The sequence below is a fragment of the Beta vulgaris genome, chromosome 8, assembly GCF_026745355.1.
Source record: "Beta vulgaris subsp. vulgaris cultivar EL10 chromosome 8, EL10.2, whole genome shotgun sequence".
NCBI classification, from domain to species: Eukaryota; Viridiplantae; Streptophyta; class Magnoliopsida; order Caryophyllales; family Amaranthaceae; genus Beta; species Beta vulgaris.
In genome coordinates, this window is record NC_079209.1 from 26,284,880 (window position 1) to 26,356,968 (window position 72,089).

Consider the following 72,089-nt stretch of genomic DNA (forward strand, 5'->3'; position numbering starts at 1 on the left):
TACCTTTGTTGTAACCAGTGGAACCAGATGTATCACCCTTTTCTGCCCCTGAGTAGATCTGGAGTGGATTTCAACTTCTTTGCAGCTAGTCTCTTTTCCTCAATCCTCTCAGCATTACAAGCACGAGTGTACACCTCCTTCACTTGTATACTCACCAGCTCCCATCCTAGAATGAAGATCGGGTCTAACTTCTCCTCGAATTTCACCGCTCTCTCCTGCTCATCAGGAACTAACCCCTTAGAGAAACGAGCCAACTCCTGAAATTTCACATAGAACTCATGAACTGACATATCTCCCTGCACGAGATCATTAAACTCCGTCCTCTTCCTCTTTCATATGGGCTGGAAAGAACTCATCACGAATCGCCTTCTTGAACTCAGTCCAACCAAACTCTCTCTCTTCCATGAGCTTTCTCCTTCCTCATCCACAGTCACCTTAGTAGTCAGATCAAACTTGTTATGAGTCCACCAAATATCAGCATCCTCAACCAGATAATAGGCAGCAGCATCAACCCTCATCTCATTAGGGACTTGGAGAGTGGTAAAAATTTTGTCAAATTCTCTAATCCAGTTCTCCATCTTGGTAGGGTCACCCTTCCATCAAAAGAAGAAGGTTTCTTTGGTCAATTGCCTTGAAATCACAGCAGTTTTTAATAACATTGCCAGAAAATAAGTAACGAGTATTAAGAGCAGTAGCTTGAGCCTCAAGTTTCTCCATAGCATCAGTTAATGCTCGAGTGGATTGAGCTATCTCACGCATCATACGATTCAAGCTTGAGTTTCTGGCACGCGCGTGTCTACGCATCATCTTAAAAGCACAATAGAAACAAAGATAAACCAAAAATGATTCACCCTTACCAAATAATTCTTAACAAAGAGAAAGAAAAGAAAATAATAAATCAAGCAAGAACATGAAAAGAGAAGTATATATCATCAGCTCATAATAATATAATTCCTTTATCTTCCCATATCACTTCCTCACAACGTCTTTTCAATTTTAATAAGTTTATTACCTATTCTTGTTTAAAGTCGTGTTAAGGAAATCTTAGTAACCTAAAGCTCTGATACCAACTTTAACAACCCCGAATTTCCAATACTTCTAAAATCAACTTAATATAAATAAACTTGGAAATACAATGGTGCTACGCCGCGATAATTATTAGTAATAACCGCAAGGCTACTCGTTCTAACTAAAACAATAACCAATTAGTTTTAACTAATTATTACAGACCAACTAAATGAAATGTGAAATAATTATTACAAACCAGAACATAAATCTTATAGTCAAATAAATAAGAGCGGAAGTCTTTTTATAGTCTTATTAAATAGAAAGAGATCCAACACACTCTTTAACCCAACTGGAGCTAACTATATTCAAGTCACTGCACATTAAACACTATAATATCAGCCACAGGCTGAGCAAGATTTAATACGGTAATAAAACAAAACCATTCAATGTGCAGGTAAGATATATAGGAATATCTTACAAATTTATTTAAAAATTGTACATATTATATATAAAATATATGAACTTTCTAACAACCTCAAATCCAATCTTTCTTTCTTTCAGAACTATTATGTAAAACTTTCAAATATAACCTTTCGTAATCTGTGAGTCGGAAGTAATAAAAATCCAATGAGCTAGCTAGGCTCACTAGACAAGGTAAACACCAAAGTCCCTAGTATGCATACCCCTAACTTGATAATGTACCAAGAAGGAAGACAAATGGCAAGAGTATTGATCAACATACTCCCAAATACTATAATATATTATTGAGACACTGTTAACTCAACATACTTCCAAACTCAGAGAATACCGCTTACCGGCAACCCCACAATAAAACTCTATAAACCCTCGTAAGGGTGAGGAACTTCCTCATTTCAAAATCTCAACTTGGTATCATAGAGGAACTTCCTCCTTCCAATATGAATCTCATAAACATATCTCAACTCTTTCAAAAAAAAATATCAAGTACAATATAAATCTCAAAGTATAAACTTCATAAAACAATCTCGTTGGAAAAATAAATTTCTAAGCAATGTAAAAAAAAAATTCTGGACTCATCTGTACAAGCACAGTAAGAAATCTTACCTTATCATCAATCAAAGTTAGCAAATCTCAATCTCAAGTCAAAAAGGTTCCTCTACGAACCCGCAATCTACAATATAATAATATAGTATAAGTCACTTGACTATACTTTACTTGACTATATTTCACATGATTCAATTATTAATGGCATAGCTTACTTAAAACTTACGAACCCACACCACGACGTCGTTATTATTGACAACTATACCACATCCATTTCAGCAACAACCGCAACAAACTAGAAACTATGATCTTAACAAAAATTAGAATAGACGACAATTTGACAACCACTAACAACTACAACACATATAGCAACCACGTGGGAAATTAAGATACTTCTAACAATCATTAATTTAACTCATGATGTGCTCTCTTTAATATTCTGCTTATTGCCTTCACCCTTTTTTTTAAAACACTCGCAAGCTGCATATATATACATATATATATATGTATATATACATATATATATATACATATATATATATGTATATATATATATGTATATATGTATATATATATATGTATATATGTATATATATATATATATATATATATATATATATATATATATATATATGTATATATATATATATATATATATATATATATATATATATATATATATATATATATATATATATATATACATACATATATCTACAATATGTTATAATGCCATTTCACAGTATATTGCAAATGAGAATGGAAAAATTGATGATAGGATTAATCCTTATTTTATGCTACTAAGGACATTTATGGTCGGCTCTTATGTAGCCTCATAGTGTTGGACTAATACTTAAAACTAGTCAACTATCATCGATCCAACTTAATAATAATTGCACAAGCCAAAGTCGAAAATATGATACTTAGATACAATTAATCAAGCATGAATCAATTATACAAATTTGGTATGACATATATTTTCCCCAATTTAATTTACTCAAGAACCCTAATTTGACGAATCCCTAAATTCAAAATCAAACCAAGTTAAAAATTTAAAACATAAGGTTAGAACTTACTTGGTTAGGGGAACTAACAGGGTGAGATTACTCTATAAAAGATCCCAATGATCTCGGCCTCTTGATCCGATTTTCAACCCGAAAACCGTACGTCCAAATTAAATAACCCAAAATTTTCCTTTTCGAAAGACCCACAAAACCGAGAGATATTGATGAATGATGAACAAGAGTTGAAGTTTGATGATGATTGATAATGAAAGTATTAGCTTTGATGGAGAATTTTGCAGTTTTAATGGCGACGGAAGCAAAAGTTGACCAAGGAAGAAGGTAATGGTCGTGGTTTTGGAAATTAGGAAGCAGTAAACACACTCCTTTTCTTTTCTTTTCTTTTCTTTTTCTACTTTCTCTCTCCTTATAATACCAATATTATCGGTATTGGGTTCTAACTTAACCTAGTAATTTTAGGAGTTTATTTTTGACACTTATACAGTAAATTAAAGTCAAAACTAGTAAAAAAATATTCTTAATAAAAGAAATCTGAAATTATTTCCTAAAATAAATTAATGCAAATAATTACTAAACGGGTATAAAGATGCGGGGTGTTACAGAAGTAAATATGAATAAATTCGAAGTCATTATGCTCGAATGAATGTTCATGAAATTAAGAGGGAAACTGATGACAGTTGGTTCCATGTTGGCAAACTCCCATATAAATACTAGGTGCTCCAATCTTCACTATAATGTTGAATGTAAAGGATACCCAAAAATGATTGATAAGATGGTTGTTAGTAGAGTAAGAGTAATGAGTACCAAACATCTCTCTTTTGCTACAAGATGTCAATTGGTGAATAGTAGCTAACGAGTATACCGGTTTATTGGGGACAACTTTTCATAATTCCTCATAGTGTTTTGAAAGAAGGTATAACATTTACAGGTGTAATCTTTGGAGTGGCACCCATAATGACACTAAACCTAGCGATATAAACTGGGAATCCTTTGTAAGTCATCTAGTGGCCTTGGATCCAGCGATACATGGTAGTGGAATCTAATTGTTGTAAGTAAGCTAACATGGTCTATTGCTCAGGATAAAAAAAAAAAGACAAGTTTTGTGGTTGAAGTGGGTAAGTGAAATGTATGTTAAAGATACTTCTTGGAGTACTTATGTGGCGCCTGCCAATTCTAGCTGGGCATGGAAGTATATTTGTGGAGGAGCGAAAATACTTTTATTATGAAGAAACAATATTATGCTCTCATCAGAGAAGATGGTCAAAACCAAAGGAGTAAGAGTGTGGGGAATAGATTCTCTCAATAACAGTATAGAATGATTATATGCTTAGCAACACAAAACTGGTTGAAAACAAAAGCAACAACTGAGTAGATGAATGTTTTTGCAGATGAAATTTATGTGATATGTGGTCAGCGCTCTGAAACAACTGACAATTTGTTATTCAACTACACCTACAACGTTCAATGTTTGAGGAAGGTCATGGAATAGTGGGTCACTAGGAAAAAAAAAGGAAGGGCTGCGCTGGAAGGGCTGCGTATTCTTCAAAACGCAGCCCTTCTTTATTGTAGGGCTGCAGTGGTATATAAACGTAGCCCTTCTTTTTCGTAGGGATTTGTTTTTTGGGAAAAGCGCAGCCCTTCAGATAGAAGGGTTGTGTTTGACAAAAAAAATGCAGCCCTTCTTACAGTTAGAAGGGCTGCATTTTTTAGACAAGCGCAACCCTTTTTTTTGAAGGGTTGTGCTTGTCCAAAAAATGCAGCCCTTCTGTTATGAAGGGCAGCGTATTTTGGGACAAACGCATCCGTTCCTTGCAACTTTTTTTATTCTAAATTGCGCGCATGTACAATACTACCCAAGCACAATTATTCCTTTCCCTCCCTTAGAAAAATTTTACGCACCACATTACGAGAAAATCCCTAATTCGAGTGCACCACCACCTGCTCCACCACACTGCTCCACCACACTTGCACCACTGCACCTGACCACCACTCTGCCACCACACTGCTGCCACCACTTTGCCCACCATGCTACCGGGTTTGCGCACCACTGCTGCCCACCACGTGCAGCCGCGACCTCCACTATCACCACTACCCTTCTCTTCTCTTCTCTTCTCATCTCCACCATTTGAGTGGTTTAGGGTGGAGCTCCTCCACCACTACGCAACGCCACCACCCACAAGCGACAGCAAGATTAAGTGTGAATTAATCTTGATTTCAAGTTACTTTTGTTTTTCTTAATTGAATTAAATGATTAATGTGCAATGTGGGTTTTGTTAATTGTAGGAATAAGAGGCTAAGGAAGGCAAATAAAGTTCCAACTATCTCTTCTCTCTTCGTTGCTCGTCGTTGGTGTGAAGAGGTAGCTAGTTTAATTTTGTTGTCTTTTTTGTTTGATTTAATTTGTTGTGAGACAAAGTTGTCATGTGCTTCAAATTGATTAAGTTATGATAATTTATTGATGTATATATGTATTTTTCTATAATGTATGTATATTTCTTGATATGAGATTGTATGAAAACGCAATGTAATTTAGCTATGCAATCTATAAGTTGTTTGAATCATCATCATATGCCTAGATACCCGTTCAAGACTTACACATTAGGAGTAAGTCTTGAATATCCCCGTTTGGGACTGTTCTTGGACGTTTGATCTCACTTAGGTGGTGAATGTGTGTCTTCTTTTCAATTCTGAGGAAATTCTTGGCTTATCGTTTCTCTACATTGTTCTCTGGGTACATATGTAGATAAGCAATTATCTACATTGTGTACTTGGAGAACTGTAGGGAAATGCTGCCGATTTTTCCTTAGAATTGAAAAGTTGGCATATATTCTCTAGTGAGATTAGACGTCCAAGGATGGGTTAGGTTTGATGATAAGGACCTTCGCTGCATGCATACAATTGAACATGTCACTATCTTAGCTTGCTTATCGTGTGTGATTTGAATATGTGAGTGTATGTACTTTAATAATGATTGATGCATTATAATGAATGTTGTGTTTAATTATTAGAGGTGGTTTCTTGAATGAGATGGATCGTACTTGGATGTATGGTAGTGTGAATCGATTGAGTTTGGAAGGGGTCTCGGAATTCTGTACAAGAGTGCATTAGAATATCAAACATCCTCTGGAGCAGTCGACTTTTATTGTCCTTGTTGCGATTGTAGAAATGTGAGCAAGGTTAGTAGTATACATGTGGTTAGGGAGCATGTGTTTTGCCATGGTTTTAGGCCTCATTACCACGTATGGGTTTGGCATGGTGAGCAGGGGAGGTATATAGGAAGCTCGAGTAAGAATGATGTATGTAAGAAAAAGAAGGATGATAAGTTAGGGGATGAGAATTTGGATGATGAATTTGGAGATACGGATAGGGATCGGGTAGACAAGATGATACACGAGGTTGAAGATCAGTTGTGTAGACGACCTCGTATTTTTGAGTTTATATCTGATGTTGCTGAAAAGCCGTTGTATCCAGGTTGTACAATGTACAACAAACTTTCCGCGGTGGTAACACTGTTCAACATTAAGTCGAACGCTGGTTGGACGGACTCTAGTTTCACATCGTTGTTGGAAGTTTTAGCTGATATGCTCCCTAATGAAAATGAACTGCCAAAGTCGTACTATCATGCGAAAGATCCCTAAAAATTATACGTGCGGGTCTCCTTGCATGCGGCTCACGCCATTCGAGGTGGCTCAGCCCAGCATTCCTACGGACCTGTAGTCAAATTAATTGAGACTGCTCGACCTCGGAAGCAAATTCGCGTGTATGTGTCCTTTCGGTTTAGAGTACGAGCGAATACATGCTTGTCCTAACGAATGTGTGCTTTATCGTAATGAGTATGAGCATTCAAATGAGTGTCCACGTTGTGGATTGTCGAGGTACAAGCGTGAAGGAGCTGGAGGTAGTGAAGGACCACCAACTAAGGTGTTGTGGTATCTACCCATAATACCTAGATTTGAGCGCATGTTCTCAATTAAAGGAGATGCGAAGAATTTGAGGTGGCATGCAGATCGTATGAAGAAAGACGGTCTGCTCAAGCATCCGGCTGATTTGCCTGAGTGGAAAACTATCAACAGGGTGCATAAGGCATTTGGTAATGAGGATAGGAATCTGGGGTTTGGATTATGTACGGATGGCATGAACCCTTTTGGCAATCTCAGTTCGCAGCATAGTACATGGCTTGTAGTTTTAGTGGTTTATAACTTGCCTCATTGGTTGTGCATGAAACGCAAGTACATGATGTTGTCGCTTCTTATATCGGGGCCCAAACAACCTGGAAATGACATAGATGTATACCTCCAGCCGCTTGTTGAAGATTTACAGAAGATGTGGAACGAAAGGGTGTTAGTATTTGATGCGTATGCTAATGAGATGTTCACTCTGCGTGCCATGCTTTTTTGTACTATGAACGATTATCCAACTTATGGGAACTAATCTGGGTATAAGACTAATTAAGGAAAACAACCCTGCCCGATTTGTTTAGATGACATGAAATCTACACACCTTAAGGGCTGCAAACATGTGTATATGCGCACAAGAAGGCTCCTCAGCCGCGACCATCCCTATCGGTTTAAGAAGAAGGCATTCGATGGGACAGTTGAAGAAGAAGTTGCTCATAGACCATTCACTAGTACTGAAGTTTATAATCAGGTGAGGGCATTGAAACAGTCTTTGGTAAACCTGCTAGTGAGGTTGATCGACCTACAAGATTATGGAAAAAAGAGTCCATTTTTTGGAAACTCCCATATTGGAAAGATCTAAAGGTCAGACATTGTTTGGATGTCATGCACATAGAGAAGAATGTTTGTGAAGCTATTCTCGCGACACTTATGAATATTTCGGGCAAGACAAAAGATGTTAACGCGTCATGACTTTACATGGAAAAGTAAGAAGAAGGTGGAGGATTCGGAGAAGAATTATTTGCCACCAGCTTGCTACACGATGTCGCGTGCAGAGAAACGGATTTTTTGCGACTCATTGTATGGCATTAAGGTCCCAACTGGCTACTCATTGAATATGAAGCGCTTTGTTACCTTAAATGGTGAGTTGAAGTTATCGAGTATGAAATCGCACGATTGTCATGTCATGATGCAAGTATTCTTACCGATTGCAATTCGTGGGATACTTCCAAAGCATGTGAGGCACAGCATTACAGAACTGTGTTCATTTTTACATACAATATGCAGCAAAGTCCTAGAACCGTCGACCCTCGATTCCTTGTAGGCCAGAGTAGTTGAAACTCTATGCAAATTTAAGATGTCCCCCCCCCCCTCGCATTCTTTGACATTATGGCCCATCTCATTGTCCATCTAGTTCGAGAAATTAAGCTGTGTGGTCCAGTGTTTTTGAGGTGGTGCTATCCTTTTGAGAGATATATGGGCACTTTGAAGGATAAAGTTCGAAATCCTGCACACCCCACTGCACAACCCCCTCCCCTCCCCACTGCACAGCCCCTTCCCCTCCCCACTGCACAGCCCCCTCCCCTCCCCATTGCACAGCCCCCTCCCCTGCCTACTACACAGCCTCCTCCCCTACCCACTACTGTTGCCCCCTCCCTGCCCGTGCACAACCCCTGCACACATACACCCCCTCCCTGCTCCTCCACACAGCCCCTGCCCCTGTTGCACCTCTCCCTGCCCCTGCCCCTGCACAGCCCCCTCCCCTCAATGTGAATTTTAATTTTTTTTATATTAATGTGTATATTTGTCCAATTTCAGAGATATGGCAGAGGTGCATACGGATACGAGTGCGGAACACACTACCGAGGATGAGTCTTTCGATGTGAGAAAGGAACGAGGTAAATTGGTTCGACCTCGCCGTGAAGAAATAAATGCACAAATGCCTAGGAAGTCATTGGCGACAAAAAACATAAAAGGAAGGGGACCTACAAAGTCACTACAGAAACACACCCTAATGACTTTGGAGTACGATCATTTGGGGCAACCTTGTGGAAAATGGTGTTAAAAGTATGCCATACAAGTTGGCATTTGCATGCATAAACTCTCCATTCTATACTCAAGGAAAGCGGTGCCCGGGGGGTTGAAGAAGTGGATATGGGAAGATACTATGGTAAGCTTCGCGTACAATAACGTTTAGTTTCTTAATTATTTAGTTAAATATATGTGTAATATTTACTAATTTGTGAACTGCGTTTTTTGTAGAATCAATTCAATATCGAACATAATGAAACCAACAAGAATGTGTTTCTATCCGCGGTTGCCCAGAAATTCATAGATTTCAAGGCTAAGTTAGTGTCTGGGTGGATCACTAAGCGGAGAAAAGTAGTAGGTACAAAGAAGAAGAACATCAACGGCGGAGAAACACAAGCCGGTTCTGAGGCTTCACCGGAAACATCATCTACACCCTCCAAATTACCATTTCAGATATGGAGGAATATCAAACCTGGAGAGTGGGAAGCATTTGTTGCCAAAAAAAAACCCCAGAAGCTATTGTAAGAATATGTTATTAAGACTTAATACACTTAGATCCAGTATTATTGTATAACACCATACCTAACCTTTGTTTATAATTGTGTGTTTTAGTCACTTGTCATATATTTATTGCAATTTTATCATTTTTTTTGTATCGAAGGGAGGTTTTGGGTGAGGGTGGGGTAGGGGGCTGCTGTGTGGAGGGGTTGGCAGAGGGTGGGTTGGGGAGGGGGTGCAGGGGAGTTAAGGGGATGGGCTGGGGTGGGGGCAGGGCAGGGGGAAGTGTAGGGGTGGGCAGGGGGTGGGAGGGAGTGCAGGGTATGGGCATGGGTGTGGAAAGGGGTGGGCAGAGCTGGTGGCAGGGCTGGCAGGGGGAGTGCAGGGGTGTAGGGGAGTGAAGGGGGTGTGCATGGGTGGGCCTGGGTGTGGGCAGGGCTGCTGGCTTGGGTGGGCAGGGGTGGGCTGGGTGTGGGTGGGGTTGGGTGTGGGGGGTGGGCTGGGGTGGGAAGGGGGCTGCTGGCTGTGTAGAGGGTGGGCTGCTGGCTGGGGTGGGCAAGGAGGGAGTGCAGGGTGTGGGGGAGCTGCTGCATCAAATTTATTTATTTTTTTCAAAAAAAAAAAAGGAATACGAAGGGTTGTGGTTTTAATCCTAAAACGCAACCCTTCTTAACTCAAAGGGTTGCGTTTTGGGATTAAAACCGCAGCCCTTCACTTGAAGAAGGGTTGCGGTTTATAAAACGCAGCCCTTTGTAGTTAGAAGGGCTGCATTTCAGGATGAAAACCGCAGCCCTTCACTTGAAGAAGGGCTACAGTTTTATTCCTAAACGCAGCCCTTTTACATACGAAGGGTTGCGTTTAGGAATAAAACTGCAACCCTTCGTTTTGAAGGGCTGTGCTCGAAAACCGCAACCCTTCCTTTATGTTGAAGGGCTGCTAGCCAAAAACGCAGCTCTTACTAGTGTCAGTTGATTCCATATGGTGTGCTAAATCTTATCATTCTCTGGTTGTGCATTTAAAGCTGTTGTTTCCTTGATCTCCCCATCAATTTTAATTTTATCTAAATATGCCAGTGGTCTCAGCGACCTTTACCTATATGTCTTGAAGTAGGGCAGTCAATTACCTTCTAGATAAGAAAACAGCCTTCCTACACTTCTAGGAGTAAGTGGCTTTACCTTATGCCCTCCCTAACACGTCAAGTAGAAGCTTTGCTAATAACAAATTGTTTACTGGTATATATACATGGTTTTAGTAACCTAAATTGGTTTGTCAACTTGTTGATAGTTGCCTATAATTGTAAAACTTTGAACATCATGCTGGCTCGTTTATGGTTGTATGAGTTCCCCTGACTTTCTATTTTGGATTGCCATCTTTTACTATACTGGAGGTTGTGGTAATTTGATGTGTGTGTGTTTATAAATTCAGAATTTTGAGGGTTTCTGATGCGGTGGATGCAATTGAGCTTGCTACCAAGCGCCACAACTTGGATGTTACCACTCGTGCTATGCGTTTGGCAGCTCTGTTGATGCTTTGCTCTCGACTTTCAATGTATATAGTTATAGTTAAGTATGATATTAAAATTATATAAAATATTTTTATGTTTTAAATATTTACAAGAATGTCAGGGTTTAGCGTCCGACAAAATGGGACGGTAAAAATGCGGAATCGGACGCTAAACTAATTAGCGTCCGATAACGGTCGCTAAAAAGCTGACGCAAAAGACCCGGTCGCTAATGGCTAGTTTAGCGTCCGTCCAGCGGACGCTAAAGTTTAGCGACCGCCCTTAGACGTTTAACGACCGCTTCTGTCTCTGACGGCAACTAGCGTCCGTTTTTAGCGGCGGACGCTAATTAGCGTCGGTTAGGGCTATTTTAGATGCGGACGCTATTTTCGCGGATACCGTCTGTTTTTTTAGACGGACGCTAATGTCAGACGCTAAAGACGCGGATTCTTGTTGTGAATTATTTATATTTATGCTTCAATTGAGCATAATATGTTTAATAAAATGATTATTGATATATATAATTGATTATGTAGTGATTAATAATGAAAAAATGCAAAAAGATAAAAAAAAATTGGCTTTTGGGATGGTCAGCTGCTGCGGTTTTGACCCAAAACCGCAGCAGTTAATCATTTTCCGCTACGGTAAATGATTAATAACTACTGCGGTTTAGGACCGCAATAGTTAATATTTGGGATATGTTGCGAGCTTACCTAATGCAGACCAAAACCGCATCAGTAAGCCCGATTTTAACCGCATCAGATAGGTTTTTTCCATTAGTGTTCCAGGATTATCATGAGTCCACGACTTCAATTTTGCAACTGGAAAACCACAGTCGAAAAATTTTTCTTCACAGACGAGGAGATTTCCCTTGACATACTTGTACACAGAAAAACAACAAAAAAATTAACAACCTTCACACAATAATATATAACTCTTAAAAGAAAATAAAAGCCAATTAATGAAATTTACAAATGCTAAATATTCACCTTAGTTAATTTTCGAAATTCATCTCAGCTCCAATTCCACAGTGGTGTAGATTAGTTCAAACGTTTAAAATTAATTAGAAGCTAATAGCTAGAACATTTAGGTATAGAAAATAATGTGACATGGTTAGATAGAGAGAGAGAAAGTAACATGAAATGGTTAGATAGAAAGAGAAAATAATGTGACATGGATTGATAGAAAGGAAATGATAAGATATTAAGATTTAAGACAGACATAATATAAAGGGAAGCCTAAATTTTGAACTTCAAATTTTACCAAAACAACCTTTTTGAAATTTAAAATTTTCGTTTTTACTGTCATATCATAATACGTTTGGTAGTTACCAAAAATATTTTGGACATTACTATAACTACTAAGTGGCAGGTGTTCTCATTACTCATCAAAGTCATCTTATACGGATTGGAAAATCATGTCACTGGGTCCATTAGGCCCAATACTTCATCAAACCCCATGAAGTTGAATTTTGGTCTCCATTTGTCCCTTGTTGAACGAAAAAGCACAAATTCACTCCAATCATATGCTTTAAAGTAACCACCAAACATGTTGTGGGGATTATCAAACCCACTAAGTGGATGATGTTCTGTGAATCAGAATCCTTTATTATTACGCATCAAAATCCACCATGTGAGGATTGGACAATCATGCCACTAGGTCCATTAAGCCCAAAACGTCACCAAACCCCCATTGACCTGAGTTTTGGGCCCCCATTGTCCCTCCTAGTACTAAAAAGCGCAAATTAACCTCATATCATATGCCTTTAGCTAGGTAATTACCAAAAAATTTGGTTATTACCAAACTTATCCAATCACAATCCATACCCATTACTCATCAAAACCATCATATGGGGATTGAACAATCGTGTCGCTGGGTCCATTAGGCTCAATACCCCACCAAACCCCATGGACCTGAGTTTTGGACCCCCATTGTCCTTCCTTGTACTAAAAGCCCAATTAACCCTACATTATATGCTTTTAGGTAATTACCAAACAAGGTTTGGGCATTACCAAACCTATAAATCACAATCCATATCCATTACTCATTAAAGCCACCCTATGGGGTTTGGATAATCATGTCACTGGGTCCATTAGGCGTAATACCTCACCAAACCCATGAAGTTGAGTTTTGGGCCTCTGTTGTCCATCCTTATACTAAAAAGCCCAATTTAACCCCAATCATATGCCTAAAGGTAACTACCAACCATGTTACTGGGATACCAAATCCAATAAGTGGAGCATGTTCTCCCAATCACAATCATTTATCATTGCTCATGAAAGCTATCCTATGGGGATTGGACAATCATGCCACTAGGTTCATTTCGCCAAATACCTCAACAAACGCCATGGACTTGTGTTTTGGGTCCTCATTGTAAAGCCAAAATTAACCCCAAATCACATGCTTTACATAGTTACCAAACAATGTTTGGTCATTACCAAACCTACCCAATCACAATTCATACCCATTACTCATCAAAGCCATCCTATGGGGTTTGGAAAATCATGTAAGTGGGTCCATTAGGCCCAATACCTCGTCAAGCCCCATGAAGTTGTGTTTTGGGCCCCCATTGTCCCTCCTTGTACTAAAAAGCCTAAATTAAACCCAATCATATGCTTTAAGACATTGTTATCTCTTTATGTTGTGACTTTATAATTGTATTTGGCTTTTATGGATTAACACATTTATATCATATTGATTAATTTGTACTTAGTGTTATTTAATTCAATTGTTTATTTTTCAATACACTTTGGAATTAGAGGTTTTGAGACTTCTCTTAGTTTCTGTCACATTTTGTTAATTACTGTAACCCTTTTAAGTAATTACCTAAAATATTTGTTCAGTCATCTTCTCCCAACTTCATCTTCAGCCTTTTGATTTTTTCTCTCTCCTCTAAAATTTTTCATCTAGTTTGATAATGGTATCAATACTCAAAAATCGCATAAAGTGGTCCTAAATCGGCGATTTTCCAAGATCTCACAACAATATTATCTTTGTGAAATTCATAATGACCATGTTTTTGTTAATTCATAACGACCTAGAATTTTGATTTTGGGTTTCTTCATTTTGAAACTAAAACTTTAATTTCTATGGAAATTCGGGAGTTCATGATGAACATTCGATCATGAATTTTATGTTTGTTCATTTATTCCATTGATTTACAATTATGAAAGCAAGGAAAGTGATTAAAAAATACCCCTAAATTTCCCCCAATATTTTCCACGAAAATCGGATTAATTTTTCTGATTTCACAACTTCTCCATCATAAATTCATGATTTCTTCATGAATTCTTACCATTTTATGAAAGGAGAGGGGTCCAACTAAGAGATATATCGAAAATTCCATGGAAGATTTGAGGGAGTAAGGAGTAGAGTAGAGGAGAGAGAAAATTAGGATAGTGATAAATACAAAGATTTAAGACAAACATAAAGATGCAAGCCATAATTTTGAACTTCAAATTTTATCGAACCATCTCTTTTAAAATTTGAAATTTTGGTTTTTATCGCCAAATCATACTACGTTTGGTAATTACCAAATACCACTAGTAGAATAAATGCTATTTGCTGCGGTTAAAAAGTGCCCTATTGTTGCGGTTTTGGGCGCGCAACAATTAAGAGGGCAGCAATATGTATTAATTATATTGCTGTGGTTTTAAATCGCAGCAATATCTCAACATATTGCTGCGGTTTCTAGCATAAAACCGCAGCAATATTATCATTTTTTATCATAAAAAATCCAGTATATTGCTGCGGTTTCTGGTCAAAACCGCAGCAATATGACCTGGTATAGAATTTTTTTTTTTTCATTTTACAATTAAATTTAAAAGAATAAAACCAACAACAAACCCATCCACTATCAATCTCTCATTCAAGGAGACTATTGCTGTATTAAAATACAATAACAACACAAAATGCAACTAAACCAAACCGCTATATATTGAATAAAAATAATATTTACAAACCCTAATTACAATAATATATAAAAATATGAAAACAAAGCTGATAAAAAAAATTTCAAAAAAACGAAAAAAATAATACATATACAGAGACCCTATTTACAATAATATATAAAAAAAATCAAAACAAAGCTGATAAAAAAAGAACATCATTTCTGATTTCGAACCAACAACAAAATGACGACATTCTCCCAACAACCACCACGCAAATCGAAAAATTCAACCCAAAATCATCATTTACATCTAAAATTGAAATTCAGATCTGAAAATAAAATAAAGAATGTAGAAGACGAAACGCCATCATTTACATCTAAAATTAAAATTCAGATCTGAAAATAAAATACAGAACATCACTGTAGATTTTGAGTGAACTCGCCGACTGAAAATAAAATCGAAATTCATATCTGAAAACGCCGTTGAGTGAAGATGAGCTCGCCGACTGCGAAATTCCCGAAGATGGTGATTTCGAGTGAATTGCGAACAGATGCGGCGCCAAGGAGAGTGAGCGAACAATTGTTGATGGCGACAAATGAGGCTTTGTTGCGTCGAGCGACTTGCGAACAGATGCGGCGACGAGGAGAGTGAGCGAACAATTATTGATGCGGCGACAAAGGAGGCTTTGTGGCGACGGTGAGGGAGGAGGGAGAGTGAGAAAAAACGAAGGCTGAGAGGAAACGAACGAATGAGAGAGAGGAGAGAGAGGAGAGGCGCCTCTCTTGACAGAATAAAAGAAAAACCCTAAGTTGTGTTTTATATTTTCAACAGGCGCTCCTTCTTTTTTTTGGTTAGTTCAGCATATATTGCTGCGATTGCCACGTAGGACCGCAGCAATATATTAAAAAAATATTTTTTTAATATATTGCTGCGGTCCTACGTGGAAACCACAACAATATTTGCTGTTCAGGGCTCCACATTATTTTTAAAAAGTATCCGTTAGACAATATTGCTGCTGTTTTGGGCGAGAACCGCAACAATATTGTTAATTTCTATTTTTTCTTTCTGCGTGTTATATTGCTGCGTATAGGTAAAACCGCAACAATATCACCGCAGCAAATAACATTTATTCTACTAGTGTACATTTTGCACATTACTAAAACTACTAAGTGGAGGGTGTTCTCATTTGTTATAAAGCCATCCTATACCTCACCAAACCTCGTGAAGTTGAGATTTGGGCCCCTATTGTCCCTCCTTGTACTATAAATCTCAAATTAACCCAATCATATTCTTTAAATTAACCACCAAACAAGTTCTAGGGATTACCAGACCCACTAAGTGGAGGATTTTCTCCCAATCAAAATCATGTATCATTAGACATCAAAGCAATCATATACGGATTAGACAATAATGTCAATGGTTCATTAGGCTCAAAACCTCACCAAACCTCATTGACCTGAGTTTTGGGCCCCCGTTATCCATCCTTGTACAAAAAAATCCAAATTAACCTCAAATCATGCTTTTAGGTAATTACCAAACAATGTTAAGGTATTACCAATTAAACCTAACCAATCACAATACATACCCATTACTCATCAAAGCCATTTTATGGGGATTGGACAATCATGTCACTGGATCCATTAGGTCCAATACCTCACCAAACCCCATGAAGTTGAGTTTTGGGTCCCCCATTGTCCATCCTTGTACTAAAAAGCCCAAATTAATCCCAATCATATGCTTTAAGGTAATCACCAAACATGTTCCGGGGATTACCAGACCATTAAGTGGAGGATGTTCTCCAAATCACAATCATTTATCATTACAAAGCAATCTTATCATGCCATTGGGGTCTTTTAGGCCCAAAACCTCACCAAACCCCATTGACCTAAGATTTTGGGCCCACATTGTCCCTCCTTGTACTAAAGATCCCAAATTAACCTCAGATCACATGATTTTAGGTAATTACTAGACATGGTTTGGGCATTACCAACCTACCGAATCACAATCCATGCCCATTACTAATCAAAGCCATCATATGGAACTTGGACAATCATGTCATTGGGTCCATTAGGCCCAATAGCTCACAAAACCCCATAGACTTGAATTTTGGTACCCCATTGTCACGCTTTGTCCTAAAAAGCCCAAATTAACCTCATAACACATGCTTTTATGTAATAAGCATAAAAGGTTTTTAAATTACCAAAGTTACCCAATCTTAATCCATACCCATTACTCATGAAAGCCATCCTATAGGGAACAGACAATCATGCCACTAGGTCCATTAGGCCCAATAGCTCACCAAACCCATAAAGTTCAATTTGGGTGCACATTGTCCACCGTTCTACTAAAAAACCCAAATTGACCATAATCATATGATTTAAGGTAACTACCAAACATGTTTTGGGGATCACCAAACCCACTCAGAGGAGGATGTTCTCTCAATTACAATCCTTTATAATTACTCATCATAGTTATCGTATGGATATTGGACAATCATGCCACTAGGTCCATTAGGCCTAAAACCTCACCAAACCCCCATTCACCTGAGTTTTGGATCCCATTGTCCCTCATTGTACTTAGAAGCCCAAATTAACCCCATATCATATGCTTTTAGGTAATTACCAAATATAGTTTGGGCATTATCAAACCTATCAAATCACAATCCATACACAATACTCATGAAAGCCATCCTGTGGGGTTTAGACAATCATGTCACTGGGTCCATTAGGCCCAATACATCACCAAACCCCATGAAGTTGAATTTTAAGCCCCCATTTGTCCCTCCTTGTACTAAAAATCCCAAATTAACCCCAGTCATATGCTTTAAGGTAACTACCAAACATGTTATGGGTACTATCAAACCTATTAATACATTATTTTCTTTACATGTGACTTAATAATTATATTTGGCTTTTTTGGATTAACACATTTATATCATATTGATTAATTTGTACTTAGTGTTATTTAGTTTAATTGATTATTTTTCAATACACTTTGTAATTGGAGGTTTTGAGACTTCTCTTAGTTTTTGTCACGTTTTGGTAATTACTGGAACCCTTTGTAGTAATTACCTAAAGCGTTTGTTAGTCATCTTCTCCCAACTTCATCTTCAACCTTTCGATTTTTTCTCTCTCCGCTGAAATTCTTCATCTAGTTTGATAATGGTAATCAATACCAAAAACTCGCACGAATTGGTCACAAATCGGCAGTTTCGCAACATCATACAACAATCCAAACCATGATTTTGTTAAATTCATAATGACCTAGAATTTTGATTTTGGGTTTCTTTATTTTGAAACCTAAATCTTAATTTTCATGGAAATTCGGGCGTTCATGGTGTTCATACGATCATGAATTTGATGTTTTTTCATCTATTTCATGGATTTACGAATATGAATGACATGAAAGTCACAAAAAAATACCCCTATATTTTCCACGAAAATCGGATGAAATTTTTCGATTTCACAACTTGTCCATCACAAATTCATGATTTCTCCATAAATTGTTAACATTTCATGGAAAGGGATGGGTCCAAGTAAGAGATCTATTGAAAATTCTAGAAGAATCAAATATCTATGGAAGATTTGAAGGAGGAAGGAGTAGAGGAGAGGAGAGAGAAGAACTGGGTAAAAAAAATTCCCCAAAATTTTTTTTTGGCCATAATGAATTTTTGGTATTTTTCAAAATTTCTTGGATTTTTTCATTTTTAAAAATTATTAAAAATATTTTCTGAAATTAGAATAAATAATTTTTCTATTTTCTAAAATCATTTCAAAGTAGAACATAAAAGGAAAAAGAAAGTTGAGTTGGGTGGCTCACATTCATTGTGACCCCAAATTTTCCATGATCTTGTTTCAAAAAACACCATCTTAAAATTTTTATAATTATTATATAGATAATAGCTTTTAGTTGGCCATGTGCGGATGTCCATTTTGTTCTATACAACTTGGAGTTAAGGTTACAACTGGGTACTAAACTTTGCCACAAGTTCCAGTTTGGGTACTCAACTTTCAAAAGTTTCAGTTTGAGTACTCAAACAAAACTTATGTTACTTTTGCTGTTAACTCTAGTAAAATAATAATAAAAACTATTTTTGCATAAATTTAATAGTTCTTTCTCTCTCCTCCCCCACATAAACACCAAATTCACCACCTCCTCCCACAACTCAAAACCACCAGCTTCTAGTTTTCTGGCAATGTCCTCACCTCAAAACCACCTTTTTATCATTTTCTCTCTCCTCTCTCTCACCTCTTCCCTCTCAATCTCGCCGGAAAACCACCTTCTCCTCCCCAGCAACCTTAAACTCCAACAAGATGACCAACTCTTCTGCGAAAGTTGGCGGTTTTCCGTCGAAACTAACGACGTCGGGATTATGGTATACTGTTCCTTCTCATTGTTGTAACTTCATTAAAAAATATATGATCGGTGATCGATATTTGTCGGACTCTAATGTTGTCGCTGGAAATTCGTTGGAATTCGCAAAATCAGTTAATGTTTCCAGCGATGGAAAAGATGCTTGGGTTTTTGATGTTGATGAAACTCTTCTCTTCAATTTTACCTTATTATGAAGCTCATCATTGTGGTTGAGCTTTATTTTTTTTTTTTGAATTATTTATCTTTTTTTTAGTATATGATTTGGGAGTATGATTAAATGATTTTGAAATTGGGTTTTCTGTAATTTTATTGAGCTAATAGAAATTGGTGGATTTGCAAGTATTGGGTGAGCTTTTGTATTTCAAAATAACATTTAAATTTAGCTTACTATGAAGCTCATGATTTTGGGTGAGACTTTTTATTTGAAATTTATTTGATTGTGTCATAAGTTGGGAGTATGATTGATTGATTCTAAAATTGGGTTTTCTGTGATTTTATTGAGGTGATTAGAAAATGGTAGATATGTTCATATTGGGTAATGTTGGTATTCATGTTATGAATTAGATACTCTAATGAAGATTATGTAAGAACTTTTTGTCAAGAGTTATTATTTCTTTTTAGATTAGCTATTACAATTGGGTCATTGGCAAGAGGTGCTGGATTTGGTGTTTACGGGGAGAAGAGAAAAAGAACTATTAAATTTATGAAAAAATAATTTCTTTTATTATTTTATTAGAGTTAACAGCAAAAGCAACAGAAGTTTGGTTTAAGTACCCAAACTGGAACTTTTGAAAGTTGAGCACCCAAACTAAAACAAAGGGCAAAGTTTATTACAATAAGTTGTAACCTTAACTCACACATCTTGCATATTACAGATTACAAAGCGTTTTTTGTGCAACACGCCACACGGAAAAGAAACCGTGTGGCTGGCGCGTGACAAACTAGCAGCGCGTGACATCATCTCAAAAAAAAAAAAAAAAAAAAAAAAAAAAAAAAAGGAGAATGCAGCGTCTTTTTTTTTCCATCTTCTTCTTCACGCTTCCCTCATCTTCTTGCTTTCTCTCTCAAAACCCTAAACCTCGATACAAATTTCTGCCATTATCAATGTCAAAACCAACAATAAATTCAAAATCAATCTTAACATCTGATAATTTAACAGAATATGATGAATCATCAGATGATTTAAACCAGATTTTCTTCAAATTTCATGAATCTCAAGAATCAATACAATCCATGGAAATCGAAGACATCGAAGACTCATTGCAGCTTTTGGTTCTGGAAAATCATGAAAAACATCAACATGAAGATGATATTATCAACAAATTCTTACAAACAGGTATCATAATTTTGTTTGAAACCTCGTCTTCTTGCGTCTTCTTTCATGTAGTTGTCTTCTTTGATGAAGATGATATTAGGACTGAATTGAAAGCTTTATCATAATTCAAGCTTTCAACCATGAAAATATGGCAAAAAAAATGGCAAAATGAAATAGAATTCATTTATCACGTAAAGAGAGAAAAAAGAGGAGAGAGAAAGTGTTGATAATGGAAGAGTGAAAGTAAAAAGGAAAGATAATAAAAGTAACCCCTCCATATATCTAAGGTAACTCCTAAAACTAACTCATAGTAATCCCTTATATTTACAAAAAGTAACCTTACTTTCAGTAAAAGTAACCCCTGAACATTATAAAAAGTAACCCCTGAATATTACTAAAAGTAACCTTACTTTCAGTTTGCATAAGTGTAAATTAAGGCTCTGTATAAACTCCAAAGTTATTGTATGCTTTTAAAATAATTAGAGTAAACATTTTTGTATGTTTATTGTTTTTTATGATATTAGTTGAAATCGTACAACAACAACCTCTACCAATTGGCATTGAAATTGAAGAGGCACACAAAGATAATGCAATTGAAGAAGAGTTTCGAGGTAGTTTACTTGGATTTACAGGAGACACATGGGAAGAAATTTATGAAGCATACAAGAAACATGCAAATGCAGTGGGATTTGGAGTACGAAAGTCATCAACAAGATACACACAAGGTAAAATTAAAAAGGTAAGAGGAAAAGAATTTGTGTGTTCAAAACAAGGATTTCGATGCAATACAAAGCCTAAAAACGCAGGTACACCAACAATTACACCAGAATCGCAGCAAAATAATAAAAAAAAGACAAGAAAAGGAAAGCAAGTTCCAATTACAAGAACAGGATGCAAAGCTTATCTTAGAGCAAAAGTAAACCCTGATGGTACATGGGAAGTTGATGATCATGTCGTGAAGCATAATCATGAGCTCACTAAAAGAAATTCCAACACTTGCATAGGTCTGAGAGACGAATCACGACAGAAAAAGGAGAAACAATAAACCTAATGCTTGAAAGTGGACTAAGACCTGCCCAAGCATACAATTTGATGTCACATGAAGCAGGAGGCATTCAATCAGTAGGTCACACTCTGACAGATCATCTCAACTATATCTCAAGAAAGAAGATGAAAGAAATTGAAGGCGGAGATGCACAAAATGTCATAGATAATTTGTATCAAAGACAACAGAAAGATCAAGATCATTTCTTCAGATTCAAGTTGGGAGGAGGGGATAAAGGAAACAAATTGACTGCAATATTTTGGAGAGACTCTCAAATGATGGAAGATTACAAGATATATGGCGATGTGATAGTGTTTGATACAACATTTCGCACAAATAAGTATAATCTTATTTGTGCACCAATCGTTGGTATCAACAACCATTGGCAAAATGTCATGTTTGGTTGTGCATTTATTGCAAATGAAACACAAGAAACATTTGAATGGGTTCTCAACACATTTAAGAAGTCAATGGGTGGATTAGACCCTATTTCAATATTCACTGATCAAGACTTGGCCATGTCAAAGGCAATTCAAAAGGTATCTCTTTCACTCAGTAAGTAACCCCCTAATCAATATGATGTAATTGCAATATACCTGTAAACTAACCCAAAGTAAAACACATGTATGTATCTGTAAAGTAATCCTTGAAAAACATACTGAATATATAAAAGTAAGCCCATCATATGTCTAATGTAACCCATCATGTGCATAAAGTAACCCTAACAAAAAACAATTGGAAAAATTAATCATCTAGATAAAGTAACCACATTATTCATGTAAAGTAAGCCATGATGTACGTAAACCAACAACAATATTGATTTTATATAAAAAGATAATTTAACTAAAGTAACCCCATCATTACCTTAAAGTAACCATCATTTATCTTCAAGTAACCCCCAATAAAGATACTGAACACGTAAAAGTAACCCCCAACAAAGAAGGACATGTAAAAGTAACCCCATTTGTTGTCTAGAGTAACAAATTCATTTTTTGTCAGGTACTTCCAAATACAAGACACAGACTTTGCATTTGGCATCTTATCAAGAATGCTGTGTCAAGATTTGGAGCTTTGAAGAAGGATCCTGAGTTCAAGAAAGTATTTAATAAATGTTTAAGAGGATGCATAACACCAGAAGAATTTGAACAATGTTGGGAAAAAATGATAAAAGATTACAAGCTTAAACAAAGCAAGTGGTTCAATAGATTGTACAAGTTAAAGAACAAATGGTGCACTGCATTAAGCAAAGATTTCTTCTCAGCTGGAATTTTATCATCACAGAGAAGTGAGAGCACAAACAACGCAGTTGGGTTTAAGGCTAGGAAAAGTACTAGCTTGACTGATTTCTTTAAGATTTTTGATAACACTATACAACGGTGGAGGAAGAATGAAGCAAACGCAGATTTCAGATGTGCAAATTCAAAGCCATCCTCTAATTTGCCAATGTGTGGCATACTAAAACATGCATCTGAAATATACACTCAAACTCTGTTTAGAGAAATTGAGACTGAGTTCAGTCATGGACTTAAATGCTTGACAAAATGCATTGATGAGGTTGGTTCAGCATTTATGTATGAAGTATGGATTGAGGAAAATGAGAAATCAAAGCAACTAGTGTCTTTTGACATGACTAACAATACAATAGAATGTAGTTGCAAGAATTTTCAAGAAGTTGGTTGGTTATGCTATCATTGCTTCAGAGTTTTTTTCATACATTCAGTCAACAGAATACCTGACAAATACATTTACAAGAGATGGACAAAGCTAGCAAAAGCAGAATATTGGAAAAGAAGGGAAGAAACAACAACAAAAAGTGAAGCTCAACAACAAAAATATATGCCTTGGCGAACAGTGATGGCTAGGAAATCATACAACTTAATCTTAAAGAGTCAGGCATATCAAGAAACAAGAAGACTACTGGAGGTAAAATACAATGATATAGCAAAGGTAATAATTCTTACAATGTTACAGTAAAGCACTTTGTGCAAAGGGTTAGTTTAAACTAGGGGTTACTTTACACTTATATAGGGGTTACTATTGTTATCTGCTAGGACTTACTTTATATATATTTTATGCAAGGGGTTACTTTTACTCTTATGACGGGGTTACTTTAGACTTTAGATGGGGTTACTTTATATTAATCTATGTCTTATTTTCGAGTTCATACAAAAGATTACTTTATACTTATAAAGTACTTAAAAGTAACGTCATGTCAAACATAAAGTAACCATTAAAAAGTAACCCTTGAGAATTTGCTACATAAGATCGAAAATTCTTATAAGCGTTTTTTGTTTTTGTTTCTGAAAACAGGAAATTGAACAAGTCATTTTGAACAAGATCTCAGAGGAAGCACAAGAGCCACAACAAACAATAGACAATGAAGAACACCAAATGAATATACCAGTGGTTGAAGATCCCGAAAGAGCAAACACAAAAGGGAGAAGTAAGAGGATAAAAGGTTTTTTTGAGAAAGGAAAACAACCAAAACAAAAGAAGACTAAAGCAATGACCGTGCAAGGAGAAGGAATAGAATATGGAACTATAACACCAATTCAAAAGCCTACATTATTCTAATATATAGATACTGATTATGATAATATATAATTAATATTATTAAGTTCTTCTTTTGTCAAATACTTTTTCTTAAAATATTATGTTTTGTTCATACAAAATTAATCCTTTAAGGATGAATAATTGAACTTATACATATTATGTTGTCCACAAACTAATATATTCTCATTGTTTCACAAAATTACACATTTTGAATGCTTTGTCTAGTTATGCATATTGAGATGAGATATCAATGTTGTATATGGTATTCTGATTCTAACAATATATTATGTTCGATGATATGAAAATTAACACCACAATTTGTTATTGTAAAAAGTAAGGCAAATTAGTAACCTTGTTGTATTTCTAAGTAACCATTGAAGAAGATACAATTCCATGATGTTTCTAAAGTAACCCCATCATTTAGGTAAAGTAACCCATCATGTCTTTAAACTAACACCATTATTAGTGTTAAGTAACAAATGATATGTAAAATATATGTTTCAATTCACTGCTTGCATGACCCTACGCCTTCACGAATGTAGACATATCTACTAAGGATTACTTTAGGCTTTGTGCAAGGTGTTACTTTACACTTATACAGGGGTTACTTTACAGCTATGCAATGGTTACTTTAAATTAATCGAGGGCTTACTTTAGAGTTTATACAAAGATTACTTTATGCTTATGTACGGGACTTGTACTAGTAAGCTATCATTCCATAAACTATAATTGATGCCAACTTCTCGAGTCAAAAGGCATACAGAAAACTATCTTAATGTATCTTGACATTATTGGGAGCCTTATGATGTGGTTCACTTTAAACCCCTATTCAACAAGACTCTAACAACACAAAAGAATCATAACTCTCATAAATCTGTAAAGTAACTACAACATGAAAGAATAGTAACCCCTTTAACAGAAAAGTAACCTATAATAAAATATAGTGAGCATGGAAAAAACACAAGAATAATTCAAGTGATTTGAAACTACAAAAGTAACCCCAAGTACTATTGAAATTTGATTCTTTTGTCTACTTATCAATATTCAAATAAGAAAAATTCCATGTTATATTTTACCTCTAACATTATGCTATTTTATTATATTAAAATCAACCCCTGACAAAATAAAATACCAAATAATAACCCAAAGAACTACTAAGAATTCATAGTTTCTATTAGGAAAATAATATGTTCAAACTATGTAAAATATATGTATCAAAAGTTAACAAAACGATAAAAGAACCTTTGAACAAACATATCTATGTTCTACAGTTCAAAATGAAAAACTTTCTATCAACATTGATTTCCTAACTCTGCTTAATTGTCATGTCACAGTCTATCTTCTTTTCCTTTCTTTTTCCTTGTTTCTTGTTCTCTTCCTCCTCTATTTCATGTTGGACAACGGAAACTACTATACTTTGCCTATCTTTGTTGAAGTTTTCAAGAGAAATAAGGAGAGGGGCTCGAATTATATTTAAGTCAGACAAGACCAATGATGCACAAATCTCAGCACGGTATAGTTTGCGCTCCCTAGCCTACAAACAAAAATAAAAAATTAGTTCTAGGACTCAACTAATTATCTAAAAATTTAACAAAGAAATTATTAAGAATAAAAAGTAAAACATAAACTAACCTTATGGAGATGAGCAGATTTAAATCTTTTGCCATTGTACAAACAACAATGGTACAACATGAACACACCACAATCCAAGTTCGGACTTCTAGATTTCCAATCAAAATGAATTTCTCTAATAGGGAAGCTATGGATCAATTCACTGCTTGCATGACCTTTTGCCTTCATGAATGTAGACATATATTGTCTCTGTGATATATAAACTTCAATTAATTAAGAAAATAGAAACAAAAAAACTGAAATATTCAATAATACAAAAGTAACCCCTTAAGAAGTGGAAAAGTAACGTGTCTGAAAATAGTATAATAGATCTAACAAATCCAAAAAAGTACATAGAAAACAAGCAACTATGCATAAAGTAACTCACCAAATAATGAGCAACAGTGTAAAAACTTGACAAGTGTTCATTGAATCCCGATTCAACTTTGTTTTGGCGAATTTTGATACAGTAAATCCTGTTGTCAAGATAATCAATTGAATGGTTGTAGAAGTTGAAGACAACGCAAGAAAAATGTTGCTCATAGATGATAGGAATGAATATCTGCAAAAGAAAAGAAAAGAACAAATATCTTAACTATGAATTAGATATAGAGAAACAAACACATATATAAATAACTGAAAGAACAAAAGACAACATATTTACCAAATTACAGTCAAGCAACTTCAAGGTCGGATTTTGATTACTAATCCAATCATCCCAAGCATCATAGATTTCCTTCTCATGAATGGATTTTTCACCCTCCATCATGGAAATTAGAAAAGGACGCTAAAACAACAACACAAATAGTGTAAGTAAACACAGTTAGCACAAATATAAAATAATAAAAATAAGAAAACAACTTATCATACCATATAAGATGTACCAAAGAAGTAGCGAGGAGAGCTTGACTCTAAATTCTGGACCTCAAAATCATTTAGTAACAACAAGAAGCAATCTATGATACAGGTTGAGATCATTTCATCTTGAAGCAATGTCCACATATCTCCTCTAGTCAAAGAATAGACCTCATTGTACATCACAAGTTGTTCCCTAAAAAGTAACCCATGTGATAATAAATAACTCTTCTAACCAAATCAAACTTCGATTAAACTTTCAGAAGTAACCTCTGTAAAATAGTAGTAACCGTTAAAGAGTGACCATTCACATTTTTTATGTAAGCTCTATCATGTATATAAGTAACAAAAAAACATTATAGATAAGTAATATAAATAGAAATATATATAAAAGTAACCTCGAGTTGCATTTAAAGTAACCCCTCGACAACCAAAAGTAACACCTTGAGCAATAAAAAATAACCTTCAGTTGCATTTAAAGTAACCCCTCGACAACCAAAAGTAACCACCTTTAAGAGCAATAAAAAAGAACATTTAACACATACATTTTGTTGAAGTCTTGATCCTTGACAAAACAATAGTCTGCAACTTGGAGCCGCAAAGCCCTCATTTTTGACAATGCTGATTTATTCTTCCTCATGAAGAATGAAACTAACTCCAATTTGTTTCCTCCTGGATGACCACAACTTATATTAGTTCTTACAAATGTATCATACAAGGAGTCATCATCATGAGTATACATTTCAGAACTAGATGATTGGGAATCAAGCACTTCTTTTCGTCTTCTAGTAGATTTATTGCTAGCCTGAACCAAGTTCTTCCTTGAAACTTTTGACTTCCTATAGGCAACATCAACCTCGATAACCCGTTCATCGCTAAAAGAGTGATCATGATTGTCATCTTTCTCCTCCACAACACCTTTAGCCTTTCGCTTAACTCCATTATTTTTGCTAAGGCTCACATCATCAACAACAATAGGACTAAAAACAAACTTTATGTTTTTATCAACATTATCAACAAAACTTTCTGACTTACCTACTTGTTCAGGCACTGATAGAAGATCATCTAAATTTTGAGAAGCACTTGTGTACAAAGACAATGATTTAATAGATTCCACATGTTCCAATCCACAAATCTCTAGATTTTGTGTGTCAAATTTTGTGCAGCCAGCATCTTGATTTATTAGTCCATCAATCTTTGAATCAAATTGTAGATTAATACTTGATCCTATTGTGTCAAGATTGTCCGTAGAAGCACCAAGATCAACAATGTTTTCAGAAGATTTCGGACACTTTGTTTGACTGCAACCTACATTCTTTGTAGCAACATCACCCTCACTGCCAGAATCATAACAAGAACCATCATGGCAGAGATTTAAATCATCCACAACAGTTTTTATGGCTTCAGCACATGAGAGACCATGCATCCCAAAATCAGTTACATGAATTGATGGATTATCATGAAAAACCTCATCAATTGGAACACTAGGACGTGGAGGGGAGCTGAAATTTGGATCACAACTACGAAACAATTCAAATGAAGGCATACTTTGTTCCAGCTTTTTAACCTCCAAGTAACCCCTAGAAATACGATCAATGTGATCCCAAAAGGCTGGACCCAAGTTGATTGGAGTATACTGAGATAGGGTTGGAGATATTCGCTTTTCCATCATCTTTGAAGCTTGACGATCATCTTCTACTCCATCAGACACACAATTCTTTGAAGCATTTCTATTGCACTCTGTTGTATCACCATCACCCTTCATTGAATCTATGTTCTGTTCACAAAGATGTGAAAAAAGCTTCATGTTTCTCTTCAGCAACAAATAGTTCTCCTCAGCATCCTGAAAGTAAAATAAATAATACATATAGTAATAAAGTACATTAAGAATAACATATCAACAAGAAAATACTTGCCTAAGGAAAAAGTAACCAGTCCTAACCATTAAAGTAACCCCCAATTTTTAGTAAAAGTAACTCCTAGTATCAGGAAAAGTAACCCCTTAGAGTTACAAAAAGTATTATCTAGTTTCAATACAAATACCCCCCTAACCATTGCAAAAAGTAACCCCTGGTTAAACTAAAACAAATACCTTAGCATTTGAAAAAAGACCCTTAGATTCAATAAAAGTAGCCCCTATTATGAGAATAAATAACAATAATGAAAAGACTTTATAATTACATAAACAGAAGCTACCAACAATAGTCATACATAACCATTATGACCAAAAAAAGTAACCATAAAAGTAACCTCTTAACATTACTATAGGTAACTCCTAAACTTAAAACTAACCCCTTAACCTTAAAAAAAGTAACCCCTACTTTCAGCAAAAGTAATCCCTTACTATTAGAAAAAGTAATCTCTAGTTTGAATAAAAGTAACCCATAACCATTACTAAAAGTAACCCCTCATTACACTAAAAATAACAGCATAGTGCTAAATCAACTTACATTCTTTGCTATTGCATGAATTTCTTCATTGGATTGAATTCCCTCAGGTAAGTTAAAAGTGACCGAGCGATGACCACCACAAACTTGAGTTACATTTTCCTTCTGTTTCCCAGATGAATCAACTGAGAGATTTTCTTCCTGTTGTTGATTTTGTTGTAGTTCATGAAGTTGTTCATTGTCATCAGAAGGCTGCTGTTGTTTTGTTTTGTCTTTGTCTTTGTTTTGTTCAACCTCAAGTCTTCCTTCCTCTATGTTATCTTGTTCTATTTCTTGTTTGTTCACTTTATCAATACAAATAGGATAACCTTTATCCAATAGACCAACTCCATATTCACCACCCTCATCATCAATTCTTTTCTTCAGTTTCTCACTATTCCAGTGCTGAATAAGAGGCAGTGACTTTGGACAAGAAATTCCTCTAAACTTGAGCCTATGTAAGTAACAAATTTGAAGTAACAAGACACAACCACCAATATACTTCTTATTGTCACTATACTTCACTATAGATTGTCCCAAATCTTCCAACACATAAGTACACCAATCAAAATCTTTAATCTTATTAACATCTTCTAAAGCCTTAAGAAACTTCCAATCTGCTTGTCTATTCAAAGTTGGTGTCAACAGTGTAATCATAGCATACATTACAAAACATCTTTTGAAGTCATCATCCCCTTTCTTCAAATTCTCATCATTACAAATATGGAAAGCTAAAGATTTCGCAGTAACATGCCCACCATTCGCATCTCCAAAACTCTCCTTCCAATATATTTTAGTGTTCAATTCATCTTTATTTCCACATATTGGAATCCGCATATATCCCATTGGAATGCCAAATACATCATGCACATCAGCACGTTGTAACTGAACCTGATTTTTGCCAATCATCATTACCCAACTTTTAGGCCGAAAATTCCTACATAACCACCGTATCATATCTCTATGAAACTCCCACAATTGAATATCAAATAAGCTAGCAAATCCAATATCTCCTATGGCTTTCTTCTGCTCATTAGTAAGCTTCTTGAACACCTCAAGAAGACTTGCTGGACGACATCTTACAACTGTGTTATCAGCAGGAATACTGTATTCAAATAAAAAGATATTCAAAACAAAATTAAAGAACAAAAAGAAAAGAATGAATTAAAGTAACCCCTGATATCAACAAAAGTAACCACTTAAATCAGTAAAGTAACCCCTGTTATCAGCAAAAGTAACCAATTAAATAAGTAAAGTAACCCCTGATATCAACAAAAGTAACCACTTAAATCAGTAAAGTAACCCCTGTTATCAGCAAAAGTAACCAATTAAATAAGTAAAGTAACCCCTGGTATCAACAAAAGTAACCACTTAAATCAGTAAAGTAACCCCTGTTATCAGCAAAAGTAACCAATTAAATAAGTAAAGTAACCCCTGGTATCAGCAAAAGTAACCTCTTAAATCAGTAAAGTAACCCCTGTTATCAGCAAAAGTAACCACTTAAATAAGTAAAGTAACCCCTGGTATCAGCAAAAGTAACCACTTAAATCAGTAAAGTAACCCTGGTATCAGCAAATGTAACCACTTGAACTAGTAAAGTAACCCCGGATATAGCAACTAATAGTAATGAACTATGGAAACCAAACATGAAATATCACATACATAGCACATGATTCTTGAGCAATTTCCTCTTTGGTCTTCATAGGCTTTGAAGTGGAGACTGAAATACCAGTAGCTTGGCTCCCTACATGTCTCCTTGAAGGCTTTACAACTTGAGTAGCTTCAATTGTGCACTCTTGAGTATTCGTAGTTTTCTTTTTTGCTACAACTTTTTTCTTCATTTTCTCCAAAATAATACCAACACTCTGTTCAACATTGTCATCAAAATCTGTTTCTCTGTTTGCCCAATAGATCGTTTTGCATACTTTTCAAAATCTTTTCTAGAAATCATAGCAAGAACTGGTTGCGCATTTTCATCAATCTCAATCCTCTCAACTTTATCTTCTTCATGTGTACAATTGACATTAGGTAATTCAGTATTTGAGAGAGGTTGAATCTCTGAAAGAACTTCATCACACATAACTTTATCTTCTACTCCTTTATTCTCGATATCTTCATCATCATCACTTTTACTGTGATGATCTTCAACATCCTTGACAATATTACTTGAACCTATAAGTTCCTCATTATCATCTTCGCGTGTCGGACACGCAAGACCTTTCTTCCATTCTATAAAAACAGCAAAAGTATACATTATAGGTTACATATACATATCCAGAAGTTACAAAATAAAATTAGGACAAATAATCTAAATAGTCAAATTACAAGATAAAAATCAGAATTTAAAAAAAAAATCAAATAAACGAATCATATATTAAACATTGCATAAATACAATAAAAATAGCACAACTAAATTAGCATGCATAAATAATGACATATTGCTGAAAATACAGAAAATAAAAAATAAAAAACAAAAAAATAAAATAAACGAAGATACATAAACATCAAAACAAGAAACTACTACCTGTTGAATTTCGGACAATTGTAGATCCTTTTGGACCACCACGAGTGAAAATTTTGATTTTAGGCATGCTTATTGAGCTAAAAGTAATTAAGAGAAGAGCAATCTAAAAAGAAATTTGAAGAAGAAACATGCAAATGAAGCATAAACGAAGAAAATTAGAGCAAAAAAACAAAAAATGAAGCATTTTAGGAGAGAGAAAAATGGAGGTAATTTGGGTAAACTTCACGCAAGTGGTAGAGAAGAAACAAAAATGAAGCTCATCAAAATAAGATGCCAAAAAAGGAATTCATTGGGCTTATTATATTAAACAACAAAATGCAACTTAAGAAACCACTAAGTCTAACCCCTAGAAAACATTAATGGGCCATTTGTTAGTCGTTAATAAATTACGGTAATGGAAATGAATTTTACGTGTAATGTTATTAGGGAAGCACCCTTAAAATCTCCATGGGGAGACATTTTTTCTCGAATAAGTGTAAAAAATTACCATCTATATTATAGCATAGTGTAAAAATCTCCATGTACAATGAAAAAAAATTAGAAATTACATAATATAGGTTTTGATACTGTGACCTCAAGTTCATGTACTAAAGTTTTAACCACAAGACAAAGTTGTATTTAGTCATATCATATTAAGGTACAATATTAATAAATGAAAATTTTCTTACCCGGGACATAGCTCGGGCCTAATAACTAGTTATTAAACAAAAACTAGCACCTAAATTATACAAATATAATGCTTTTTGAATTACCTAAGAAGTAGCATCTACAACTTGTCATAGTATCATTATCACCTAAAATGTAATACTAATTATTATTATTTACGATGTTATAGTAATAGTATCATCTTTCAAAAATTAAAGTAGCATCTAGAACTTGTCATGACTCATGAGGTAGGCTAACACAACTGCCAATGTTAGTCTTTAAGATGAAAAAGCTTCAAAATTGTTCAAAAGAAAATACTCGACTAAACAAAACTAATCATTCCAAACAAATATCGTGTTTGAAAATCATGTTCATAAATTCAGTTCATAACCATAAAAAGTGACCCCTTATCATTATAAAAAGTAACTACTAGTTTAGAAAACAAACTCATAGTTTCAATAAAAGTAAACCCTTACCATCACAAAAAGTAGCCCATAGTTTCAGAATAAGTAACCCCTAAGTATTACAAAAAATAATCTCTAGTTTTATTAAAAGTAACCCCTTATCATTACAAAAGTAACCCCTTATCATTTCAGAAAGTAACCTCTTAGCATTACAAAAAGTAACCCCTTAACATTCGTAAAAAAAAAAAAAACAAAACAAAAAATGAAGCATTTTAGGAGAGAGAAAAATGGAGGTAATTTGGGTAAACTTCACACAAGTGGTAGAGAAGAAACAAAAATGAAGCTGAGCAAAATAAGATGGCAAAAAAGGAATTCGTTGGGCTTATTATATTAAACAACAAAATGCAACTTAAGAAACCACTAAGTCTAACCCCTAGAAAACATTAATGGGCCATTTGTTAGTCGTTAATAAATTATGGTAATGGAAATGAATTTTACGTGTAATATTATTAGGGAAGCACCCTTAAAATCTCCATGGGTAGACATTTTTTCTCGAATAAGTGTAAAAAATTACCCTCTATATTATAGCAAAGTAACTGCTATGTTATTATGAATTAACCCTTAACATTAGTTTTTGTATTCCGACGATGATTAGAAAATAACCCCGTTAATTATTAGTAACCTCCCAATATTATTAAACAAAAACTAGCACCTAATTATACAAATATAATGCTTTTTGAATTACAATAAGTAACACCTAAGAAGTAGCATCTACAACTTGTCATGACTCATCAAAATTGTTCAAAAGAAAATAGTTGGCTAAACAAAACTAATCATTCCTAACAAATATCGTGTTTCAAAATCATGTTCATAAATTCAGCTCATAACCATAAAAAGTGACCCCTTATCATTATAAAAAATAACCCCTAGTTTAGAAAACAAACCCTTACCATCACAAAAAATATCCCATAGTTTCAGAATAAGTAACCCATAAGTATTACAAAAAGTAATCCCTAGTTTTAGTAAAAGTAACCCATTATCATTACAAAAGTAACCCCGTATCACTACAAAAAGTAACCCCGTAGCATTAGCAAAAAAAAAACCCCTACATTCAATAAAATCGTCCACTATTACAAAAAACTAACCCCTAACTAAAAGTAATTACACATGTTTAGAGTACTTAGCATCAACCTTCAAAGGATCAAGCACCATGAGTCGTAGGATGTAATTGCAAATTTGCAACTATATTCCTAACTTGTTGTATACAATCCGACAACTCTGGATAACTATTCAGAGAAAAGGATCCTGAATGATTCAATCGATTGATATTTTGTTCACAAAGATGTGCAAACAACTTCGCGTTTCTCTTCAGCAACAACAAATCCTTTTCATCATCCTAAAATAATAAAAATTAAAAATAAAACAGTTTAGTCCAAAAAAAAAAATTATTGTGCAAACACATATCTCCTGCCACAAATTTTATAGCAAAAGTATAATCACATTATATATATTACTCGCACCTAATTAGATACACATTTGATTCTGATAAAAATCTCATCTCTGTACTAACTACCCTTCTAAACAGTATTATTACATGCATAACTTACTCCATCATCTCCTTCCACGAGCCACGACATTGTATAAAATTCACTAATAAGTGATAATTATGCATATATTAATTCACACTAGCTTACATACAAAAACAAAGTCACGTTTCAAAAGTATTAATTCACTTTATGTGGCTACTTGATTTTTATCCGGGATTATTTTAGACATTGTGCAAGAAGTTACTTTAAACAAGAGGTTACTTTACACTTATGCAGGGGTTACTATTGTTATCCGTTGGGAGTTTATATTTTCTGCAAGTGCTGACATTGTGTTATGTGCTCACATTGTGTTATGTGCTGGGGGTTACTTTTAGACTTATGACTGGGTTACTTTACACTTAGGAAGGGGTTACTTTACACTTAGGCAGGAGTTACTTTACACTTAGGCATGGGTTACTTTACACTTAGGCAGGGGTTACTTTTACACTTATGACTGGGTTACTTTACACTTAGGAATGGGTTACTTTACACTTAGGCAGGGGTTACTTTACACTTAGGCAGGGGTTATTATTGTTATCTACTAGGAGTTACTTTATATATATTTTATGCGAGGGGTTACATTTACACTTATGATGGGATTACTTTACAATTACGTAGAGGTTACATTAGATTTTTGATGGGGTTACTTTATATATATATATATATTTTTTTTTTACGGGGTTACTTTATATTAATCGATGGCTTACTTTCGAGTTTATATAAAGGATTACTTTATACTTATTTTGCGGGACTCGTAGTAGTAAGCCACCATGTAACCCAAATAACCCCTTTGAGACCAAAAAGCAACTCTTGAACAATATTTTCTCAAAAAACAATCAAAAGTAACCCAAAATCAAAAGTAATCTATCATAAACTTACATTTCTTGCCATTGCTTCAATGTCTTGATTAGAAAAAACTCCATCAGGCAAATCAAAAGTTTCACAGCGCCGACGACCATGAATGGCATTATCATCCACTTGACCATCCATATTCTTGATCACGTTCTCGTCATTTTCCCCATCTTCATTCTCATGCTCATCCTCACCCTTATCCCCATCCCCATCCCCATCCCCATCCTCATGCTCACCCTCTCCGTCATCTTCGAGAACTTCAATCCTTGTGTCAAGGGTTATAGGATAACCACCTTCCAACAACCCAACACCATATTTACCCGCTTCGAGGGTAATTCTCTCCTTCAGTTTCTTAGTAGTCCAGTGTTGAATCAAAGGTAAAGATTTAGGAGAAGAAAGACCTTGAAATTTCAATCTTTGTACATAACAAATTTGAAGCAACAGTACACAACCACCAATATATGTCTTGCTGTCTTCATACTTCTGCATACGTGTTGCTAAGTCCTCCAACACATATGAACACCAATCATACTCCTTAATTCTATTAACATCAATTAATGCACGCACGATTTTAAAATCTGCCTGAGTGTTTAATGAAGGTGCTAGCAATGTAATAATTGCAAACATTACAAAACACCGCTTAAAATCATCATTTCCACTAAGAAAATCATCATCCATTTCCATTAGCATCCTCATTGATGCTGGAGTAACAATCCCAGATGAATGAGCATAGTTTTCAAGCCAAAAATTCTTCAATTTTGTATCATCATCTCTTTTAGATATTGGAATTTTAAATTTCCCCATTGGAATTCCAAAAACATCAGCAACATCGGCAGGTTTCAACTGAACTCGATGATTACCTATCATCAAAACCTTATCTTTCGGACAGAAATTACGGCACAACATACGTATCATATCCCTAGGAAATTCCTCTAGCTTCAGTTCAAACAAACTACCAAAACCAATACTGCATACAGCATCCTTTTGTTGAGTTGAAAGTTTCTTGAAAAGATTAATAAGCGCTGCTGGCCGACATCTCACAATAGTCTCCTTTTTCCTAAAATCAATAAAAATTTTAGTTAGAATAACTAACAAGAACAACACTTCCTAAACATACATATCAGAAACACAAAACTAACACCTAAATTAGCATTTGAAAATAAATAACACTTACATTCAATAGAGTAACCACCAAAATTCAATAAAATTAGAAAGGCATTTCTATAAATTGCATTCATTTTTAAAATCATAACTCTCATAAATCACTAAAGTAACTACAGCATGTAAGAATAGTAACCCCTTTAACATAAAAGTAATTTATAATAAACAAAAGTGAACATGGAAAAAACACATACCCAGCTGGCTTCGAAGGAGTACTTTTAGAAACCCGACATCTTTTATGAGGATTGTACTCCTCTTCAGCTTCCTCCTCTTCTGTATTACCTTCACGATTAGTCTTCTTTTTCCTAAAATCAATAAACATTTTAGTTAGAATAACTAACAAAAACAATAACACTTCCTAAACATATTATCAGAAAAACAAAACTAACACTTATATTAGCATTTCAAAATAAATAACAATCTACATTCAATGAAGTAACCACCAAAAATTAATAAAAGTAGAAAGGCATTGCATTCATTTGTGATATAGTCAGTTTTTATTTGCAATCTTCAAAGTCTTAACAGCATAAAAGACTTTAAACCCCTCTTCAAGGAGACTCTAACAACACAAAAAAACCATAACTCTCATAAATCAATAAAGTAACTAAAGCATGTAAGGCTTGATTCATTACACTTAGGAAGGGGTTACTTTACACTTAGGAAGGGGTTACTTTGCACTTATGCAAGGGTTATTATTGTTATTTGCTAGGATTTACTTTATATATTTGATGCAAGGGGTTACATTTACACTTATGATGGGGTAACTTTATATAAATCAAAGGCTTAGTTTCGAATTTGTACAAGGGCTTACTTTACACTTATATAGAGGTTACACTATAGTTTTGATGGGGTTACTTTACATTTTATATAAAAGGTTACATTTAGATTTATAATGTGGTTACTTGATATCTATCTAGAGATTACTTTAGGCTTTGTGTAAGGACTCACTTTACACATGCATTGGTTACTTTACAGTTATAGAGGAGTTACAAACTTATCATGAGATATTAGTTCTTTTCTTTTGAATAGCTAAGCTATGTAGGAATCATATTGCATGTGTGCGACTGAGCTTATAACATAACAAATCAAGTAAATTAGATAAACGGATACATAAGCCAATTAGTCATGCACATATACATTTTCTCTTTTCTATGTTCTAAATTCATAATTTGCAATTTCTACATTGAGCATGACATATTAGATGAAATTTAAAATATTGCAAATCAGACTATAGCTTAAACTTTGAAGCAATAAGTCTACAAAAAATCAATTCTTATTCTCATCATTAATCAATTCCCCAGCTGCTACATGCTCAATGATAGGTTCTTCCTCCGGTTTTACGATAACAAATAATTCAAAAACTTCTTAACCTATTTAATGATAAAACACATTGATTACTGTGGATGCTAAGTAGTTAGTTGGTAAATCTTCAGGGTGGTATTCAAAACTAGGTTCCAAATCATATCTAACATCATTTCCCTTTGTACCTCTATATACACCAAAAAGAACACCTGATATCTTCAAATCGGAGTAAATATACTAAGTTATACATTAAAATACAACTACATCATGAGTGTATACAAATAAGCGTGGTATTTTGAACTAAAGAAGTAGCACGACTGCAAATAACTTTTGGTGTATAATATATACTAATCATTTGATAGTCTATTTAGCTTGTAGTTTATAGCTATTGTACTTTCTTTGCTTTTCTAGAGCAACCCTACAACTGGGAATAACTTTGCTATTGTAATTTCAAAGGGTGCTGAATCATAATACACCTATAATCAAAGTCATATGAGAGACCCCTTGCCCTTTATTACACTTAGGAAGGGGTTACTTTACACTTAGGAAGGGGTTACTTTACACTTAGGAAGGGGTTACTTTACACTTAGGAAGGGGTTACACTATAGTTTTGATGGGGTTACTTTACATTTTATATAAAAGGTTACCTATTTCATATCTTGTGCTAGGGGTTACATTTAGATTTATAATGTGGTTACTTGATATCTATCTAGAGATTACTTTAGGCTTTGTGTAAGGACTCACTTTACACTCATGCATTGGTTACTTTACAGTTATACAGGAGTTACTTTATATTAATTGATGGCTTACTTTAGAGTTTATACAACGTGTAAAAATAGTAACCCCTTTAACAGAAAAGTAATTTGTAATAAACAATAGTGCACATGGAAAAAACACATACCCAGCTGGCTTCGAAGGAGTACTTTTAGAAACCCGACATCTTTTATGAGGATTGTACTCCTCTTCAGCTTCCTCCTCAAGGATCGTAGGAACATCTTTCTCAACAAACTCATCTTCTGTATTACCTTCACGATTAGTCTTCTTTTTCCTAAAATCAATAAACATTTTAGTTAGAATAACTAACAAAAACAATAACACTTCCTAAACATACATATCAGAAAAACAAAACTAACACTTATATTAGCATTTCAAAATAAATAACAATCTACATTCAATGAAGTAACCACCAAAATTAAATAAAGTAGAAAGGCATTGCATTCATTTGTGATATAGGTCAGTTTTTATTTGCAATCTTTAAAGTCTTAACAGCGTAAAAGACTTTAAACCCCTCTTCAAGAAGACTCTAACAACGTAAAAAACTTTAAACCCCTCTTCAAGAATAGTAACTACAACATGTAAGAATAGTAACCCCTTCAACTATGCTAAAATTCATATAAACATCCACCTAGTCCACATAAAACTCCATAAACAACTTAACATAAATCATCATATGCAAAAAAATGATGTCACAAAAGACAAAAATAACAACTAGTAAAATTACTTCATTTTTCCATAGTGATCTGTGATTCTGTTCCACAATGCCTTGTTTTAATTGTTATTAATATGAGATGGCATTCTGGGCATCAATATGCAAACACGGGCTTCCTCTCTTCTGAGTTCTAACATCTCTTATCTATTTCATGTCTTTAACACATATGGGTCTATGGGAAATGCAGCATTGCTCCATAGATACGGATTTACGGAACTAGACAATCCTTATGACATTGTCAATATTGATATAGAATTGGTAGTCCAGTGGAGTTCATCTCTCTTTTCTAATCGTCACAGTAGAGCAAGACTATCTTTATGGAGAAAGCTCGGCTACTCAGGTTGTGAAAGCGAAAATTCAGAATACTTTGAAGTTTCATATAACGGTGAACCCCAACTTGAGCTATTGTTCTTGCTTTACATAATCTTATTGTCTGAAGAAGCATATACTAAGTTGGATCTCACCTTAGTCTTTAAAGGAAATTCAGCTGAGTCTGCTTAAACTATGCTAAAATTCATATAAACATCCACCTAGTCCACATAAAACTCCATAAACAACTTAACATAAATCATCATATGCAAAAAAATGATGTCACAGAAGACAAAAAAAACAACTAGTAAACTACAAGGAGATGCTGTATAATCAGGCATTCCCTGTATTGCCTCCCCTTCATTCCCTACATGGAGATTATGTAATCGAAAACGACGACGACAAATGTTGATTCCTAACCTTCAGCATAAGTCATTATAATCACAATTTATAATAAAACATAGTGAACAAAAAAAAAACACATACCCAGTTGGCTTCGAAGGAGTACTGTTACATGTCCTCAATGGACCTTTATCCCTTCCTGCAAGAGTATTCTTCTTACTCCTACTTGGACGCCTTATTACAAAACCAGCTATATAATCACCAACAGACTCATCTCCTCTATTACCTTCACGATTAGGAACATCTTTGCCAACAGACTCATCTCCTGTATTACCTTCATGGTTAGGAATATCTTTCCCAAGAGACTCATCTGAACAAATTAGATCAAATTATACGCGTTTCAAAATCTATATACATAAAATTACTCGCTGTAAATTGTCGGAATCTGCTGGAAACTAAATCATAACTAAAATAAACATAATAGAAAATCAAATTGAGCGAACTCGAGAGAATTTCAAAATTCGAATATGGAAATTTCACATAATACGATCGAAAATGCAGTTAGAATTGAAGAAATCAAAGAATTTCGCGGGAAAAATAAAAAATAAGTAAATAAAAATGTAGGTTTAGAGTGAGGATATAAAACTTACTGGAGATAAGGTAGTAATGGAAGTAGATAAACACGCACGGTGTGAAATTCAGCAATTTTCCGCCATGGAAATGAAGATGATCAAGTTTATGAAAAAACAGAGGGGAAATTTTGGAGGTTTGAAAGAGAAGGAGAGAGAAAGGTTACAAGACTTCAAACCTAGGGTTACTAACAAATCAAACAAAGGTTACAAATAAATTAGCCAAAACAAAAAAAATAACTATCATCAATTTAACTCAAAACCAAAAGAATCAACTAAAATTCAACTAAAACTACAAGTCCACCAACAATCAACTATAAATTGAAACTCAAAAACTTACAAAATAGAAAAAAAAAGAAGAAAAAACAATCGTAATCAACAAAATAACCATAATTCCGCAATGAAAACAATGAAGAAAAACAATTCAAAAACGCAAAATTACCTTTTGAACCACGACCACCATCACTAGGACCACAAACGCTGCGACCACCATCACTCGGACGACGACGAGATGTAGTCTTTACTCTAGCCATAATTTCGCAAATAATTCGAACAGCATAATACTCAAGAACGAAAATGAAAACCAAACCCTTGATGATGATTGTTTAGAAATGGAGGTTACATACGAAATGCCAGAAAAAAAAAAGAAGAAGAAAACATAGAGAAATGCGTCAACTGGAAGAGAACAAAAGGAGAGAGAGAAATGGGCTCAAATTTATGATTTCTTGCGTTGGGCTCCTTCAAATTTCTCGAACGAAAACCAAACGGACTGGCTGTGTTATATCACTAAGCGAATTGGGCTTTTATATTAGTTGGCCACACCATTAGTTATAGGTGTGGCCAGCCACATATAAATGTTTGTGTACAGATTATCATATACAATAAGTTGTAACCTTAACTCACACATCTTGCATATTACAGATTATCAATAACTTGAATTTAATGCCTCAGATATTTGGCAAAGTGTCACATATCGTTGGATACAAAGATGAATTTGATTGATGGCTTTAGAAACGATATTAAGAAATAAATTAGGTTTGCAAGACTTCAGAGCATTTGATAAAAAAGATTGGTGGCAGAGGATTCATGTAATCAACAACGAAGAATTAAGATAAAATCTGAACTCATGTCGATGGCCTCTTCTTAATGAAATAATTAAGATTTTTTCCATTATTGACTTACTGTTCTTGTATAGTTGTATTATAAGATTAGATGTATGTAATTGGTCGAATTCATCTTTCAAACACCAACTCCATCAAATCTCATTGGTCACACTGACACACCACCACAATTTTCATTCTAGCATACCAATTTTTTATTTTTTTTTTATAAGGTTAGCATACCAAATTATTGTCTACATTGGAATGAAGCTTGAAGCTCAAACAAACCATAAAAGACCAACCTGATATGTTGCTATTACACTATAGCAATCATGTTCTTCGCAATGGCACGTGGTCCTCGAAAGCTCCGCTGATTGATTCATTCCATCATATAGTAAATGCGGCAACGAACAAAGTTCGACATTCAATCACATATGAGCAACATTGAAAAGTTTAAAAAAAAAAAACAAAAAGAAACAAAAAAAACTGTTGTTCTCCTATTCCAATTAGGAGGGCATGAATTTTGTTGTTTTACCTATAGAAGGCAAGTGTGGGAGTTGGATGCGTGGGTGGTGGGGGACCTATAGGCAATACGGATTGATGTCTTTACGCAAATTCTGATCAATTTTGGTGTACGTTATCCATTTCATTGTGACAGTGCATTGGAATGTTATAATTTAATATGAACTTAATTGATAAAGGCTTTTGATATTGATAGTTTTCCCCAAAGGTAAATATACATGTATAACTACTTTTAAAAAATAAGTACTTATTAACTCCATGCAATACCCCGACATAATTTAAGAATACTCAAAACATATATCGTTACATAGTGATATTTATCAGAAAAATAAATCAAAACATAATGGTTGAATCATGACTTATAAAGTCAGAGGTCAAGAGTTAGAAACTTGTTATAACCTTTTTTTTCATATATTTGATCACAAATTATTTGATATGGCCAGTCACACGAGCATAAGATACATCATCTCATTTTCAAAAGATCACATCTCACTTATTTTTTATGAAAAATGAGTTTTTTGACTAGGCGTTAGCAAGCTATCGAACCAAAGTTTCATCTCTAATCTGAATCTTCCTGAAATATGAGTATGCTGTGAGAAATATCCGTTTCAAGTTGTCACAACTGTTCATAAGAGTAAATTGATTATTATCTCCTTTTGTTATAAAATTAACCCCATTGGTTTATATAACTCATTTTATTGCTATGAGTTACCTCAAGTGCCAGAGGTAATCATATTTAGTCCTACGAGTAACTACATCCGTTCATAAAAGAGTAAGCTCATTAATACCCCCTATTATTTATAAAAGTAACCACATTGATTTATAAGAGTAATCTTTTCTATTATTGTTATGTGTAACCTTACAAAAATTTTGTGATTAACCTCATTTAGTTCTTGGAGTAACCTCGGTTACTCGTATGTGTAATTCCGTTTAGTCATATTAGTAACCTCATTTGATCTTATGAGTAACCATATTTAATCATAAAAGAAACCTCTTGTTCATACCAGTAACCTCAATTAATCTAACGAGTAAGCTAAAAAGTTTATAAAGTAACCACATTTACTCATACGAGTAACACATTCGTTCATAAGAGTACACTAATTAGTATTTCTTTTGTAATAAAAGTAACTTCATGTGTTTATAAGTCTAATCCCTTTTATTGTTAAGAGTAACCTCATCCGTCAAGGGTAACCACATTTTAATATACGAGTAAGTCATTTAGTTATACGACAACCCCATTTAATCATATGAGTAACCTCAATGTTTCAAAAAAGTAACTTTATTTATCATACAAGTAGCCTCGATCATTTATTCATAAGTGTAAACTGATTTGTGATAAAAGTTATCACATTTGTTTATAATAATAACACATTTCTATTGCTAAGATTAATCTTTTTCGTCACAATAACCACGCACATTCATCCATACGGGTAACTTCATTCACTAGTAGAATAAATGTTAATTGTTGTGGTGGTATTGCTACGGTTTTACCTATACACAGCAATATAACACGCAAAAAGAAAAGAAAAAAATAGAAAATAACAATATTGCTGCGGTTCCCGCCCAAAACCGCAGCAATATGGTTTCAACAGAAATTTTTCGAAAAATTTTGACTATTTGACCAAATATATTGTTGCGGTTTCTGGCAAAAAACCGCAGCAATATATTGAAATATTATTAAAAAATAATATTTTGATATATTGTTGTGGTTATTGATGAAAACCGCAACAATATCTAAAAAAAATTGTATAAAATGCAAGCCCGTTAGGGTTGTTTTGTTTCTTCACATTCTCCCACTCACACGCTGTTTCACATTCATGTTTAGCCCTATCTCCTCTTACCTCTCTCCTCTCACCTTCAGCCCTCTCTCCTCTCACCTTAGCTTCACCTTCAGTCTTCTCACCTTCATCTTCGACGAAGACCACCGTGGTTCGCCGTCTCCACCACCGATCTGTTTTTTTTCCGTTGTTCGTTCAACTTAAGCCCTCTCTCCTCTCACCTTCATCTTCGACGAAGACCACCGTCCTTCGCCATTTCCACCACCGATCTGTTTTTTTTTTCGTCGTTCGTTCAACTTAAGCCCTCTCTCCTCTCACCTTCATCTTCGACGAAGACAACCGTCGTTCGCCATCTCCACCACCCATCTGTTTTCTTTTTTCGTCGTCCGTTAAAATAGTTAAGGCTTCCGTCGTTCTCGTCTTCGTCCACAGATCTTCGTTGGTTCGTTCACCGGTTTACGAATCTTCGTTTGTTCGTTCGTCGGTGATTTCGTTCGTTCACAGATCTTCGTTCGCTTTCCTCTCTCTCCTCGTCGTTCGTTCACCAAGATCCGGTTCACGCTCCATCGGCTCCCTTCTTTTGAGGACAAGATCCGGTTTATCGGTTCCTGAATAGTTTTTTTGTTTGTTTTTTTCGGTTTGTTCAGATAAGTAAATTTGTATTTTAGGATTTTCTGTTTTTTCTAGATCTGTTATTTGTATTTTGAGATCTTTTTGTTTTAGATTTTTTTTATTTTTTTCGTTGTTAGATCAGTTTCTTTATTTTTTAATATATTTTTGTTTTTATTATAATTTTTGTAATTAGTCATTAAGTTGTAACTAGTTCTTTTACCTTTATATTAATAAAATCCATCTCATATATTAATGAGATTCATGTCATTCCATCTTGAGTTTGTCTGCAAATTTGGTGGGTTAGTTGCATGGTTTGACCTTTCAAATTTAATTGCAAAAAGCCAAAAAAAAAAAATTTAACTGTACCATGACCTATTGTAGCAGTTTTGGAAAACAACCGCAGCAATAGGTCAAGATATTGCTGCGGTTTTTAGGCAAAACCGCAGCAATGCATTGTACTTTTTTAATGAAAAATAAACATATTGTTGCGGTTTTGCTCAGAAGCCGCAGCAATATGTTTAGATATTGCTGCGACAGCAATATATTAATTACCTATTGCTGGCTCCTTAATTGCTGCGCGCCTAAAACCGCAGCAATAGGCCACTTTTTGACTGCAGCAAATAACATTTATTCTACTAGTGATTAATAAGATTATGACCTTTTATTTATGAATATTTTAGCTATTTTTTTAGAATTCCAAATTACATCGATTCATGTTTTTATGTTTTAGATGCTACCTTCTAAGTCATCATCACACACATCGAGCATAGGAGGGTTTATCAAGCCAAAACAAGATGTCTTGAAAGAATTTGCACACAAGGGAATGGTTTGTGCACAATGGTCAACTTCAAATGGACATTTCTAACATCATACTCAACATTTTGGTCACACTATTAGAGGCCTAAACCTTTCATTCTACATTTGGATCACAAGGCACTCAAACACATTCGTGGACAACCAAAACTCAATCATAGACATGCCATGTAGGTTGAATACTCCAATATTTCACCTTCTTATCCAAATACAAGGAACGTAAGAACAATGTGGTAGCAGATGCACTTTCAAGAAGACCTTACTTGTTGGTTATGGTGGATGCAAGAGTATTGGGGTTCGAACATATCAAAGAGTTAGTAGTAGTGGAAGTTCGGTGCAAAGAGCAATATATTCCTTTACTTTTCTGACATCAAGGATTCATGGTATGTGGGTCTAAAACAATCGTTGTTGCCAAGACTTCTTCTAATAACTCAAAACATTGTAACCAAATATATATAGCTTAATGACTATGTGTTGGCATTTCGTGTACGGACATACGAAGAATGGGAAATGAAGCTTCTTAATTGCTTTTTTTTTGTTGCATAGAGCCCCGTCAATGAAGGACCCTTGAGGCATGAAAAAAAAATACAGTAGAAATACGCAGGAAAAACTCAAAAAGTGAGTTTCTTATGCTTTTCCTTAGACTTCATTTCCTATAAACCTAACTAAAAAACTGAAATAGGCGTCAGATATCTATTGCCTTTTTGACTCTTAAATGATGTTTGAAGCTTCGGGAAAATTACTTCTATTGGTTTGACAAATTATAGAAGATTGATTATAGAAAAAAGGAAATCTTGTATATTTGTAAATTATAAGTGAGGTGGGCAGACCATTATCGAAATGAATACTTGAGAGCTTAATCCCAAAAATCTAAGTTACCCCCAATAAAACCACGTTACCTAGTATGCCTGATAAATTGTTGTTCATAACATCTGCGTAAATTAATATGTACACAAACTTTTATATAAGGCGGGCCACACCTTTAACTAATGGTGTGGCCATCCCCCTTCTCTCACGCCCCCCCCTCCCTTTTTTTTAACTCTTTCTTTTTTTCTCTCTCTTTGATGTCTTTCTCATTTTTCCTATTTTTTTTCCTCATTTTCTCTCTTCTCTTATTTCTCCTATTTTTTTTTCCTATTTTCTGTTCCTCTTATTTCCTCTAGAATTTTACCGTGAACACATTGATAAATAAGGACGTTACCAACTAATAATAAATCCAAGCTAGGCCTTATGATGATGCTTGTGTCCCCTTTAAAAAAAGCCCAAGCGTGAATCCATTTTCGAATAACCCTATCTTAATGTACGTGTAACCCTTATTATTTGTAACCTTATTTTATGATACGAGGAACCCATTACTTCATAGTAAGTAACTATTATTATTTGTACCCTTATTTTATCATACGAGTAACCCATTTATTCTACAAGTAACCCTCATATATATTTTCAAATGACCCATTATATTATAAAAGTAACCTCATTAGTTAAAAAAAATAACCCTAATTACATGTTTGAGTAACCTTATTTATTTGTTCGAGTAACCTCTCATATGTACGCAAAAGTAACTCTAATTATTATATAATAGCTTGAAATGTTTATAGAAACTAATCATAAGAAAGGTAAAAGTAACCCATTAATTAGTTCATAAAAAATATCCCCATTATATATTTAAAGTAATCTTATTTATTCATAAAAAGTAAAAGGTGTTGCTTTTCAATGCTAAGGTGTTACTTTTAGTGAATTAGAGATTAGTTTATCGAATGCTAAGGGGTTATTTTATTGATACTAGGGATTACTTTTATAATGCTAAGGGGTTACTTTTATTGAAAGTATAGGTTTCTTTTTGTAACTATAAGGGGGTTACTTTTTTTATAAATAGGGGTTAATTTTACTATAAATAGGGGTTACTTTTACTGAAAGTATAAGTTACTTTTTGTAACTGTAAGGGGATTACTTTTACTATAACTAGGGGTTACTTTTACTATACTTAGGGGTTACTTTTTGTAATTTTAAGGAGTTACTTCTACTAAAAGTAGGTGCTACTTTTGTAATTATAAGGGGTTACTTTTATTGAAATCAGGGGTTACTTTTTAATTATAAGGGGTTACTTCTACAATAAATAGAGGTTACTTATTGTAATTATAAGGGGCCACTTTTGTAATTATAAAGAGTTACTTCTACAGTGAATAGGGGTTACTTTTTGTAATTATAAGAGGTTACTATTACTGAAACTAAGGTTGCTTTTTTTCATTATAAGAGGTTACTTTTACTGAATTGGAGATTTGGAGGTTACTTTTGTAACGATGGGCCAATTTCATCAATGCAAGTTGTTAAACAACCTAGTGCATATGAAAATTAAGCTTCTATTTCTCTGAATAATGTTTGAGCATACACTTCCAATGCATGTTTTAGCAAGCCATACATTGGAAAGTTTGAAGATGGTTTTGAGTTTGCACATTTGAAATCTTCATTTGACTCATTTTTTCTCCACCGTGTTATAGTTTGCTCAAAGATTTTGAAGAAATCAGTAAGGTATTGAATCCAGTAACTCTAACTCTTTTTAAAGTAACCGGAACATAAAGTAAAGGTAATTGTGAGTTTTTAAAAAAACTAACAGTAACCCTAAACCAACTCCTAAATCAAATAATCAACTGAGTATATTGGTTTCACATGACTACTCAATGTTTCATTTGCCCTGCACCATTTCTAGAATAACAAAGCAACACAATACAACCAATCCAATAGACAGTACATATACTTCTCTTTAAATCGACATTGAAAAACGGATGAAGCTCCGAATGAAACTAAATTATCCTAAGCCAATCTTAATTTTCACATGTTCCAAATTGCGTAAAAAAAATTGAAACTTCTTTCAAAAAGGAAAATGAAATTCAAACCTAAGTTTAAGAAATTATCTATAATTCTTGTTCTTCATTTTTTGCGTTGTTCTTCAGCTCCAAATGTTGAAGTGAATCTTCAATTTCGTCTATCTCCATTGATTCTTGAGATTCCAGTAGATTTTGTATGAAATTATCATCACTTGATTCAGCTGAAATTTCGTTCTCATTGATGTCACTGATTGTTGAATTCGACCTATTTTTACTTGAATTCGACATAATTGTTTCTGATTTAATGATGAATTTTTGGGTTTTGAGAAGATGTTTTTTTTATTATTATAATACTATACCGAATTCCTATTTTGACATAAATGACGGCTATGGGGTTTTATTTCTGGGTGGAGGATGTGAGGGTGTAAGTTTAACAGCTTTAGATAACGCGCGTGTGGCCGCACCATTATTCATATTGGTGTGGCATGTTGTACGTAAAACTAGCTGTAATATGTATGGAATAAATGTTAATTACTGCAGTAAGTTTTCAATTTATCACTTTTTCCCATATACTAGTAAAAGAATGATCTTCGAACCACAAATACTCCCTTCGTCCCAATTTATTTGCTACATTTACTTTTTCACACAAACCAAGAAAACATGTGGGGCCCACTGTACATAGGGTATTTTAATTGACAGCTTAGCTGATTAATTAGATGGTAAGAAGGGTGATTAAAATGCAAAAAAAAAGGGACTTGGCCCACATGTAACAAAGTATGCGCCATTTTTTATTGAAAGTGGGAATTGATTTCCCTCCAAAATTTCACAACATATATTGTAAGTGAATTTCAGTTACAAATATATAACCAAAGGGAAATTTAATTTTCCGTCCAAAATTTAATATAAGACTATACAGAACAGGGGGTTAAAATTTTTCCCCAAAATTCAAAAATAAGGGGGAATCGAAATTTCCCCCAAAAACTTGAAAAAAACTTCTAAATTTCAGGGGACTATATATGCAGATCCATTATGCTCTTGCAAAAAATTTCACCACCACAATCTCATCTTCATCAATTCACCACCAACACCATCAAAGACACCAACCAGCAGCCAAATCTTTTTTTTGGGGGGAGGGGGGTTGGGGTAGATTAACTTTCAGAAAATTCATCATTGAGTTTTTTAGAAGCCATTTCTGATTTTTAAAGCTTCACTTGAGGAAAGTGTTGAAGCATTCTCAGCTTGAACATGTCTGGCATCCAGAGCTTAGCTGTGGCCCACCTAGACAGTTCTACAGATAACACCTCAACACCATACCTATCAGCTCAACCCACACCACAAATTCACGCACCTTTTGATCTCAATATTCCAATGCCAGAACCAGAATTAGAACTGTTTAGGCCCATTTCCTGGACTAGCCCACCTATGGCAAAGTTACTAAAATACCCCTGCATATAGGGAAGCCAATCCTCCACCAGCTAGAGCTGACTAAAATACCCTGATTTATTGGGGGCTCCTATCCTCTATCAATAGGGGCTGTCTCATCAGACAAAGGTACGCAATTCTAAGCTACAAAAACCAGAGCATCCCTCTCTACATTGATCCTTTTCTCTCTCTACCTCACTCATCAACTGACTTGAGCGTCGGAGAGGAAATCCCGGGACCACCCCCGGGGTAGGCTAACCTTGTTTTGCAGGATTCCGACGTACGAACAATGGAGCTCAGACATACCTTCTTGGGGCCTACATCAAGTCTCTCAGCACACATCAGCATTTGTGATCACCCTCAATTTCTAGAAAATAACAGTTTGGCGCCGTCTGTGGGGAAAGTACAAGAAGTTACTTCGCCACCACTCAGCAAGATTCACCTTGTTGCTACTCAGCAAAACTCACCTCATTGCTGCTTAGCAATGGCCCCAACCATGAAGACATGCTGCTCAGCAATGGCCCCAACCATGAAGACATGCTCCCAAGCCAATCGTTCCTCGAGAGCTCAAGCATCCCATATGCACGTATGGTGCTATCCCTCTATTCGAATGATGAGGATTCCACCCCAATGGAGAATCCACTACGGAGTCGGTAATCCCGCAGCATCATGTCAGATATGAGTAGCTGACCCAATGCCCATAACTGCAACAAACGTCACCTTGGTTGCATCTCATCTTCAACAAACTCTCCAGCAAATTCGGATGGGTATGGTCTCCACTCGTTGTGAGGAGATCATTCGTCCTTCCTGAGATGGTCAGCCTAACCGGCTAGGGCCTAAACAGGGGAAAGGATAGCGTAAACCCTCAAAAGGGTAAAACGTTTTATCACTCGGGAGAAGTTGCATCGAAGAACAAAACCCATGAAGACTGATCTGAACAAGGGGTGTGGTGACTCAGAGCCACAAAACCCTTCCAGAATAAACAATGGCACCCCCAAGTTTATGATATAGTTCAGCCAGAGGGGCCTATTCATCAGAGGCACCGACTCATCAACGCTTTCTACTCAAGGTACCCACGCATCCTTGGGTGCCCACTCGGCGAAAAGAATATACTTAGCTAGATGTGCCTATTCATCATCAAAGGCACCAACTCATCAACGGTACCCACTCCTTCAATGTACCCACTCATCCTTGGGTGCTCGCTCAGCCAGGGCATCTACTCGGCCTTAGATGCCTACTCAACTTGAGAAATTTATCTCAGCTTCAAAGGCACACTATCAAAAGCCTTGCATCACCCAGATCAGTCCAGCAAAACTAAGACTATCAAGTCAACAAAGGCGAGAAAAAGGAGACTCAAAAGGCGAGAATTTCGCCATGGCACCTCCTCAGTCAGGAGGGGGAAATCTCACTAACATAGCCGAAAAGGGTCGAGTACAACATACTGGAACATTCATGATGTCAAAGTGGCGAGGCTCAAAGCCAAATTCAAGCTAAGTACTTAATTGACACCCACTCGGACAACATGTGGCTCATTAGCCCCTTATCTGAGTGGCATCCGAACCGCTCGGCTAATAGGAGACTCTCTCTCCTTTGTCGAGGCGCTCAGCTGATAGGAGACCCTCTCTCCTTTGTCAAGCCGCTCTTATACTTAAGCCAAATTTAGGCTAAGTAATTCATTGATACCTGCTCGAACAGGGACCCGGTCGACCACTCAGTCTTGCACATAACTTGAAGCGAGGCACAATTGATAAGAGGTTTTTAGTGTGTCGTTAAAGCACTAAGAACCGCTTTCCAAACAATATTTACAGTCCTAACAAGCAATTACTAAGAGAATAGTAAGGGCAAGTCAAGGGTCGATCCACAGGGAAACAGGGATTGGTTAAAGTCTATCAAGTCTAGACTACCTAATTGAAAGGTATTTGGGGGTTTGAAAGAGTTTTGGTATCAATTAAGACTAACTAATAACAGAACAAGCAAATAACACGAGTTTAAATATCAGATAAAAGACACTAGAGTTAAGGTTACTAGTACAAATAAGAATAGCCAATGAATGCTAATGCGATTGTGATGTACGGCGATGATTATGCAAGGTTTAGTTTCCCTCTAAAATACTTGAGTCCTCTCTCGAATGGTCCTCAAGAATAATCACTTAATCAATCAACTAAATCCTCTCTCGAATGGTCTTTAGTTAATTGATTAAGAGATTCAATAAGTTGGAAAACCCCTAATAAGGATCCCCTTAATTTCTACCCAATATCTTGGCTAGAAATTAAGTTGATTCTTGGGGATGATAAAAGAGTTCAAAATTCGATAAAGAACTTTTGAAATCTAAATACCAAAGTATAAATGTGATCAATATCTATCCTAAGGTTTCAAAACACCAAGATCAATGCATAAACTTCTCTAAACATCACAATCACATCAACAACATATTTAAAACCCTAATTCATACTTTCACCCTAACCCTAGATTATGAAACTACTCACTAATCATGGAGTTAAAGCAATTAAACAATAAATCTATGACTAATCTAAGGCTAAACATGATTAAGTAATGATTAAACTAATGTAAATCGCAACTATGGGGCTAAGAGAATAAAGATCTAGAATAATCAAAACCAAGAACAAAGACGGAAAGAATGAAATAAAAACTAAAACTTTTAATTAAGATGAACGAAAAGTACCTTCTATATCAATGGAATCACAAACTATGATCACTAATCTCAATTACCAATGTAAACTAAAGTGTTTTCTATCTAATACAAAACCCTAAAATATTGTGTGAAAGATAGAATGAAAGCGTCAGTCTTCGAAATAAAACAAAAACTCGTTTAATGAAGCCACGAGCTCCATTTTCCGGAAACGACAGGTGTGGGCGCACCAAACAGAGGTGCGGGCGCACCAAAATCAGGTGCGGGCGTACCTCACCCTTCTGCCTCAAACTGGACGGTTCAACTTAAAACGAGCATAACTTCTTCGTTTTATATCCAAATCAAGCTTATGACCAGTGTTGGAAAGATATCGAAACGAGCTTTCACCTCCAACTGGAATTACTTTCATCCGATTTGTGGTTTAAAAGTTATATCCATTTGAAGTTCTCCGTTCAAGATTTCATTGTGCAATGTGCTCCTTTGTGCGAGCGACAGGGGAATGGTGCAAGCGCACCATTTATCAATGTGTGCTTTGTTTTCATTGCTACCTTTTCCAACTTTACAAATCGTAGCCATCTTAGTAGTTTCACCTATATCAAGAACATGGCAAAACATGGTGAAAGCAAATGTACTAGAAATTCGGTAAAAAATGAGTAAAAATCTAGCAAAATATCACTATGATCAAGTATGATCAAGTATGATCAAGTGAATGAAATAGAAGGGGAAAGGGAGATTAAAGAGGGAAGAAAGGGGAGAAAGAGGATCAAAATGAGCCAAAAGGAGTCCATAAAGTACGGTTGAAACACACTTATCAACAATCTCGGCCAAGGGAGCTGCTCGGGCAGCCTATACTTCGCAAAAGTTCGAGGGCGTTCGTTCCGAACCCCCACCAGGGCGTCTCACCCCCCCTCTCGGGCCCAGCAGGATACCCCAGGAACATAGCTCTCGCTCGGTTTCCGCTGGACGATCGCCTTGGGAAGGAATGATGCTACCCTATCTGATCATCGACGTGGGGCTAATTGCTTGAACGCCTCAGCTGGTCAAATGAATACACTTGATGGAGGTGCGATGATGTTCGTCATCTCCTGAATAAAAAACTTCTCCAACGGCACTCAAATATGGAGAAGCCTCCCTCGAGTAACTTAGCCGAGAAACGGCTAAGTATCAACAATTGAACCTACTCGAGATCTGAGTAGCGTTAGAAGACCTCCTCGGGAAGCATGGGGCTCACTAGCCCTCCCGAGTCGAAAAGCTCCATCATTGGCACCTCCTTAGTCATAAGAGGAGCGTCCTAACCAACTTAGCCGAAAAATGGCTAAATACCAACTATTGAACCTACTCGAGATTTGAGTAGCGTCGGAAGACCTCATCGGGAAGCATGAAGCTAACAAAGCCCTCCCGGGTCGGGAAGCTCGTTCATTGGCACCTCCTCAGTCATAAGAGGAGCGTCGTAACCAACTTAGCCGAAATATAGCTAAGTATCAAAGACTAGACCTACTTAGGAGTCGAGTAGCGTTGCAAGACCTCCTCGGCCAAACATGGGGCTCATATTAGCCTCCCGAGTCGAGCATATCTCGCGGTACCTCCTCGGCTATGCAGGTTTACCCTACCACTTAGCGAAAATAGCTAAGTGCAAACAAATCAACCTCCTTGGCCAAACATGGGGATCACTAGCCTCCCGAGTCGAGCATATCTCGCAGCACCTCCTCGGCTATGCCAGGAGTGCCCTACCACTTAGCGAAAATAGCTAAGTGCAAACAAATCAACCTCATCGGCCAAACATGGGGCTCATTAGCCTCCCGAGTCGAGCATATCTCGCGGCACCTCCTCGGCTATGCCAGGAGTACCCTACCACTTAGCAAAAATAGCTAAGTGCAAACTAATCAACCTCCTCGGCCAAACATGCGGCTCATTAGCCTCCCGAGTCGAGCATATCTCGCGGTACCTCCTCGGCTATGCCAGGAGTACCCTATCACTTAGCGAAAATAGCTAAGTGCAAACAAATTGAGTCGCTCAGCCACTAGGAGACCCTCTCTCCTTTGACGATTCACTCTCATACTTAGCCAAATTAAGGCTAAGTACTTCATTGGCACCCACTCGGACAGCATGGGGCTCATTAGCTCCTCATTTGAGTGGCGTCCGACCCGCTCGGCTTATTGGAGACCCGCTCAGCCACAAGGAGACCCTCTCTCCTTTAACGAGTCACTCTCATACTTAGCCAAATTAAGGCTAAGTACTTCATTGACACCCACTCGGGCAACATGGGGCTCATTAGCTCCTCATTCGAGTGGCGTCCAACCCGCTCGGCTTATTGGAGACCCGCTCGGCCACAAGGATACCCTTTCTCCTTTGACGAGTCACTCTCATACTTAGCCAAATTAAGGTTAAGTACTTCATTGACACCCACTCGGACAGCATGGGGCTCATTAGCCCATCATCCGAGCGGCGTCCAACCCACTTGGCCATGGCACCCGCTCAGTCACTCGGTCAATGCCCTCGCTCGACTCGGTCGACAAGCTTCGAGCACCCGCTCGACAAATCACGGACACTAGCTCCCTCGAACACCAGCTCGGCCAGCCTCAAGGGCACCCCCTCGGCTCGACCCGGTGTATCTGGTCGGCCAGGAAACTCGGCCATGGAGTTGCTCGGCCATAAATAACTCGGCCATGGAGCTGCTCGGTCATGGAGTTGGTCGGCCAGGAAACTCGGCCATGGAGTTGCTCGGCCATAGATAACTCGGCCATGGAGCTGCTCGGTTATGGAGCTGCTCGGCTAAGGGAGTCACTAGGCCACGGAGCTGCTTGACCATAAATCACTCGGCCATGACGCTGCTCGGCCATGGAGCTGCTCAGCCATGGAGCTGGTCGGCTGAGGGCATGGGTCGGCCACAGGCATCGGTCGGCCAGGAGGCTCGCTTGGCCACAGCAGCTGGTCGGTCACAGCAGCTGGTCGGCCACAGGAGTGGGTCGCTCAGGAGGCTCGCTCGGCCACGGCAGCTGGTCGGCTAAGGGAATGGCTCGGCCAGGAGAGTCATATCAGCTGCTCGGCTGAGAGAATGGGACGGCCACAAGAATGGGTCGGCCAGGAGACTCGCTCGGCCACAACACCTGGTCGGGTAAGGGAGTCACTCGGCCACAACAGTTGGCCGGCCAGGGTCGTCGCTCGGTCATTGCACCATGGAACCCGCTCGGTCACTGGTTAATCCTAGCGCCGGAAGATTTCCTCTACTACGATCCGGCATGAAAATTCTCGGGTCCCGCTCAACATCGGCAAAAATGCAATCACCTTATTCCGCCAATCAACCGAACTAAAATGGCGATTTCTACTCCGATTACTTGGCGTGGGGCTAATTGTTTGGGCCCATTTAATGGACCAACCCACCTATGGCAAAGTTACTAAAATACCTCTGCATCTAGGGAAGCCAATCCTCCACCAGCTGGAGCTGACTAAAATACCCTCATTTATTGGGGCTCCTATCCTCGATAAATAGGGGTTGTCTCATCAGACAAAGGTACGCAATTCTAAGCTACAAAAACCAGAGCATCCCTCTCTATATTGATCCCTTTCTCTCTCTACGTCACTCATCAACTGACTTGAGCGTCGGAGGGGTGATCCCCGGACCACCCCCGGGGTAGGCTAACCTTGTTTTGTAGGATTCCGACATACGGACAATGGAGCTCAGACATACCTTCTTGGGGCGTACATCAAGTCTCTCAGCACACATCAGCATTTGTGATCACCCTCAATTTCTAGACAGAAACAAGAACCACAACCAGAACCAGATTCACAACCAAAAACCAGAGGTCTTTGATCTTAACAGACCACCAGTAACTTCAACTCTAGAAGAACAACGATAGTTCTTCACTAAAATAGAACAACAAGGAAATGGTGATGAGGAGTTTGTTGCTGAGTGGTTAGATGATGACTCAGATGTTCAAGTCACTGAATATGATTGGACAGATAGTGAAACAGATGATGAGCATGAAGAACATCAACAACCAGAACAAGTGGTCAATAGGACCAAGATATTGGACAATCATGGCAGAGGTCATGTTGCAAACATGCTACAACAAGTAGCACAAAGAAATAATTATGGGCAGTTCACTTTACCTCATGGAGCTATATTAAGTATTGCAATTGAGTTGAAGACTTTAAGGTAGACAATTGGTAGAATATGGAAGAATGTATCAAAACAACTCCAATAAAATGCATCAATAGAGGTCGATCACAAAAAAACAAGGAGGGTAGGCAGAAAAAGAATTCAGTTGGATGCTCAACAACTAACTTCAATTCCACTAAGGAAGAGGACAAGTATAAGATCAACAACAGCAGCATTAGGTATGCACAAGTCAACCTTGCACAGGTTGGTGAAAAGGGGTGCTATAAAAAAACACACTAATGCCATCAAACCACATATGACCCCAACACAGAGGGTTGCAAGGGTGTTGTGGTGTTTGGGTTCCATCATACCAAACACTATCCAAACGATACCAAAATTCAGCAACATGTACAATTTGGTTCATGTGGATGAGAAATGGTTTTGTATGAGCAAAATTTATCAAAGGTACTACCTAGCCATAGGTGAAGCAGAACCATATAGAAGATGCAAAAGCAAGAGATTCATGATCAAGATCATGTTCTTAGCTGCACTAGCAAGGCCAATTATCATAGTCAATGGAGAGGTCATTTTTTATGGGAAGATAGGAATCTTCCCATTCATAGAAGAGGTGGTAGCAAAGAGGTCAAGTTGTAACAGAGATGCAGGGGTGATTGAAACCAAACCTCAACTAAGCATCACAAAAGAAGTCATAAGAGAAAAGCTAATAAAGCACATACTGCCCACCATAAGAGAGAAGTGGCCAGAGGATGGATGGAAGCAAATATGGATTGTCCAAGACAATGCAAGGCCACAAATAGCAAGTGATGATGCTCAATTCAACTTAGAGGCAAGAAAAGATGGATTTGACATATGATTAATCAATCAGCCAGCACAATCTCCGGATATGAATGTGTTGGATCTTGGTTTCTTTAATGCAATTCAAACATTAAAAGATCAACTTGCACCTAGAACTGTGAACTTTTGGTCAAGGCAGTGAGCAAGGCTTATGACAATTATGATCCTAAGCTATGCAATCATATATGGTTAACTATACAACAAGTGATGAAGGAGACTCTTATAGTCAAGGGTAACAACAATTACCACATACCACATATGGGGAAGAAATCACTAGAGTGGAGGGGTGACTTACCAACATCTATTGTCATCAGTCCACAACTAGTAGAAGAGAGCAAAAAATGGGCAGAGGAAGGTCACATTGAAGATGAACAACAAGAAGCAAACTATGGGGAATCAGATTCGGATGATGGTATTGGCATAATATAAACACAAACAGCAAAAGCAATGGGCATTTGAAGGCCATTTTTTTGGCATTAGAGTGCAAGAAGAACATAATTTTTTGTAAGTAAAATATACCACATATAGATTGGTTAAACATTTTGTATATGTACATGAAAACATTTTGTATTTAATCTTTACATTTATAATATGAAAACATTTTGGGTTACAGAAAATACAGTTCATATGAAGTTAAGTAAAAAAAAAACATGCATCACTTAATTTTAAGTTAAAAAAACAGTTCATAAAAAGTAAAGTAAAAACATACAGTTCCTACGAAGTTAGGTAAAAACAGTTCATATATACTTAAGTAAAAAAAGTTATCATTGAATCAAACAAATGACTGGAAAAAAAAAGAAAATCAAATTAAACATGCACAAGATACATTGGTGCAAGATAAATTCAATCAGATTTCATTTTTTCTCAATCATATTTAAGACAAAATGATAATGAATTTAAACAATTTGAAAATACAAGTTAGGCATGATTAAAATTCCTCTCAGGGAGTTCCCACTCATCCATAATACTCAACACATGAATTCAAACAGAGGGAAAGTTGAAAAGAAGAGCACAAATAACTGGTGGCAATATGAGTTATATAGTGTGAAAAGGCATCATGTCCAAAGTATAAATCATCAGACCTCATTCATCATTGAGGAATATAGTGCACCTCTCGTGTAAACATATTATAAGTCATTAAAACTCTTTTGGACAGCCAACATAACACCAAAATATAACATACACATGCCTCATCAGTTATTTACACTACAATCATATTCAATTTACCACTGATTAAATGCAAAATAGAGTAATAATTTGGATGTTACATCCCATATCATCCTAGAGGATCACACCAATACACAAATCATGGCTAAAACAAGAACAAGGCAGAAAAGAAACAAGGCATACAATAATCATGGCTAAAACAAGAACAATGCAAAAAAGAAACAAGGCATACAATAATCATGGCTAAAACAAGAACAAGGCATACAATAATCATGGCTAAAACAAGAACAAGGCAGAAAAGCAACAAGGCATACAATAATCATGGCTAAAACAAGAACAAGTAAGAAAAGAAACAAGGCATACAATAATCATGCCTAAAACAAGAACAAGGCGGAAAAGAAACAAGGCATACAATAATCATGGCTAAAACAAGAACAAGGCAGAAAAGAAACAAGGCATACAATAATCATGGCTAAAACAAGAACAAGGCATACAATAATCATGGCTAAAACAAGAACAAGGCAGAAAAGAAACGAGGAATACAATAATCATGGCTAAAACAACAACAAGGCAGAAAAGAAACAAGACATACAATAATCATAGCTAAAACAAGAACAAGGCAGAAAAGAAACAAGGCATACAATAATCAGGGCTAAAACAAGAACAAGGCCTACAATAATCATGGCTAAAACAAGAACAAGACCGAAAAGAAACAAGGCATACAATGATCATGGCTAAAACAAGAACAAGGTAGAAAAGAAACAAGGCATACAATAATCATGGCTAAAACAAGAAGAAGGCAGAAAAGAAATAAAGCATACAATAATCATGGCTAAAACAAGAACAAGGCATACAATAATCATGGCTAAAACAAGAACAAGGCAGAAAATAAACAAGGCATACAATAATCATGGCTAAAACAAGAACAAGGCAGAAAAGAAATAAGGCATACAATAATGATGGCTAAAATATGAACAAGGCAGAAAAGAAACAAGGCATACAATAATTATGGCTAAAACAAGAACAAGGCTAAAACAAGAACAAGGCTAAAACAAGAACAAGGCATACAATAATCATGGCTAAAACAAGAACAAGGCAGAAAATAATCAAGGCATACAATAATCATGGATAAAACAAGAACAAGGCAGAAAATAAACAAGGCATACAATAATCATGGCTAAAACAAGAACAAGGTAGAGTACATGTAATATAAAACAGATCAAGCCTTAAAAATAATATAAAACATGAAATCAGCGTATATACAACAACTTAGAGGCATAAAACATCATATTTATACACATATCAAGGGTAAAATAACACAAAAATATATAAAAATCATGGCAAAACAAGAACAAGGGAGAGTGCATGTAATTAAAACAGATCAAGCCTTAAAAAAACATAAAACATGAAATCATCCACATATATAAACTTAGTGGCAAAAAATATCATATTTATACACAAATCAAACCACAAAACAACACCAAAAACAAAGTATAATCATGGCGAAACAAGAAAAAAAACAGAAACATATTTATAAACAAATTAAGGCAAAAACAACATATTTATAAACAAATCAAGGCAAAAACAACAAAAAAAACAAAAACCCTAAAGATGCAAACTAACCAAACGCAATCCCACAGACAATGCATAGCAATACAAACTTCCTAAAATTTAAAAACAGAGAATAAAGTTAAGGAGTGGACCGATCTCCTGCTAAATCAACAAGAGGACGTTCAAAAACCATTTCTTGATGGTTTTTATACCACCGAAGGTAAAATTGCCATGATTTGAACCCTTCCAAAGGTGGATCTTCGAAAATTTTAGGTTTTTTCCCTTTCTCTACACCACCAAACTCAAGATCTGGTGATTTTTTTTGAAGGAGCGCCACAAGCCCAGCAAAATTTACCAAAATCCAAGGGTCTTTTTTGAAACCCTAGATTTTTTTTAGCCTCAGCATCAAACTCATCAAGCAAGTCAAAGAGTCTTTTCTTTGAATTTGGTGTTAACTCATCCATGGAAAACCGACAGAAGCAAGAACCAGGGGACTCAAAATAAAAACTCACTCAAAAACCATAAATTTTGGTTTTAGAATGATCGCAAGAAGGCGTAGATTATTAATCTACGCTTTTTTTTGAGAAATTTGGATTCTCAAACCCTAGATTTGAGGGTTTGAGGAAGAAGAAGAGAGAGGAAAGTGAGATTCAGAAGGAGAGAGGGAGTCGGAAGGAGAGAGAGAGAGCAAATGACGCATGCAAGGAGATTAGGGTTTTGGGGGGTAATTATAGGCGGTAGTTGGGAGGGTTAATTGGGGGAGGGTGGGGAGTAAATGGTGTTAGGTGGGTTGGGTGGGATTAATTTGGGCTAAATTAATTGGGCTAAAGGTTTAGTAGGTTTGTCTTTTTACCATTTGTAGCATATTTTGCAAATGTAGCAAATAAATTGGGACACATCTAAATGGCAAAATGTAGCAAATAAATTAGGACGGAGGGAGTAATAAATTTCAGGATTTGATCATTCGTTCTTACGAGTGTTAGTTGCCTATGTTTTTTGTTTCAGGGTTTTCAAAATCACATAATATGAATTGTGTGATGAAATCAAAAGTCATAGTTATAGTAATGATGTTAAATTTGAATAACGGAAGCTACTTTATTTGATTTCCCTATTAATTTTATGGATTTACTTAGAAACCTCAAAATTCCTAACACATACCCTCTCCAAAAATTGCTTAGCTTTTTTATTTGTCATTGGATAAAATAAATGATTAGTAGAATCACGACTAATTTTAAGCTTATTCTATAATCAATATCAATAAATCATACTTCCTAGACCCGTTTTTCTAGTTGCACCATTTATTTTTCTAAAAATTTTAAGATAAAAGAAGATTCAAGGAAACTGGACCCCTTTGCCCATCTAATTGGTGCTTTTGTTAGAGATGCAACTAAAAAGAATAGCCTAAAATAGCAAATGGGACAACTAAAAAAACTGCATAAGTATATCTTTTAAAACATGGACCCAAGATCTGATATTTGACCGGGATACAAATAGCAGATGAGTCCAAAATTTATCTCCATTTGGTTTGTTGAGCAACTTTTATGAATAAAATAGTATTTCAGCCTGGACGATATCTCGGGTTTTCTCTGTGCTACAATTTAGTAGTAGTTAAATAAGTCATCTAATACTCATTTAAAAAATTCATCTCATTTATTATATGGATTTCAAAAGTTTTCCATTCATATATCATCATTAATTCTGATAGAAAAAACAATAGTGGTATGGTGGAGTAGTGGTTGGATCTCTTTCTTTCATACTTGAGGTTGTGGCTTCAAATTTTCACGTCAACAATCTTCTTTTTTTTTAACTATGGCCCTGTTTGGTGATTAGAGTTTAGAGTTTAGAGGTCAGAGTTTAGAGTTTGTGGTTAGATGATTACTTTTTTATTCAGAGGATTTGACTGCTGATTTAAATAATTGTTGTGTAAAGTTGTTTGGTAACACTTAGCTGATTGTCTAGAGTTCTGTACTTTTTAGAGCATGTAAAATGACATTTATGGACATATGTTTTTTTAAAAAAACAAATTTTAGTTTTAATTATAGGGACAAAAAAGTCATTTGTTTTTTCTCTCACCAAAACTCTCATGAAAAAGCTCCTCTACCCAGCTTTTCCAAAAGAGAGTTTTGATCAGAGGTTTTGGTACAAAACTCTCTTTAATCCTTTCTCTCACCAAACACCCAAATTAGAGTTTTTATTGGTCAAAACTCTAAACTCTCTTTAAAACTCTCTCCCCCAAACACCCCCTATATGTGAAAGATATGGATAAAATGTTATTTGATGAGCGATGGTGACACGTGGCACATATGCGTTCTTAGGAACGCCTTCTAATATATTAGTATAGATTAATTCAATTTTCACAACATAACTTAGTTTTTTTTTTCTTTTTTTGTGGTTTAAAAAAAAACCCAATCACATGAAGAAGGAATAAGGAAAATCCTTCCTACATTAAGATTGATGAGATAAAACTCTGGCTTCCCGCTTGGAAGTCCGAGAGCTAGCTAGACAACTACTCCCGCTTGCTATCTCAATTTTGTTTTTCACAACACATACAAAATGAATTCCTATTTTTGAAAGAGAAATACCACATTTCCTACGGTAAGTTACGTCTTCTTTCATTACCTTTAGTCCTCTTCCTGCCCCTTTATATCTTTCTTTTCAATGAAGACATGAATAATATCAAGTAGATATTTAAAGTTGATTTTAGTTGAATTGTTTTCCTATTAGTTTGTTTTATTGCTATTAAAAATTACCGAAAGTTAAAGTTATAGTAAGATAAGAGTGAATTTTACGGTCAAATTTGGATCATTGACTCCATATTTACAATATAATAGATCATACTTAAATTTGATTAAGTTTGATTGTATTTCGGCTTTTTTAAAAATAACCTATTGAGATGCTGATGAATTCTATTAGTAAAACTTATATTTTTGCTAAAAAAATAAATTACAAGAAATTTAAGAGAACTATAAAGTTATGTACCATGTACTTGATAAACTTCCATAAATTTTATTGTTTGAAAATACCTCACGTTCTACAAACTAGAGGAGAAATATATTTTGTGTTATCTCTATTATTGGGTAAGTAGATATTTTTTGTGGTAAATCTTCTTTCTACATTACACCACACACCTTTCTACCTTTTCTAGAAGATGCAACTTTATCAATATGTCATGGAAACATTGTAGAAAAACTTCAGCCAAATAAGCACTTTCCTTGAGAAAAAAACAATTCTAATTAGTCATTTGGACTCAGACACGGTAGAAAGGTGTGTGGTTAGGCAAAATTAGAAAAAAGCTTAGGCAAAATTGAACTCAGACAAAAGTTTTACGTTAAGCCAACCATTTAAACAAAGTTGAACTATGACTTTTGGATGAATGATAAAGTCAAATAAACAAATTGGAGTTGAAGAAAACTACTTAGTGAAATATGCGACATGTTAGTGACCATGCCCCTACGTAAGTAACTGTCACTTGCCTACTCAAGTACCTTTACAAAGTTATGATCGACAGTGAGTTTCCGGCAAATTAAATATTATTAACAGTGACATGTTTTTCTTATGGATGTCTCTTTCACCGTGTTTCATCCGTCAAGTAACAGGGGCCTCCTTTTGTTTTAAATGTAAACTGATAATTATCATTATGAGTTTGCTACGTACAAACAAAAAAACCAATTGAGAATTCTACCTTTGCTACCTTGGCATTGTCAGCTTTTCATGTTTACTTGTACGTAAGGTTTAATCTTGTCCATAGAAAAAGGAGCTTCAATTAGAGGAATTTGCGATGTTGTATTGGTCGGTTTGGTATGTCTTAATTTTTTTGACCTATTAAGCTGATTTTTTTATAGTGTAGAAAAAGTTACAAAGACAAATGTCAAAAATAATATTTTATTGCATTTTTAAATACCAACTCTTAAAATCTTAACTAACTAAACTGGTTGACATCTCTCCTGAAAGAAAAAAAAAAAACCTACTAGTTGACATCCACATTAACCCGATTCATTTAGATTGTAAAAACACTCGACTTCATGAGACATCTTCTGCAGAATCGTGATTAACCTCGAATAAATTATTGTTAAGACTATATTATGAAAATACTTGTCATAACTCCAATAATTCTTGTAATTTTTTTAAAGTTTTGGCATCAAATCAAGCCAAACCTCTAATTAACAAAATATGGTGTGTGTGCACTAGATACAATTGGTTAAATTCAATAATCTTTCTTGTAGAATATCATACTGCAAGTTTGATATTTTTCAGAAAATATGAATTGTAGGAAAAAGTATAAGAATATTTACTCGATTTATCCAAGATCTTCCAAGTTATTGTATCTCTAAATATTCAAACGAAAGACAAGAGATATAGAATTTTTTTTACTTCTGAGGGAGAGGGAATGTGTTTATAGCACGTGAAAGGGTGTTATTTTTTTGAGACAACAAATTTCGATTTTTCTATTTATATAAAACTGATAAAAAGAACAACAATTTATAAGGTAAGTAGGGCAAAAAGAAAAAATGGAAAGGGCTAAAAATAACAGATGAAATTAATTAAAAAGTCAGATTCACGTAAGAAATGTCCAAAAATCCATGCTAATAATGGCAATGCGAGACAAATGGTTTTCTCATGCTTTTTTCCTTTCTTTTAATATGCAGGATAATGGTATGTTTATCCCTCATACTCAACACTACACTTCAGACTCTGTCACATCAGTTTTCCACTAACTCAGACTCACTTCAGACTCTTCATACTTTAATACTTTATCCCCAGACTCTAATCAAGACTTACTTATTCATCAAAACCCAATCAATATTTGACATTTGGCAAGGGTGAGTCTTGAGTTGAGTTTTGAAAAACAAAACTCAACTCAAGACTCTCCCTAGTCTTGCATTAGCTTATCCCTAAGACCTATAAAAATCTTGTCTCAAGACTCTCTCAAGACTCCCCCTAAGACTAGAGATATTCACACCCTAAGTTTCTTTGTAAATGGTTAGACTTCCAACATGTGGTAGCTACTAATCCTTCTAGCCTATTACATACTTCCTCCGTTTTTTTATAGATGCTACATTTCCCTTAAATGGAAATGTCATAATAGATGCTACATACCATAAATGGATTCCTTTTCACCATAAAAATCTTAAAATACTATTAAAAAGTTGGTGGTCCCCACCTTCTCTTTTAAAATACTCATACTTTTTCCTTAACAAATGGTTTTTTATTCAAAAAGTGGTGGTCCCCTACTTTCTCTCTCTACCTTTCTTAAAAACCCCCCACTTTCTCTATGTAGCAACAATAAAAACACGGAGGAAGTATATATGATGTTCTAAGGAACTGATAATATATAAACAATGGCCACACTTATGTTTTTTAAATGAGAGATAAATGGTTTTCTCATGTTGTTTCCTTTCTCTTACTTTGTAGGATAATTTTTTTTTTTTTGAATTGTTGAACTTCCAACATGTGATCCGGTTGTTTGCTGTCAATCTGATAAGATTTAGGAGATACTCTAGGATATTTTGTTAATTATGGTTACCTACATTCTCTCCTTATTTTATGTACATTACCTATTTTATCTCCTCACACTTGTATACATATACGTAACTTATCAATGACAAAGGCAGCAAATCATTCTTCTTCAATACTTACTTGTTTCACGCTTATTATGGTATCAGTTAGCCTAGGTTAATATCCTGCCTTCGCTTCTATCACCGCCATGGCTGGCGACGCTCCCCCACCCCCACCACCAAAAATTGACCCTACTTCCCCATATTTCCTTGGTCCACAAGACAGACCAGGAGACTTCATAACTCCCATCCGATTGAATGGAGAAAGGCTCGAAGGAAATTTGTTTTCCTTGATGGCACCAACATCACGCCATCTTTGCCATGTACTTCGATAGATTGGACCACCATTAATGCCATGCTCATCTCATGGCTCATGAACACCATCGAACCCGAGGTAAAACGTTCCCTTTCTAAGTTTAAAGAAGCTAAACGTTTATGGGATACTCTTAAAACTCGATTCGCCATTGTTAATGGACCTCGCATTCACCAATTAAAATCTTCTATTGCTAAATGTGAGCAAACTAAATCCATGTCGGTTCAAACTTATTTTGCACGTTTATGTGTGTTGTGGGAAGAACTTCATCACCATGAGCCATTACTTACGTGTACTTGTTCTGCTAATGATCAATATGCCGAGCGTCGTGAAACTAATAAACTTCATGACTTTCTCATGGGGCTTGATTCTGATTTATACTCTCAAACACGTTCCAATATTCTAGCCCAAGATCCTCTTCCCTCTCTCGACCGAGCTTTTCAATTAGTGATTCAAGACGAACGTGTTCGTCTCGCAACCACATCTTCTGTTGCTCCTCCCCCACCTGCCGTGGGTTTTGCCTTGCAAGCTCCTGCTGGACGTGGCCGTGGGCGTCCTGACCGCCCCGACAAGTCTCACCTTTCTTGTACTCACTGTCACAAAACCAGTCATGAACTTGCTCAATGTTTTGAACTGCATGGATATCCTTCTTGGTATGAAGAAAGATTACAGCAAAGGGCTGCTGCTTCTCGTGGAGGCCGTAGTGGTCGTGGCCGGGGTGGTCCTGCCCGCGCCAACATGGCTGCTGCCTCTGCTGTTCCTTCGGCCGTGGCAGATTCTTCCACTTCTGCCGCCTCTTCTTCTTTTACAGCAGATCAATGGAAGGTATTAGCAGGTTTGATTGGTAGTACCAAAATTCCCGATGATCGTTTAACCGGTACGTTTGATAATTTATCATGGATACTTGATACGGGTGCTTCCCGTCATATTACTGGAAATATTGATTGGCTTTATGATCTTGTTCATTTATCATCTCCTTGTCCAGTTGGGTTACCCAATGGTACCTCTATTATTGCTACCCAAGAGGGGTCGGTTCGTCTCTCTTCTGATATTGTTCTCTATAACGTTCTTTATGTTCCATCATTAAATTGCAACTTGATGTCTATTTCTCAATTAATCGATTCTTTGCATTGTATTGTTCACTTTGACTTACATACATGTGTTATTCGAGACCAGTCGAAGAAGCAGATTGGAACGGGAGTTAGACGAGACAGTCTCTACTACTTCGGCACGGATGCGGTACATCATGTCACGGTTTCTCATGTTTCTTCTTCTCTCACTCTTTGGCATCAACGCATGGGTCACCCTTCTGAAAAAGTTGTAAAGTTACTTCCCCCTGTTTTTGGTTTGAATGGACATTTGAATAAAGCTTGCGAAATTTGTTTTCGTGCTAAACACTCTAGAGATAAATTTCCTTTAAGTGACAATCGTGCTTCTAGGATTTTTGAGAAAATTCACTGTGATTTATAGGGACCTTACAAACATTCATCCTCTTGTGGTGCTCGTTATTTTTTGACTATTGTGGATGATTATTCTCGTGCTGTATGGGTTTATTTAATGCTGGATAAAACTGAGGTTTTCCGTATGTTTATGTCCTTTGTTGCTATGGTTGATCGCCAATACTCTCAAACCATAAAAATTGTTCAAAGTGATAATGGTACGGAATTTCATTGTTTGCATGATTATTTTTCTGCCATGGGGATTCTTTTCTATACCTCTTGTACCCATACTCCACAACAAAATGGGCGGGTTGAGCGTAAACATAAACACATTTTGAATGTTGGGCGAGCTTTGAGATTTCAGGCCCATCTACCTATTAAATTTTTGGGGGGAAAGTGTCCTTGCTGCTGCTCATTTAATCAATCGCACTCCTACTCCTCTTCTTGATAACAAAACCCCTTATGAGATTTTACATGGTACTTGTCCCTCTTATGATGCCATTCGTACCTTTGGATGTCTTTGCTTTGCCTACAACTTAAAATCCAAGAGTGATAAGTTTGCCAGTAAAAGTCCGAAGTGTCTTTTTATGGAGTATCCTTTTGGGAAAAAGGGTTGGAGACTTTTTGACCTTGATGCTCGAGAATTTTTTATTTCTCGTGACGTCAAATTTTTTGAAGATATATTTCCATTTATTCATCCCGAAAAAGCCAACATCACTCCTGACTCTATCGTTCCACTTTGTTTAGACATACATGATGATTTTGCTCCTGTTACTGACTATGAGTCCACATATTCTGACTCCACAAATTTGCCCAATTCTTCTGAGCCCACTCCTACAAATCCTCCTAAACACATTTCTACACCCCCTCCTGGGCCCTCTCCTCAAACCGTGTCCCCTACTGGGCCTTCTACCCAGTCCGTGTTCCCTACCGGGTCCCCTACCCAGTCCGTGTCTTCCCTAAACTCTCCTACTATGGAACCGCCTGGGCCTCCTCTTGGGCCTTCGATCCCTTCACCCTCTCCCACATCTACTGGACCCCTTCCTCCTCAAATTGAGCCTACATCTCCCACGTCTAATACCACAGACCCGATTTCTTTCTCTTCTACTGGGCCTACTTCTGATTTAGCGCCCCCCTCCTCCCCCGTTATTTCTTCTGATGACTCTCCAGTCTTGGGTCGTGGTTTATGGCACAAAACTCCTTCGGTCCTTTTACGTGACTATGTAACCAATTCTGTCGTTGTACCCGAACCGTCTTGTTCTACTTCGTCTCCTTCTGCTTCAGGTACTCACTATCCTATAGCCCATTATGTTAATTGTGACAATTTCTCTATGCAATATCGGTTATTTCTTGCAGCTATTACCTCAGGAACGGAACCTAAGTCTTTTAAGGAGGCTATGAAAAACAGTGCCTGGCAACATTCGATGTCTGATGAAATAAAAGCCTTAGAGGCTAATGATACTTGGTCTCTTGTTCCTCTTCCTCCCGGTAAACGTGCTCTTGGTTGTCAATGGGTTTATCGGATCAAGTATAACTCCAACGGCACTGTTGAAAGACTAAAATCTCGCTTGGTTGCTCTGGGCAATCATCAAGAGGAGGGTATTGATTACACTGAAACTTTTGCTCCCGTTGCCAAAATGGTCACTGTTCGTGCATTCTTGGCTATTGCTGCCTCCAAGAATTGGGAACTTCATCAAATGGATGTCCACAATGCTTTCTTACATGGTGGTCTTAATGAGGAAGTTTACATGAAACTTCCTCCTGGTTTTACATCTCCTGCTCCGAACTTAGTCTGTCGACTTCGAAAGTCTCTTTATGGTCTCAAACAGGCTCCTCGATGTTGGTTTGCCAAATTGGTCACTGCTTTACGGAGTTATGGTTTTCTACAATCTTACTCTGATTATTCTCTGTTCACCTATACTCGTGGTTCCATTCAGATGAATGTTCTTGTCTATGTTGATGACCTCATCATTTCTGGTAATGATTCTGCTTCCTTAACGGCTTTCAAAGCCTATCTCAGTGATTGCTTTCACATGAAAGATCTTGGCTCCTTAAAATACTTTCTTGGGATTGAGGTTGCTCGCAGTTCCTCCGGTCTTTTTTTGTGTCAACGGAAGTATACTCTTGACATTGTTTCTGAAGTTGGCTTGTTGGGTTCTAAGCCAGTTGAGTTCCCTATTGAGCAGAATCATAAGCTTGGCATAGCTAATGGTGCCCTCTATTCTGATCCTGCTGCCTATTGACGTCTAGTGGGGCGTCTTATCTACTTGGCTGTCACTAGGCCTGATCTTGCTTATTCAGTTCACATTCTCTCTCAGTTTATGCAGGCTCCTCGCATTGAGCACTGGGATGCAGCTATTCGTGTTGTTCGTTATTTGAAGGGATCTCCCGGTCAGGGTATTCTTCTTCGTGCGGATAGTAATCTTACCCTCCAAGGGTGGTGTGATTCTGATTGGGCAGCTTGTCCTACCACTAGGCGCTCTCTTACTGGTTGGCTCATTTTTCTAGGTCATTCTCCTATCTCCTGGAAAACTAAGAAACAACCAACCATCGCTCGTTCCTCTGCCGAAGCCGAATATCGATCCATGGCTGCTATTACTTGTGAGCTTAAGTGGTTAAAAGGCTTATTACTTAGTCTTGGTGTTCATCATCCCAAGGCTGTTCGTCTCTTTTGTGATAGCCAATCAGCATTGCATATTGCTAAGAATCCGGTATTTCATGAACGCACAAAGCACATTGAGGTCGACTGTCATTTTGTGCGTGATGCTATTAAAGATGGCTTAATTTCACCCTCCTATGTGCCTACTACCTCACAATTGGCGGACATCTTCACCAAAGCTCTTGGCAAGAGCCAATTTCAGTTTCTTCTTGCCAAGTTGGGCATTTCCAACCCTCATGCTCCAACTTGAGGGGGGGTGATAAGATTTAGGAGATACTCTAGGATATTTTGTTAATTATGGTTACCTACATTCTCTCCTTATTTTATGTACATTACCTATTTTATCTCCTCACACTTGTATACATATATGTAACTTATCAATAACAAAGGCAGCAAATCATTCTTCTTCAATACTTACTTGTTTCACGCTTATTACAATCGCTACAATCATCAAACATGATGAACTTGAGAGAAAATAAAAATTACAGAAACCAAATCGCAAAAGTACCTTGCTAGAGGTCCGTCTGATGGCACTTTGGTATAAAGGTATCAGGTACGTATCGGTGGAAAAAGAAATGCGTATAATTACTTATAGAATATGCTATGTGAAAGCGCACTGTATCCTGCCAAAAAAAAAAAGGGACACGCGCAGTAGCACATTCAATACACCTCCAAACATGTACTTTTCAAAATTTGGTAGTGTACTAAGGTCTTGTTTGGTTGTATATGGGAAGTCATACTTCCTAGGAAGTTATTTTTTCCATGTATTTGAAATTCTTAGGAATTGTAAAATTGTGTTCGGTTGACAATGGGAAGTAGAACTTCCTATGGGAATCTCTACTTACCTAGGGGGACCTAGGTAAGTAACTTCCTCCATTTTGGAGGAAGTAGAACTTCCTAGGAAGTGCAAATTCCCATGGTTTTGCCAACCAAACAACTTCATATACTTTTACTTCCTAGGAATCTGCACTTCCCATGATTTGTTTTGTCAACCAAACAAAGCCTAATGATATACATTATCGATGGGGGAAAAACATTTATTGTATTTAAAATGCATTACTAGATTTGTTGGCAAGAGATATTTCAAACAAAAAACTAGTATCTTGCCCGAATGACAAATATTCGAGATGGAGGCACCCCCTATCAAAAATTTGAGAGCTACCGTGACACAATGTGTTGTTCGCAGTTCGGTGCATAAAATTTTGTAATTTTTTGTGTTCATTTGTTGATTACAATTAAGTTAAGGTTTCATGTCATCCAATACAATTATCCCCATGATATTGTATTATTCATTTTATAGATTAATAGATAGAAATTTATTTTCATAATTTGTTTGTAGTTGAAACATTTTGATTTATACCCTCTCTAATCAATCATTAATATCTTTAATTTAATTATTGGTAAAAGAAAAAAGAAGATATTTGAGCATATGTATTGAAATATTTGAATGCATCATACATGTTCATATTTGTTTTTTATATGTTAGTAAAAATATCGATCACCCTATGTAATGAAATAGTACAAAAACAAAAATGTTGCTTTGAAGTTCATCTACAAGAGCAATTAGTCGAGGAGAATGAAATAAATAGCAACATATATGTGGTTCAACAAGATGTCCACTTGCCTAACTCTGCTATCACCAATTCGCCTTGACCACGTGTTCTTATCAGCCATACATAAATTTAGATAACATAAGATAGAAGAAATTCTTAAAAGAAATAAGAAAGATCTTTTCTCCTATTGAGGCAATCTTTCAAAAGATTAGCATGTAATATTTTAAAAAAGAATTCATTTTTTACTAAATCGGATTATTATTTGATTGTTCACATATTCTCAACTTAATTTCATTATATAGTAGAGTTAGCCAAGTGGACATCTTGTTGAAATCACATGTTTTTTTTACGAAAAATTGACAATAAGGTTCTGAACTTTGGGTGATGATTTTTAAAATGTTTTAACTATTGATTAACATGTATAGCTCCCTTAGGGGATATTAACTTTTTAGCGAGACTTAATGACTTGAAACGGGCTTAATAGTTCATAACTTGTAAAATATGCGTCCCATCAAAAGGGTCAGTTGAGGGTAGAAGTAGGAAGTAGATCAAATTCTTAAAAAATTCAACAGTTTCAAGTCAATCGCATGTTGAAAGTTAAGATTTCCTAAATTAGCAACGTATATGGGTTAATCAATAGTTCAAATCTTTTGAAAATTATTATCGAAATTAAAGTTCAAACCCTTATTGTCAAATTTTTCATTGTTTTACTCACCAACATATAATTATTATGTTAGGAATTGTCAATCGGAGAATTTCTTAGTTTTAGAAATTTAAGTATCTCCAACGATTTTGCGACTCACCCCTACCACATCCTCAAACATTATGGATACAACAAGAATTTTTAAACAAGTGAAGGTTAGGATGAAAAATTTCAAAGACTCC

The 72,089-nt window shown here is 36.0% G+C and overlaps 4 protein-coding genes across 6 annotated transcripts in view; 1 reads left to right on the forward strand and 3 right to left on the reverse strand.

Moving 5' to 3' along the window:
• Positions 1-578, reverse strand: part of LOC125492842 (uncharacterized) — a 1,372-nt gene extending 794 nt beyond the window's left edge. The window contains exons 1-3 of the mRNA XM_057391493.1: positions 387-578; positions 156-257; positions 1-58 (exon numbers count right to left, since the gene is read on the reverse strand). The exon at positions 1-58 is cut by the window's left edge and continues 204 nt beyond it. Of these exons, the coding sequence (XP_057247476.1) occupies positions 1-58; positions 156-257; positions 387-578 (352 nt within the window). The remainder of the gene's footprint in view (positions 59-155; positions 258-386) is intronic.
• Positions 579-21,013: 20,435 nt separating this feature from the next.
• LOC104900446 (protein FAR1-RELATED SEQUENCE 5-like) lies at positions 21,014-24,319 on the forward strand. The gene is made up of 3 exons (XM_010687862.3): positions 21,014-22,142; positions 22,603-23,550; positions 23,914-24,319. Exons 1-3 carry the CDS (start codon positions 21,609-21,611, stop codon positions 24,175-24,177), a joined length of 1,746 nt encoding a protein of 581 aa, XP_010686164.3. The 5' UTR covers positions 21,014-21,608; the 3' UTR covers positions 24,178-24,319.
• Positions 24,320-25,275: 956 nt separating this feature from the next.
• On the reverse strand, positions 25,276-25,971 carry LOC125492634 (uncharacterized). Its single transcript, XM_048635285.2, has 2 exons — positions 25,789-25,971; positions 25,276-25,690 (listed from the first exon to the last, which is right to left on the reverse strand). Exons 1-2 carry the CDS (start codon positions 25,966-25,968, stop codon positions 25,463-25,465), a joined length of 408 nt encoding a protein of 135 aa, XP_048491242.2. The 5' UTR covers positions 25,969-25,971; the 3' UTR covers positions 25,276-25,462.
• A 6,352-nt stretch (positions 25,972-32,323) lies between these two features.
• LOC104900092 (uncharacterized) lies at positions 32,324-42,179 on the reverse strand. 3 transcript variants are annotated; one of them, XM_048635091.2, is made up of 6 exons: positions 40,734-42,179; positions 39,807-39,987; positions 38,424-38,570; positions 36,415-36,525; positions 35,087-36,116; positions 32,324-34,017 (listed from the first exon to the last, which is right to left on the reverse strand). In XM_048635091.2, the coding sequence occupies exons 1-6, from the start codon at positions 40,822-40,824 to the stop codon at positions 33,823-33,825; spliced, it is 1,755 nt and encodes a 584-aa protein (XP_048491048.1). In that variant the 5' UTR covers positions 40,825-42,179; the 3' UTR covers positions 32,324-33,822. The 3 variants fall into 3 exon arrangements, with proteins under 3 accessions (XP_048491048.1, XP_048491047.1, XP_010685733.2); XM_048635090.2 differs by having other exon boundaries at positions 39,807-40,032; XM_010687431.4 differs by lacking the exon at positions 36,415-36,525 and having other exon boundaries at positions 39,807-40,032.
• Between the last annotated feature and the right edge of the window lie 29,910 nt (positions 42,180-72,089).

Bases quoted from the DNA above. Each gene is read 5' to 3' on its own strand.
- LOC125492634 (XM_048635285.2), bottom strand. From the start codon at position 25,968: ATGTCTACATTCATGAAGGCAAAAGGTCATGCAAGCAGTGAATTGATC. The intron at 25,691-25,788 runs GTTAGTTTATGT...TTTTGTTTGTAG, and splicing joins AATCTGCTCATCTCCATAAG to GCTAGGGAGCGCAAACTATA.
- LOC104900092 (XM_048635090.2), bottom strand. From the start codon at position 40,824: ATGGCTAGAGTAAAGACTACATCTCGTCGTCGTCCGAGTGATGGTGGT. The intron at 40,033-40,733 runs GTAATTTTGCGT...TAATTTGTTCAG, and splicing joins TGGTGGTCGTGGTTCAAAAG to ATGAGTCTCTTGGGAAAGAT. The intron at 36,526-38,423 runs GTATGTGTTTTT...TATTGATTTTAG, and splicing joins ACTCCTTCGAAGCCAGCTGG to GAAAAAGAAGACTAATCGTG.
- LOC104900446 (XM_010687862.3), top strand. From the start codon at position 21,609: ATGCTTGAAAGTGGACTAAGACCTGCCCAAGCATACAATTTGATGTCA. The intron at 22,143-22,602 runs GTATCTCTTTCA...ATTTTTTGTCAG, and splicing joins TGTCAAAGGCAATTCAAAAG to GTACTTCCAAATACAAGACA. The intron at 23,551-23,913 runs GTAATAATTCTT...TTCTGAAAACAG, and splicing joins AATACAATGATATAGCAAAG to GAAATTGAACAAGTCATTTT.